The 55,240-nt window shown below is 42.7% G+C and overlaps 2 protein-coding genes across 4 annotated transcripts; both read right to left on the bottom strand.

Moving 5' to 3' along the window:
* Nucleotides 1–611: 611 nt before the first annotated feature.
* LOC115038171 (rho-associated protein kinase 2-like) lies at nt 612–26,125 on the bottom strand. 2 transcript variants are annotated; one of them, XM_029497047.1, is made up of 32 exons: nt 25,748–26,123; nt 21,100–21,181; nt 20,506–20,606; nt 19,771–19,908; nt 19,083–19,343; nt 18,271–18,415; nt 17,896–18,034; nt 15,861–15,952; nt 13,321–13,480; nt 12,409–12,487; nt 12,220–12,299; nt 11,613–11,661; nt 11,385–11,520; nt 11,090–11,181; nt 10,699–10,945; nt 9,488–9,594; nt 9,236–9,395; nt 8,639–8,799; nt 7,673–7,857; nt 7,438–7,507; nt 7,168–7,271; nt 6,398–6,584; nt 5,951–6,044; nt 5,671–5,765; nt 5,227–5,415; nt 4,762–4,930; nt 3,694–3,761; nt 3,490–3,578; nt 3,145–3,223; nt 2,760–3,027; nt 2,370–2,649; nt 612–1,393 (listed from the first exon to the last, which is right to left on the bottom strand). In XM_029497047.1, exons 1-32 carry the CDS (start codon nt 25,841–25,843, stop codon nt 1,303–1,305), a joined length of 4,293 nt encoding a protein of 1,430 aa, XP_029352907.1. In that variant the 5' UTR covers nt 25,844–26,123; the 3' UTR covers nt 612–1,302. The 2 variants fall into 2 exon arrangements, with proteins under 2 accessions (XP_029352907.1, XP_029352908.1); XM_029497048.1 differs by lacking the exons at nt 612–1,393; nt 2,370–2,649; nt 2,760–3,027; ... (1 more) ...; nt 3,490–3,578; nt 3,694–3,761 and adding an exon at nt 3,792–4,544 and having other exon boundaries at nt 25,748–26,125.
* A 1,001-nt stretch (nt 26,126–27,126) lies between these two features.
* Nucleotides 27,127–39,802, bottom strand: LOC115038172 (sine oculis-binding protein homolog). 2 transcript variants are annotated; one of them, XM_029497049.1, is made up of 7 exons: nt 39,555–39,802; nt 36,662–36,791; nt 36,168–36,362; nt 35,384–35,535; nt 34,056–34,151; nt 31,909–33,852; nt 27,127–29,577 (listed from the first exon to the last, which is right to left on the bottom strand). In XM_029497049.1, exons 1-6 carry the CDS (start codon nt 39,645–39,647, stop codon nt 31,918–31,920), a joined length of 2,601 nt encoding a protein of 866 aa, XP_029352909.1. In that variant the 5' UTR covers nt 39,648–39,802; the 3' UTR covers nt 27,127–29,577; nt 31,909–31,917. The 2 variants fall into 2 exon arrangements, with proteins under 2 accessions (XP_029352909.1, XP_029352910.1); XM_029497050.1 differs by having other exon boundaries at nt 31,909–33,831.
* Between the last annotated feature and the right edge of the window lie 15,438 nt (nt 39,803–55,240).

Below are 55,240 nucleotides of genomic sequence, written 5' to 3'. Positions count from 1 at the left end.
GAGTTGGGATGTGAATGAGTGGGTGATTTAGGACACAAGCTCAGGTTACAACACATAAAAGTCTCTGGTTTCTTGTCACAGGATGATGTTTTTCCACTATATCTTTGCTGCTAAAGAAACTTTAAGTCCTGCATGTGTGAATTAAACCCTAACGGAAACATGAATTAGTCATTTTTGGGATAGCAATTTATTTTACCTTTTGATGAATGGACAAAAAGAAAACACACAATTTTTGATCAGTTCACATTATTCTGTCTTATTTTGTAATTGTACTGTACTGTATAATGTGCTGCAGAATTCTGTCCATAAAAATAAAACAATCATACACTATGAGCTACATTTTCTGTGCATAAAATGCAGACAAACCTCTGACTGCTATGTACAAATGTTCACACGCATGCCTAGCACTTCACAAATAGAAATCAAAGTTATTAGCTGTATCTGACAATAGCTTTTTTGACAGGATGATTATAAAATAAGGCAGTTTTAATCACCAAGCGCTGAGCTGAGCTGGTTTTTTTCGGTACTTTCTTTGGATGAAGTCTCACTGTAAGATGGAGAAGAGTGTGTTCATTTTTCCAGTTCTCATGACGACAGCCAGTTTCTGTGAATCTTTCTGTCCACAATAAGCACTTTTTTTTTTTTTTTTTGGTTGAGTTCCTTTTACAAATGACATATGCAGGCACTTCAGACTGCAGATATTAATCCGCAAAGATGAAAAATAGTCATCTTTTATCAGCCAGGGTTAACTGTGAAGAGAGAGAAAGAAAAATGAAATGAAAACCTGGGATGACACAGGGTACAGAATGATGGGACTTCAAAGACACGCCCACACAAAATCCACACATAGGCCTATTGAACAAGGTGGCTGTGCACACAACGCATAAGTAAAATATTCATAAGGAGCTGACAGACATGGGAAAAATATATCTACCTGTAAATAAATATTTTAAACACACAAAATCTGGTAATCTTCAAACACTTTAAATTTGAATTTTAGTTCGTGCTAAGCTAAGCTAACTAGCTGCCATTTGTATCTTTACCATGCAGGCGTGAGAGTGATACTATCTAACTCCAGCTAAGTAAGACAGCAAATCTTCCAAAGGGTTCAACTATTGCTTCGACATTTTTGTTTGCAAACATTCCAAACCTGTCAGGTATTGCCTCATGATTTTCAATGATGTGTAAACCTGTAGATCACGCAAAAGCATGCCTCTGACTACATTTAGGCCTCTTAAAAAACTGCAAGCACACATCATGCTGGTGGTCCAGTTACCCTCTCACCCCCCTTTTTCCATTTCTTCAGAAGAAAATATCATCATCATCATCATCATCATTATTATCGACATCATCCAACGACCAACTCCAGTCTTTCAGGCCAAACTCAAGCAATCTGAAACAGTAAGTATGAAGTTCACCAGTAGGTGGGGGCAAAACCATTTAATGTGTCACAGTGTGTCGGGGCAACAGCCTCCACATTCACCTGGGGGCAGTTTAGAGCTGTGAGCAGTTCACGGGTGACTACATGTTACTTGCTATGACAAGACAGTTAATAAGCACAGCAGTACAGTGCATTATGGAGGACGGATCGACACACAAAGCGCTGCTACTTACAGTCTCCCATCATGAGAGACATTAGAAAGGTGGGGTCAGAGGTGAAGAGGTCAGGGGTCAGTGGAGGATGATACGGAGCATGGGGCCAGTGCTGAGGGATAAGAATCAGGTTAGCGACTATCTCTCTAGTGGTATGGTGCCATTTACTACTCAATTAAGCAGCTACTGACGCTGAGTCAGGGGCCATGTCAGAGCAGTGATGCTGTGAACAGCGTTAATGCACATGCTGTGCAGAGGATTCAGAGATTTCTGTTTTGTGTCAGCTACAAATTTACATCAATTTTAAAACTACACAGAACAGAGAGCAAAGACGGCAGATTTTTTTCAAAAATAAGATGTACTCTGATTTTCATCCTTCTTTTTGGTTTGCACCCATTTCACAGAAAAGGCACACAACACTTAATGAATTAGGTCATCTTGTAATGCTAACAACTCGTGAAAAGAAAATACTTTTACAGAAGAAGATTTGATTTCTACATATTTTAAGATTAAAAAACAACTGATGTAAAGGGAAAAAAGGGCCCTGGAAAAACTAATTACACTTATCTAATAAATAAATAAATTTTTAAGCATCTGTTGAGTGTGTGGGCAGATTTTTGTTAATACTGCTCTTGATTTACTACCACCAAATCTGATAAAAATACACAGTTTTATGGTTTTTAATAAAAGCTGGGACCAGCAAGAACACAAATGTTAAGAACAAGATGACCAGTCACAGATAAACAGTCATTACACGTTATATCTAGGTTCTTTACCTGGTCTTCCCTGATGGCTGCTGCTGCCTGTTCGGCTGGATCTTCATGGCTCCACGATAGGTCGACAAATGAGGTGAACTCTTGGGCGAAGGTCGCGGTGACATTCGTGGAGAGGAGCGATGTGCTGCTTCAGGAAGGTTGTTCTGTGCTGCCGAAGGAGGACTCATTGTTTGAGGTTTCCTTGGGATGCGTTTGAGTAGGTGACTGACCCAGCGCTGCTGCTCCTCCTGAGAGTTGGTCAGCAGAAGCAGATCTTTGGCAATGGACATGTCGTAGTTCACTGTTAAAGGAAACAGATTGAAAATAATTAGATATGTACATGCAAATATACAGTATGTGCTCCAGGTCAATGCTGAAGCGGTTTATGAATGTTTGACTGAGCACACTGACCTCTGCACGGCACAATGACTTCCTCCTTTCTGTCCAGGTGATCTTTGTGGCACTTTGTGTGACAGCGGCGGCACTCGAGGGCTGGTGGGGGCTTGAAGACGTGCCACAGCGGACGAGTGCAAGCCTCACAGCTGGACGGGAAGTGATAGAGCGTGAGGATGAACTCGTGACCTTTGTGGCTGATGTAGGAGGCACGGTCACCAAACGGCGTTGGCTCCACGACGACTTCCTGGTCCCTTTTGCTCTCCCCTTCATTGTCATAAAGTATCTGAAGCGATAGAGAGAGATGAGAGGTGATACAACTTTCTAAAGTTTTTTTTTTTTTCTTTCCTTGAGCAGTAAAGGGCATAAAGAGAAGGAAACATAGATGGTCCTTTCTCATTACCTGGAATATCCTGGGAATTTCTTTGGCATCTGCACGATACACGTCAGTCTGAGTGACAGGTCGGACGTGAAACAGCTTACTGCAGGAGGAGAAGAGATCCTTTAAGTGTCAAGGTCATCCAGGATAATAAATTGTTGATTTTGTGAGAAGGAAGTGATTAAATATTTTGTAATTTAAGAGAATGAATCAAAATGGCACAATCAATCAGTTACATTAGTTCACAATGATTTAGATCTTTATCCTCTATCATTAGTATGCCTCTTATATCTAATAATTGAGTAAACTATTATATGTTGTGAAGCACTGAGTGGATGGTACATCCAAAATCTGCTGTAGATAACTCACTCAATGTCCAGGGTCATGAAAGGGTTGGCCTGCTCTCGGTCCAGTTCACTGTTATAGAACAGGATCTTTTTACTGCTCACAACTACATACTGAAAAGGAAAAGCACAACAAGGACCAAATGGGTTAGAAGGGGAAATGACTCAACAGCAGTGGCAACTACTGATAAAACAGGTCTGTAGGTATGAGGAATAATGGATGCATTACTTTTTTGTCCCAGCCAAATCGCTTTGTGTTCTTGGTAGGAAGTGAAATCCAACCCTCCAGCCTGGCGTCTAGTTTGCAGAGGAAAAAACAGGAAGACTTAAACACAATGAGAATAGCCTTTAATCATCTGAAGCACTGAAAAGAGAAACTTAACATGTTTAAGCTTTGGCGGCATCAATCAGAGAGGAAACGATTCCTTGCTAAAGCCGAAGGGCAAGAGACAGCAAATCCTGCTCCTGCGATGTTTTTAAACACACACTAAAAGACTTGGGTAATAACTACAAGGATTATAAGGAACCAACTGGCTAACTATAGGAGGTGCAAACTCAAATAACAAGCTTTTGTTTTTTCAGTTAGGAAAAACTCCACATGCAAAGTACCGTGGAATAAATTTCAATAAAGCTGGGCAGCATCAAGCTGTGAGCATGTTAGTGTCCAGTTAACATCAGAAAGGATTAAAGTGCAGCAAAGACAGATTCAACACTGCAGAGGGATTAGCTTCATAGTTCGACTGGGGCTGAGGTTATTTCTTTCCAAACTGGCTAAGTAAGATGAAAATATGTTGTATATGTAAATTTTTAGGTCAACTGCAGCTATAATCTCCACCCCAGGCTTAAACCTCCATGCAGGATCACCTGCAGGTTCATGCTCAGGGGCCTGTTCATAGGTGAGGGCCAAGGGACGGGGACCCTGCTCCACCTGCCCATCATATTCTTCTTCATCCTCAGAGTCAGAGTCAAAGAGAGGTCGAGACGCATGAAGGTTAGGCCGGGTGTCGATGCAGACAGATTTGTGTGTGCGCTGGTAGGTGAAGGACATTGATTCGGAGGTGTGAGAGTGACTAATGCGCACTGAGAGAGAAAGAGAGAGAGGGGTGGAGGAGGGAGCATACGGAGGAAAAAGCTGAAACACAATTGGACCCGCAGACAAAGAGGCTCAGTGTGAAAACAAAGAAATTCAGGAAGACATACGCTGAAAGTACTCGTGGGAGTTCACCCGCTTACTGAGGTGGCTTTTTGACCACTGGTGCTGATCAGTGTCATGATGAGTAGGAGACCGACTGCGTACCTGGATATCCGTCGCCCATTTCCAGGTCGTTGCCACTGCTGATGCTAGTGGAGTCAAGGGAGTGAACGCTGAGGGAGGTGAGCTGACACCGGAGCTGCTCTATGTCACTGTCTTTACTGTCCAACGCCATCTGAAGCTCCAAACGCACTTGGTTCTCTTCTGCTATCAGCTGATTGGGAGACATAAACACTTTCCCTTTTAACTGCAGCTCAGGTTCTTTTCCACTGAGTGCAGTTCAAACACATAAAAGTAAATTGAGTGCAATACAAATAACTATGACAAGGAGTCATGTTAATCACATTTCTATGGTTATTCAGGAATGTTTTTAAGATTGTACGCATGTAAGAAATGTATTAACTTTGGAAATTATGATCAGGAGGATAAAGGATGCTGATACTTTGGCTTCATCGATCTATGAGAGGGAATTTTCCTCCTACTGTCTGTGAGTATTATAAGCATACTGACTGCCTGCATCTCCGTTAGCTCTCTCTGGTATTTGATGATGGTGCTGTTGAGCTTCTGCTTCTCAGCTCTTAGCTCCAGCTGCAGCTTCCTGTTTTCCTTCTCCTTCCTGTGCACCTCAGTGTCGGCACTTCGGTGGCCTCCCCGCACCGTCACCCTCCTGTTCATCACCTCTTCCAGTTTGTTGACAGCCTGCAACAAAAATCAGCACAGTAACAGCTTTACAGAGATTTATTTCAATGTAGTATACACAAGGAAGCCTGCAGTGATAACAGTGCGATATACATATTCCTATACTTTGCCCCAAGTTCAACACAAGCCTGCAGATGAAAAATATTCTTAACAACAAATGATATGACATAACAGCTGTCTGTGGAAAAAAAAATATTTAAAAGTATAGAAAATATTCCAGGCTTTCTAGACCTGTGTAGGCGCCCAGACACACACCTGAATTTTTAGTGTCCTTTCATTCTGCAGCTGCTTTTCAAAGGACAGTTTGACCGACTTCATCTGCTTCTCTTCCTCCTTGGCCTTCTGAAACTCTGTATAAATAGCAGAGATGGACGTCAGTTGCTCAAATAGAGTTGACTTAAGTTTTATGCAAGTACTCCATAAGTTTTTCTAGACATTCATCTCTTCCCTGATGAAAATGCTTTTGCAACACTTCTCCCAATAAATTATCTCAATTTGTGAGACAGCATTTTGAGACATTTTTCAGGGCACTCACGCTGCTGCATGTTTTTCAGCTGGTTGTTGAGCTCCTCTTTCTCGCTGGCCAGGTTGGCTACATCCACTGTCAATGTGCGATTGGACTCCTCCAGCTGTGAAGGCGGCGATGGGGCAGAGATGAGTCTCATTCATGCATGCAGGAGCAAGTTATTCAGTGAGACAACTTTATTAATGGAGTACATTTTAAAGTTGAATTAAATGGAACAAGGTTTTAATGCTTTTTAGAGTTGTTCTTTTTTTTTTTTTTTTTTTTTACTAGAGTATCCAAACTACTGTGAATGTTTTAATCAAATGGGCTAGTAATTTTTATACATGGAGAATAACGGTTTGTTTAGTCAAAACCTTGTGCCACTTTTGGCCGCTGTTTAGTGAGGAAAGACATTCGAGGAGGAGCAATGCCCTTCCTGAATGTGACCAACTAAAAACCCCTCAGCCCTGATCTTACCGAGCTAATGGTGGCCTCCTTGTCGCTAAGCTCCTGCTTGTGTCTTGCCATCATGTCCTTGATTTCCAGCTCCTTCATGATCTTCTCCTTCTCCAGATCAGAGTACTGCTCCTCTGCGATGGAGCGAGCCAGCTGCTCCGAGTCCGCCTTGGTCAAACTGGTTTCCAGCTGGGCTGCGAGTGAATCCCTACAAAGGCACAGAGTAGGGGCCTTTTATTATCCTCTTATTACCTGGACTCGCAGGCTGGTATTTTTTTGACCTTTATGTAAAAGTACTGTTTCAAAACATTTTCCTAGTGAAGGAAAAAGTAATCTGTGGGCGTAGAGCATCTGAGAGCGCTGCTTTTCTTTTTAGAACTTAACTCAACCTGCTGAAGTTTATGCCCTGCTTTTTGGCTGTGATATAAATTCACGAACAAATAAAACAAATAACACTGTGATCTTGTTCTGTAGATTCCTCACAGTCAGTGGCATTCAAGTTTACAGCCGCAATGTGTGTGATATTTTAGTATTTTAATTCTGCATCATTTTTCAATTTATTGCACCGATGCGATGTGTTCATGTTATATGCTATTTATTTCTGTCTTCACATCTCAATGTCCCCTGTTGGAATCAAGCTGGTTTTTTTCTTCTTCCTCGTATTTCATGTGTTAAGAGGAAGCATCTTGTGTGCTTTATGACAAAATCTGATCAAATGCATAATATTCATCTGCCATTTCAGTGCATGTAGACCGGATTCAGCTGCTGCTCAGAACAAAACGATCAGTTACCTCTCGTCCTGATACTCTGCCAGTTGTCGCTGTGCCTCTTTGTACAGTTTATTTCTCTCTTCGCACTCATCCTTCAACTCACGAATCTGTGTCTTGTAAAGGGTCTTGGAGGAGGAAAAAGCTCAATCAGTTTTATATCACAGAAGATCTAGCTTTGACTACATTAACATTTTCTTTGCTGCACTGACTAAGCTACGTTGAGTTTCATACATTTGGCTGGAACTGCTGGTTGTGCACAAAAAATTAAGTCATAATATTAGTAAGACTTACCGTAAAATACTGCTCTGCCTCCAATTGGTCCTTCAATTCCTTCAGCTGGCTGTCGGCCTCCTGCTTCTCCCTGGATTGGCACCAAAAATCTGTCAGTCCTTGCTCTGGGCCAACTGAACACCAGAGCCAAACTATTCTCTTCAAATCAGACATGATGAATGAGATTCTCTACAATAAATTGCCATCAATAATACAACATTAAGAACTATACACAATGCTTGTGTGTGTGTTTGACCTGCGTAGCTCTTGGTTTTGTTTTTCCAGAATCTGCTTCATGTCCAGCAGGTGGTTGAGCTCCTGTTTGAGCTGTTTCTCTGAGGAGCGGAGCACCAACACCTGCTGGTTCTGCATCTTCAGATCACTCTGGCTCAGACTCCGTTTGTGGATTTCCTGCTCCAGGCGCAAGTTCAGATTCTTCACCTGCACAAAAGCACAGTGGGGCCACTGACAGTTATGGAGGAGTAATAGGGAGCAGATCACTCGGGCATATTGTTAGTCCATGGCCCGGTTCAGAATTGGCATTACCGCTTCTTTAGTGATCCAATCACAAGCTGTCAGCTGTTTGTGCATCTGCTCACACCTGGTAATAAAATGCGTCTCAAATGATCAAATCTCAATTTATATGCAAATAAACTGTGTACTTGTGCTAATGTGGATGCGTATGTGGGAGCAACAGAGCGGTAGAGAAAGGCTAAAATATTTTCAGTTCATTACAATGCTGCCAGACTAGTTTAGACGAGGTAATGGTTTTCCAATAACACCACATTACTTTTCCTTCCACAATGTGAAAAGAATGTGGCCACATGTGGCCCTGACTTTCGAATGATATCTGAGTGACTGGATCTCAAATGCATCCTGAATCCATCTTGGGTGCATTCACATCTGTACAAGCTGTTCACTTGAGATTGGATCACATGAGACAGACATAAATATCAGGTCTGAAGATCATAAAAAACTCTATATACGCAGAGGATGGCTTGCATGCCATATTCCTATTTCCTCATGTCTGACATTTATGTCTAATAATAAATGTATTGATGGAAATGTTTTAATCAACTGATTGGCTCAGCATCTCAAACAGCAGCAGTTTATGAAGCAGGTTACTTGTGTTAAGTGATGAAGTGTGTGTGTGTGTGTATGTGTGTGAGAGAGAGTTGTCGTTGTGGCAAAATGACCTTCTTGGATATAGAGAGAGACACACCTCCTCACAAAGTTTCTCCTTCTGTCCCTGCAGCTCATCCAGTTCTTGCTTCGTCTGCTTGTAGTCACAGTCCAGCATGGAGTGCTCCTTCTCCAGCTGCAGCAGTTGGCCCTCCACCTGCAGCTTCAGGCTACGCTCCTCATGCAGGGTGCACTCCATCTCTGGTTTAAAGGAAATGACCAGAGAATAGACAGCAGGAGGGTAACCTGTACTGTGAGCCATAACGCAATATTAACAAAACAATGTCGTGCCTGCTGTGGCCACGAGTCAAGTGACCAAGAGCACCAGAAGGAAAATCGCAGCAACATATTCAGCCTAATAGTTTTTCTGTCAAACTAGAATTATTTTAAAATTATGTCTGTTCAAGGCGTGCTCATCAATTCTCCACCTTTACCCTTTTCCAGCAGCCCTTTCATTTATGCTCCTCCTGCCTTTCTCAACAGCTGGAGACACTTTTTAACCTTCAAGATTTTTATCATCTGTGTGCTGTGTGCAGGGGGATAAATTGTGAGTAAATTAACTTAGACTGAAGAACCAACCCTATTCAGACAGAGTTATCTATTCTGCAATCGTATTTGACTCTTTTGCCCTCCTCACTTTTTAAGGCCTCAGACTTTGCATCCTCGATTGATTGGTTGATGTTGCTCTTATCAGCAAGCTTGGCTTTGGTGGCCTTGTTCTCTGCCTCCTCCAGCTCCAGACTCTGCTGCAGCGACTTCAGCTTGAACGTCAGGTCAATCTCTTGGTTATTTTTTTCCTATAGAACCAAAGTGGATATGAAGCTTTGAAAAGGAAAATAATTTAGGTAGATGCTCAATTCACACTCAGAAAATAGAACTGACAGCCAACCTTCTCAAGGTCATTAAGCTTCTCTTGAAGCTGCTTCTTTTCAGACTGGACCTGGGAGAGAGACGACTTCAACTCTTTCACCTCTTCCTCCAGGCCAGATATACGTCCTGAAACCGGAAGAGAGCAAATTAACAGCATGAGAGTTACACAAAGAAAAGCAGATGTCTTGTAACTTGTCTAGTGTGGTACCCAATGCCAGTGATAGGAAGCTTGTGAACGCAAACACTTTATGGTCATTGGATGACTCAGGTAAGACATTACACAGAATTTCTGCATGTGTTTGCCTGCTAAAAAAAACAACAACAACAAAAAACCCTACTACAGTTAACGTTTATTTACCCTAACCCTAACTACCTCCACCCACATGGGGAAATAAACCATGATCACATGCATCCCAGTAAGCAGGCAGCACTGTTCTTGCTATACGTCCCCTCTGACCTCAGGCACCGGCCTCTCTTAGGGGACTGAACAGATTTAACTTTCCAAAAAGGAGGTGCTGGCTTTGATCCAACTTTGGCTTTCATAGCCTCTTGCTTCACTCTCTGCATTTTGAGCAAATATTTCCACCTATGATCAAATATTTCCCAGGGCCCGGTCCAATAAAAATGATTCACATGTAGTACTCTGTCCAGCCTCCAGATCCAAGTTGTGTTGTGTTTTTCCTTCTACTGAGATGCTCATGGGGGTTGCTTTAAAAGATTACACTTTCATTACCTGCAGTTATGGTGGTGAATTCACCTTTTTACAGATTTTTAATGTGCTAAACTTATAAAACTTTAATGGAGACAGTAAATTTGGAATGTGAAAGACTTTTGTATGAATAATTGGCTAGATGTTGTAAAAAAGGTTTTTTCTTTTTGTTAATTTCCATCCACTCTGTCCAGGCTAAGTGCATAAACTGTAGAACAGCAGCTAGAGCTAGAATTATGTGATATAATGTCTCGGTTTGTTAAAATGTTAACACATTTTGTAGCAGCAATCCTACATTCATGAGGTATACAAACCAACAATACAGTCCATTAGTGCCTCTAAACAACTGAACATACCAGACCAAATGAAGCTGTAGGCGTGCCTGAATTTAAACAGCAGTCCGTATCATTACTTAAGAAGAAAACTTTTCATTTGTACAATGTTTGTTATTTTTCTCCTTTAAAGTTGCTGTACATCTACTTGAAGCTACTTATTAAGTGTAATAGATGACCATGTCTCACCCTGTAGGTCTGTAATAGTTTCTGTCCCGAGGTTGTGGGCTCTTTTCTCCTCCTCCAGCTTGGCCTGAAGCCCCATCAGCTGCTTCTCCAGCTCCATCTTGCTGTTTTCCAGCTGGCTGCACTTTTCCTGCATCTCCCTGAGGTTAACCTCCAGGCTCTGGGCCTGTTTCTGCACCTCTCCTTGACTCTTCTTCAGCCGCACCGCCGCCTCCTGCTCAGCCTGAAGCACAGCATTGACCTCTTCTAGCTACGTATGAGGAAAGAAAACAGATATTGAGGCTTTTCCCTCCCGGACAAAAAACTGCATCACTGTAGCAGAATAAATTATATTTAATGAGCGAAAAGAACAATAGAAAAAGCAACCAGGTTAAGTTTAAAAGCTTCCCATCACCTGTTTCTGCAGTTGGATGTTCTTCTCACTGGATATCTGGGAGTTATGGTTCTTCTTCCTAAGATCTTCTAGCTGGTCCCTAAGGTTGTTTACTGATGAATAAATGAACACATATAAGGGTATTTTGATACAACACATGGAGTGAACCACGATCCACCCAAAGAGTTGTATTTATCTTAGTATAGTGGGACACGGGGCTCCTGGGTTCAATGCTACATCAGATCAATTCAAAACATAAAAATCAGAGCAGCTTTAATATCTATTGTTTGGACAGGATTTTCCCCGCGGTGCTTACGTTCATTTTCCAGGCTGCGTTTCCTGTCCGTCTCAATCTCAACTTTGCGCAGGCTCTCGGCACTCTGATGCTGCAGCAGAGCTCGCTCCATCTCCAGCTGCCTGAGCGAGGCTTCCACTCTCTGCCTGCTGTTCATCTATTCAGAGAGGAAATCACAAACAAAGTGGAGTCGCACAGCCTCAGACCTTCCTCATACCAGGCAGGTGCTCAAAATGCATCCATTCTTACCTCTTTATCTAATTCTTTTACCAGCTTGTCTAGTCGGTTGGTGGCATTTCTGTGGAGGGGGGGGAGAATGCTTTTAAATAAAGATTTCTTTCCACAGTTGATATATTCAAGAAGAACATTTCTGCTGTAACCACAAATTTAAAATTTTTCTTTCATATGTAAATTCATGGCTGAATATGCTAATAAAACATGACTAATGGACTACTTTTGACAAAAACAGATTTTCTTTTCCTTTCTTTTTATCTTCTACTATTACCACAAACTCCAAAACCTTCAGCTGTGCATGACGGGATATGACTCCCTGATGTATGAAACAATCAAGCACATATTTTTGCTTTGTATAGTTAATGACACAAAATGTGACATTTCTTTTCACCGGCTGAAAGAAAGTGCCAGGTTTCTCAGTAATGATCTATTTTACTCGCACTTTCACCAATGTCCAAAAATTGGACAAACAAATTGTGGCTAAATTGCAACACTGGATAGAAATGGCTTTATTTCATGATGGTGACTTTTGGTGATGTGAAATGGGAAACAAAACAAAAAAAGCCTAAACACTAATGGTGCTCTGCTCATTGTGTTGTGTTTGTTGTTTGTCTCATCATACTTGCACTTGTGCTCCAGCTCATCTTTGGCCTGCATCTCATGGTTGAGCTGCTCCTCAAGCTGATGAAGCTTTTTCTGAATCTACTCCAACAATTGAAGAGAAAAACAAAATTAGTTTATCTATAGCTCAACTCCTTTGTTAAAGCAATACTAGATATTGTTGAGGTTACACAGCACAAAAAACACCCACCTCTTTCTTACTCTCAGAGCAATTCTCCTTATACTCAGAGTTTTCCTCCACAGAGCCACTCTTACTTTCCTTCAGCAGCCTGAGAGTGAGAGGCAGACAGAGGAGCATTATGAGTGTTTGAAACTGAGGCTTTTCCAGCCCTGACTTCATGACAGCATTTACACAGCACTGATGCTAAAGAATATCTGTTCATGCATGGAGAGCAAAACCTGGAAGGCTGCACTGTGGAAAAAGCAATAAGGTCGAAAGATCTTTTGGGCTTCTTCTCACATCTGGATGGGTTTACCTTTGGAGAAGTCCTCCAACCCACACCCTGTGCTGCCAGCTGTTCACCATGATGGTGGCAACTGTCTGCTCTGCCATATTCCTGCAGTTACTACAGACTCTGAACTAATTTTACGACCATTTTAAGACCTTGCACTGTGGTGGCAAAATGGAAATGTGTGTGCATATAATAATAAAAATAATAATGTTTGTTTCAGAAATTTCTATTGGCCAATAAGAAATACACAAACAGTTTTGCCCACCACCTGTAAATGCACAACGTTTTTTTCTTCTCCCTATTTAAACCAGCGCTTAGAAACGTCAGACTTAGACTTCATCATAAGTAAAGAGGACCGTTAAAGGGGCTGTCAGAACAAGGCGGCTGTGTGGAGCCCAAACAGGCATACAGTGTCTGGCTGGTGTAATTTTGTATTAAAGGTACGGGTGTGAAGCTGTCTTTTTCTGCCTCATCTGCATTTTGAGTATGTTGAGCTTAAGTCTATTTTCTGAGTCTCGAGGTCTTAGAGCACTGAGCTTTGTTGATGGAGAATCTACATAAAAATTGTATATTAAAAAAAAAAAAAAAAAGGTAAAGGCAAGTGGAAGATATTAAAATACAGAAATAAGACATCTGAATAAAACACTTACTGGTCCTCCTTGAAGTAAGTGAAACCGATGAATGGTAGCTGGTTGCCCACAAAGGCTTTGGGGGGAGAAAAGGTCTCAACATCTTTTTTATCATCCTCTATGTCATCAAAGTTAGTGGTGTCGATGTCACTGCTCAGCTCTGGCACAACTGGAGCCACAACTGGAAGACAGCAGCAGAAAGAGAGAGAGAGTGAGTCATGGCGTAAAAGTGGGCAAGCCTGGAAGGGTCGAGGAAAGAGACAGAGAACACTTCACATAAACTGGCGATCGATGATTGAGAGCTGATGCTGACGGTATCTACAGGCTATATTTTTTCAGCTTCAGCTGTGCCTCTAAAAGGAGGGAGCTTTCTGCAGGTTGGCGTGAGGCAGACACCACTCCTTTTCCCGTACAGAGCCCGCTTTGTGCCTCACACACAGTGCCTTTCAAAAATTGAGGCTTGAACATGGCAGGAGAGAAACCTCCTTTAGCTCTCCTTTCACCAACCGCACTTTAAAAAGTCTGCACAACTGGCAGACAAAAATGTGTCAAAGGGCCAATCAGATAAAACTGGACTGGTTCTTTAGCCTATAAATGGCTCATGATTAAGGAAAAAAAAAACCTGCATCAAACTTCCTCAGACCAGTACTATTCTGACTCTAGGCAAAGACCTTATTACTTTTGGGTTAAGTCAACCCCGCAGCGTGACAAATGCAACTCAGAGATGGTGGAGAAAATCCAGGGATAGATCAAGCACAGGAATGAAACAAACGAGGGGGAAATAAAAAGGAAGAGGCAGAAGAAAAGCCAAAATGTGGTGAGACAGAAAGAGACACAGGCCACTCCATGGAGGCCCTTGTGGCACGGCTTCCCAGAATGCTCTCTGATAGCGGGTAGCTAATGACAGGCAGCCGTGGCCACAGTGAGAGTGAGCGAGCGGGAGCAACCCTCCAAACTGGGGTGCCCCTCTCATTAGAGAAGTCCACACAACCCGCACAGCCTGCCCCGCCCGCCACTACGAGGGGATGCTGCCTCCCATCCATCCATGCTGCTCGCATCTTTTTCTCAACCATCCCAGTATTTAATACATTTGATACTAATGAAGCCAACATCATGGAGAATTGTCAGTGGAGCTTGAAAAAACACACACCCAAGTCACAGAAAACTGGGAAATCCATGCAACTCTACATGGTTGCCAAAATGAGAACAGTTTTTTTTGTTTTGTGTGTGTGTGTGTGTGTGTGTGTGCGTGTGACAGGACATGCATGTGCAAACAAGAGGAGAGCAGAGCAGCACAGCAGTGGCAGTGGTTTCATGTTCCAGACAGCCAGACTCTGATCAGAAATACTCTCTGTTTTCCTAATCAGAGCCAGGTGAAGCAGAGAGACAGAGAGTCAAAGGAAAAGAGCCTGGATGTAATTACAAACACACAGAGATCCTCTTCATATTCCTGATATATACACATTTCTCCAAGTCCCTTCCTTCCTTTCTACCTACCTAAATGATATCTGACTGAATAAAGTTTACGTCAAACTCTACCTCTCTGAAACAACAGTAAAATCTAAACTTGATAAGTGATGAATAATATATCAGCTTCAGTATGATATAAGACAAGGTTGTAACCATTTAAACTGATTTGTATTTGATTTTATTTCACCTTATTTGACCCAAATAAGTAGACGTTCATTGTTGATCTTTTTGGTTTGGCAGTTGCTTTCTCATTATATACTAAGTGAGTTGACTTTAAATGGATATATATTTTTAAAACTATTGTTTATGTAAATAAACACAGAATTTAGCACCAGTAAAAAAATGCAATACATGTCCTTGAATATTGTGATGGCATCGTTAAACGTTACTTTTGTACATAACTTTTATATAATAATATAATGATGACATATCAAACACCAAGAAGACAAAATTATTATTTTACACTGCCAACTTTTGCCTTCAGCTCCTTGACACCATTTAACAGATAATATTCCTACATTCATTCATCACTGCAGTTGCAAGTACGGTTGATGCAGAGCAGGTACGCCACGTTAAATCCACCAGGGTATCTGGGGCCTTGACATTTTCTCATATGAAACTGTCTGCACTTCATTTGCACATAAAGAAGGCATTAGGATAAACCTCACAGCCAGTTAGCATTGCCAGCAAAACACTGCGTTAGCTTGTAAAATGTAAAACCTGTAGTCATAATGAATGTCTTCATTCCAAACCCCTGAAATAAGATCCATATGCAGCTGGGTACTTCTGCAGGTTCTGTGCATCATGTGCTGTGGCATATCATGTAAGATATGAGTGGGGAGCATATGGACAGCATGTGCATCATATACCCAGGCTCAGGAGACGGAAATAAACTATGAACAAAGGCTGAAAGAAAACAGACCTGCAGAGGAACGTTCTGGGGAAGATAAGAATTTGAGGAGTGGCAACAAGAGCTCAAGAAAAAAAAAGAAAAAAAAAGGCACACATTCCCAAAGATGGAAAGAAATCTGCACCTGCATTGTAGGGATGTGAAAATGAGATTTCAAAAGCATGGTAAGGTAAACACTTACTCTCTCGAATGTTGTCAAAGGTCCACTGGTCGTTCTTGAAGAAGGGATGGCATTTGATCTCATCCACTCCAGTGCGGCCTAGACGAACCGTCCTGCACACAGCAACAGGACCAAAAGTGTGAGCAGAGCCTTCTTGGCCCAAACACAAAACACATCCAGCTCCGCCCCTCCACCTACCACCTCCATCAACATGTCATCCCAAAATCACTGCTTAGCGGAGTGACCACTCGGCCCTGACCGCACTGACCAGCATGGAGAGCCACATGACCGCCAGTGGACGCCAGACACGGCCGAAAACCTCCTCTGAACAGTCAGAACCGAGATAATACAGATCCAGGAGGAGAGAGGGAGTGAAGATAGTAGGATCAGAAAGGGGGAGACAACATCAACACACCTGACTGAGTCCAAAATGACTACCAGAGCTGCTGCTGCCTTTCCTGGAAAGACTTTAAACACACTTTTTCACTTTCTCTCTCTCTCTCTCTGGTCTCATTCCCCCTTTCCTCCCTCCTTCACTACTGGGTACAGGGCTGGAGGGGTGCGGCAGTTTGGGCTTGCCACGTGTGGGACATTCCAGACCCAGCCAAGAGGAAGAGAGGGTAGGGGCGGGGAGGAAGAAAAAAAGAGTTTTAAAACCCCCACATAAAAAAAAAATATATATATCCAAACATGTAACCAAGCCAAGCTTACAACCATTCCCAATGCTGAGGAGAAAGTCAGAGAGGAAAAGGGGAAGGATGGAGAAATGGAAAGTGGCACCAGGGAGAGGCAGAAAAGGAAATTTAGAGAAATGATAAACATGTGGGGAAGAAGGAGAGCAGTTCCAAAATTTAAACAGAAGAAGATGATGGTAGTGCCTCCAGGAATGATTCAGCAGCACAGTGAGACAGTGACAGAGCATGTGGGTTAAGTGGTGAATGCATTCATTGGTCTGTGTTAAAGGCGTGTGTGTTGCTGTAGACACATGTGAGATTCTGTCTGTGGTGGAGAGAGTAGTGAGTGAGAAGATAAATAAACTGTGAGGAAAAATGAAAGGCTCCTCTGTGTTGAAGCAGAAAAGGGGCCTGTGTTTGAGCCCTACAGGGGGTGGAGTTACTAATGTAAACAGGAAGTGGTTTCTTCCAGAGGGGCTGGACCACGAATCAAACGCATGAACCACACCCATACATCCAGTCATGCACTTTTTTAGCATTAACATCACTAATATGTTGGCACAAAAATAAAAACAGTGTTGGTTGTATTTCAATGGCAGCTGGCGTCACCACATATTAGTTTTATTAAAGTGATAAATCTGGTTTTATTCAATAAGCCCCACTAAAGACCAAAACAATCATCGAATTGTTGTCGGTTGTTCCTCCGCTTTAGAGCTCTTTTGTTGTACAAAGTACAACTAATGAGCTCCACTTTTGAACCGTGTGACATGTTCATTCATTACAATGATCACTGGGCACAATAAAACTGGTAGAACCCCAAAATTTGGAAGCACGCCTCAGCATGACAATCCACAATTGAATGCAGTCCTCCACACACTAAACTGTGAACACTCTCCTGCTGATAGGATGCAGATTTCCTGCTCCACTGAACAAAAATTGTTAACTTGCTAACCAAATCTAATTTTCTCCATATTCCTCATGCTGTTCATTAAAGCTCTTGCGCCTCTCAAATGACAGCTTACATTATTGTAGGAATTAAGAGGGAGGTTACAGATGCATATAGGACGTTTTGTGGAAGAATTACTGGCCATTTTCTGTTTTTATAGTGAGGCATTTCTCATGTACCCTTTGGCCCAAAAAAGATTACATTTGAATTATGATGCAAGTTCTTACCGTTCTGCTCAACAGTCCAAACAAAACCATTTCACTGGGTCATCACTCAGCTATTAGTATAATAGCAGAGTAAGAAGGGATGAAGGATGAGCTTGTGTCCAACTGTCTGCACATGCTGGGCAGCATGAAATTGTGAAATACTCTGAATTCTTGCTGGAGCAGAAAGCACAAGTGTTGGTTTTTTAAGATTTAGAGCTCCATGTGCAAACCTGTCAGTCAGGAAGGCAGAAATCAGGGCTTTGGCTTCTTGAGACATCTCTACATCATCTGGAAAGATGAGGGAGTTTTTGTGGTTCATGATCTTTCCGTATGTTCCCACCAAGGACTCAGCATAGAAGGGAGTCTCACCTGTAAGAAAAAATACTTCCTATAAACGGGGAAACTGTAGCATTTTAACTGGCAAAAAGCAAAGAAATCAGGTATTCGCTGCGCTAAGTTCTCAATGTTTATACTGATGACTCAACAGTAACAGCTTAACTCCAGCATCCAAGACAGAATTTTACATAATTATAGGTGAAACTGAATTTTCTATTAATAGATAAGTTCATGAAAAAACGTGGCTGAATAAACAATAGGTCACTTACCAACCAATAACTCATAGATGAATACTCCTACGGACCACCAGTCACACTCCCGGCCGTAGTTACCATCACCGCCCTGAGATTGGAGCACCTCAGGGGAGATGTAGTCTGGTGTGCCTACAGCGGTGTCACAGTGCACCATGCCTGACTGCAGACACACAAATACACAAGATATGCCACAAAGGCATGGCTACAAAAGGTGCTGGATTTTGGCGATGGGACGAAGACAATGACAGAGGTTGTATTTCTACATTCCCCCTGACACATAAACTGTTAAAGTCATTTTTCAAGGAGGGACAAATGTGTGACATAAAGCTTTTTTTTTCTCCCTATGAGGTCATAGCATCACAAAGTAAACAAAACACAAAACATGTATATGGTCAATTATATATGTATATATGATATAGATAATTTATCATATTCTGCTGGTCAATTCTCAGAGACCTCAAATGGGTGGATGTGCTTTTGAACCAGCAATTTTGAAAGTGCTGTGGTCAAAACAAAAGGTGGAAAAACACTTCCCGGCTGACATTAACTTCTGGGACTTTGCAAAACAACCCCATGCATGAGTGCAGCACTGGGCTTCACTTCACAGTCTGAACACTTGGTGGTGCACTAGGTCCAGGAAAAAAAGGAAACTCATCAGGACAGAAGTATCAGGTCACTGTTCAGGTAATTCAGGTGCGGTATTCTCTTTGGGATTTAAAGACCTGAATTCCTTCCCTGGTGCATAGCTCCTTGGGGCTTAAAAAAGACCGACCAGCTACTTCCAAGAGATTTAAAAATACAAAAAGATGACCATAAACACAACATACCGAGTTCATCTTCATACACGTGCCAAAGTCGGCCAATTTGAGGTGTCCGTGTTGGTCCAGCAGCATGTTGTCAGGTTTAATGTCACGGTGGATGAAGCCCATGGAGTGGATGGCGTCTAAAGCCAGGACCACCTCCGCTGTGTAGAAGCGAGCCCATTCCTCGGGTATGTCGTAGTTCATGGTGAGCGTAACCAGGTCTCCTCCAGGCATGAACTCCATCACCATGTAGAGGTGACGGTCGTCTTGGAAAGCGCAGCACAGCTACAAGACAGTAAACTCAGTCACTTGATATCAGCTATTTGACCACGAGGTGAGCGTGTGTTTGTACACATCAAATCACAGATCATCTCCTTCAGGACAACATGTGAAACCTGGTTGCACTCAATGAGGTAAAACAACTGTAAGGGTGATGAAATTATGTATAGTCTGGTCTTATTGTGCCCTAAAACATATTTATTTACTCACCATTTAATGTAGCTACACTTTCTACTGTGTTACTTGTGGTTCTGTCCATAATCTATGTATCATGGCGGCATGTTTGTAACAACACTTTTAGTCTTTGTTTTCATTCAAAATGTAATTCAAGCAGTGACGGGGTTCAGACTTGGTATCCGAGAGGCTACGGTAATATTTGCTGCACCCTTGGCATTGCAATATAGGACAGAGTAAAACCTATAGATGTGCACACCTGAACGATCCAGGGGCTGTTGGAAAAGGCCATAATGTGCCTCTCCTCCCAGAAGAAGGCCGAGTCTGACCGTTTGATCATCTCAAATTTGTTGAGCTGCTTCATGGCATAAACCTTCTGAGAGGCCTTGTGGCGGACCTGCGGCGGGCACAAGGACAACGAGAGCAAGATTATAAGAATATCACAAGCACACGAGATAACATGAGAGAAATTAAGACGAAGAGAAACAGAAAGGGGAATCCATAATTGTGGTACACACCCTTACAAAGACATGCTAACACATGACTTCAGGCAAAACACACTAAACCCCCCTTCCCTCCTTTCCTGAACACTGAGCCTGTCCAGACTTGTTGCTACCACCAAACACTCAGCAGGAAACAGACTCTTCTATCAGCACAAAAGATACACATCTGGAAGTTTAAAAATAATTAGCGCTTTTTCTAATCCTTTTTTAAACCCCAAGACAATTAACTTCCTCGTAAACTAAATAAATGAAATCTGACATACCAAATAACAACTTGCAGATCTTGCACAACTTGTGTTTTGTAAATTCAGACATTGCTGCTCCCTCTAGTGGTTCATTTTTCTGGGATGCTGCTGCAAATTGCTCACTTGTAAACATCTGGAGAAGAAATTCTGCGGTTGCACTTCCATTTATATCTGCAGCAACTTGCTAAGTCAAGAAATGGAAGCGAGCAAACTGCACACATGTTCACCAGCTCTTCAATATCTCACCAGCTGCACTTCTCCGTAGGCTCCTCTGCCGATCAGCTTCACTTTGTCAAAGTCCTCCAGCTTCACCTGCAAGTCCTTAAGCTGACTCACCGCCTTTTCATCTGTGGAGACGGACAGACAGCACAGCTGAGCACAGCACAGCAAAGGTCAAGCTGCAGCCGCATTAAACGCTGTATCAGTTACATTAAACTCAATTTGTTAAGTCTGATCTCTGTAGAGGCCTGTAGTTACACTAGAAAGCAGAAAAACAAAACTAAAGTAATGCATATCTAACTGATGAAGACTAAACAATAGTTAACATGAATACATTTTAACATCTCTCTGATAACCTTCTACACAGTTGTTATTATCCCTTCTGTGACCTTCAAAAAATGACTTCTGTGCACTGTCTAAAGCATTTAACTCTGGAGCTAGAGGAAAAAAAACAGATTCAGATTTTTTGCAAGGTTTGGGAAAGTTTTCCTTTTGATTACAAATGTTCTCTACTTTCAGTTTTTGTTGCATGGAAAAGTAGGTTATGTATGCAACATATCAATGAGGAGTGTTCTTGTTTCTTGGTATTAATCAATCACCCTAACAAGTTGTGTCACTTACATCGGTTCAGAAACGCATCCACATTCTTGTTTTTCCGCAGGGTGGGGTAGTTCAAATCATTAGCCAATGCGCTTATGGAATCCTGAAATGTTGGGAAAAAATTACACTCTGTAAACAATAATCCGACCTCCATCCCAATCCATCAACGAGTGTATCAAAAGCCAGATTTTTTTTTTCTATTTTCATATATAATCAGATTTTAAGGCTGTTTTTCAGTTCAAAAGGAACATTTCTCATGACTGTGCTGTTATTCAGTGAGGACCAGCAACTCTGACCTTCTGCTGAGTCATAACAGAGAACAAAAATGATGAATGGAGCAAAGAAAGCAGTGCATTTTTGTGAACTATGGGCAGGAGGGAGAGATCAGGACAGTTAATGTGCAGCAAAGCCAAACAATGACAATAGGGTGGATGCAAAGACATAACAACTCCCCCACATACACTCGTTATAGCCAAAAAATAAAGAAGCGCGCTCCCCTCCCTCCAGCTGAACATACAGGGGCATGGGCAGCATCCGACGGAAAGCCGGGGCCTCAGCGGTGTCATCAGTGCTTAAACTGCTGGTGTTGGGTTTCACGAAGAACCAAAATGTCTCTGAGATCCAAACGCATGAGGCTGGCAGGCCAATTTGGCAGGTGGCTGGGAGAAGGGTGCAGCAGGACCCTCAGTTACCCAAAACAGGGGTCAAGTGGAGTCATCCAATGTGTGTGTGTGTGTGTGTGTGTGTGTGTGTGTGTGTGTGCGTGTTTGTGTGTAGAGGCACAAGCGAAGAAACCAAGTCGGCCTGTTTGTTCGGGGACATGTGAGTGGGTGGGCAGCAGCATGTGGAACAATTCTGCACCTTTAAATAGCAGTAGTGAGGAGAGACCCCCCCCCCTCCCCGCTCCACCACCCCTGCTCCACCCCTACCACCACAGACGGGTGGAAATAGACCTAAAGGCTCAGAAGCTATTGTGGGACAAACAGCTTATAAGTCTGGATTCAGGCTGAGTGCTCGAGGACCTGTGATCATTTTACACAGTGCGTCTACATCTGTGGCTGTGTGTGTGTGTGTGTGTGTGTGTGTTGTATCAAGCTACAGCAACTGCGCTACTGAGTTTTCCATTGTTAAGTCTGAAATATTTCATCTGTGTGTAAATCACACTTTGTCTTTTGCCCACACAGCTGAAGTTCAAAGAATCTCACAGGTTAAATTTCACTTCACTGTTTACTATATACATGAGACTGGACACACATTGATGTCAATGCTAAGTTAACTGGTTGGCAGAGACATACAATTGTCACAAGGTTATTCTAGTTGCGTAATGTAACATGAAGCCAGAGGGTTTATTTAGCACGATAAACTACATGGTGGCCCTGCAGGCCTCAATAAGTGACAATGGGAGCATTGAATTTTTATCCTGCCATTAATAAAAAGAATTGAAACACTCACACAACTCACACATTCCCACAGTCCACAAGTAATTGGCCAATGAGGCTGATTCTGATGAATGGAGCACTTAAGAGGAGATAATGCTTCAAATGTGGATGCTACAACTTCTATAAAACAGATGATTCACACAAAGCTTTCAAAAGTTTCAAGGCGGCTGCCTAAAATGGTCACAATCTCCACCTCTGCTCCTGAGATGCGGTATTACATAATGTTCAGTAATAATTAAGCAAGTAATAAGTTGCCAAAATTCTCACTTTTTGACAAAAAATGTATTTTGTGGGGTCACGGTGGACCTCACCTCTGACCAGCACAATATAATCAATTCATCTTTGAGTCGGGGAAAAAGTTTCCTCAAGACGTTCCTGAGATGCTGCGCTCAGAACGGGATGGCAGATCTGAAAACATACTGCCTCCAGCCGAGACGTAGTCCACGTGCCGAAGATAAACAGATTTAAATATGGTGAAAAAGGAACACTCGCAGAGGCGATACTCAGCTCAACAACTAAATACCATGAGAGAGAGAGAAAAAGGAAACTTTGGTGCATCTCAAAAATGTCCATATAATTTTTTTCCCAGTTTATTATCTGTGCATCTGTACCTTTATTGATACATTGTTAAGTTTGTTATGGTTGTTTTATTGCAAATAATTGAATTTGCCTTCAAATTACACAATTTGACAGTAACACAATTGGCTACCTGAATGTTTTGGACTTTTCGTTCAATCTTTGTTCATAGAAAAGATGAGCAAGACCAAAGTTATGAAGCCTCTGTGTGTGCATCAGGTGTTATATGAAGATCTAAAAAAAAATCTGATTTAAAAATGCGTACAATATACTACATGGGCTGCAGACAGTTAGGGTGTACGGGCGTTATGCACTTCTACATGATGCAATGTCTCCAGTTCACTGAGTTGTGTTTTCATCGCAACGTATATTTCGATCTTTTTAATGTTTGTTAAAAGATAACTGCCACAGGAGGTGTTTTTATTTTTCTCCTCTTGTCTTGCATCAACATGGTTGGTAGAAGAACAATCCAGAGACTATGAAATTCCAGTGTAAGGCAATAAGACCGTTTAAATCTCCTTTATCTGTTATTATGACATCACACTCTTACCCTGTGATTCCTGCCACTATTTACTGCAGGCGTTCAGCCCAAGTTACCTTGAAGTCTGAAGGTTTTAAAGACCAGTCAGAGCACCGGGTGATTTCACCAAGTCTGACTTTCTTCTCTGGAATCTGGACAGATCTGAACACGATTCTGCAGCTATGACCTGGATGTGTGTCCTGAAAACTCTCAACCACCGCCCACACAATCACTCACTCACTCACTCACTCACTCCATGCCGCACATTCGGCAACAATGAAGGTGCTCAGATTGCATCAACATATACATGGTGTTCTTCCCAAACACATCCTATATCCGCCAGTCTAAAGCCAACTGAAAACAAGATTCCTTCCCCGATACAAACAAAGCCTGCCTTGAATTGTTCTTCAGATTCCTGAGTGAAATTATACAATTCCTTTTTATGATTACCTCTACCTCATTGTGTTTGGGTGCTAACATTAATACAGACAGAAAAACTTCTACATACACACAACCCAAGTGAAGGTTTCGATCGGTGACTAGTAAAGCGTGTACTGACAGGCACATTCAGTTAATTTGTTATGTGTAATTACTGAATACGCTCCTGGAGTCGGGATCAGGAAATGCTTTGTGTTTTTATCTGACAGATGACTTAAACAATCAGTCGACTGATCATTTAATCATTTCAGCACACGATACAGCCACATAAATGAAATATTGAAGCATTGCCTGAAGCTGAAATATTTGTCAATATGCACACAAATGTAGTCAAACTCATAAAGAACTGAAATATTGCCTTATTATTTGAGCAACACTTAATTCATCAATCAACAATAGCTATGCCTGCTTTCTAAAATATGACATCTGTGGCTTTTCTGTGCATCATCACATTTTAAATTCCACTCCTTTTGGTTTTAGACTCCTTAATTTCAACTGTGTGACACGTTTCACTGTTTTTCATTGGCTAAATGATAATCAACAATTCATCACATTATTCCTACAAGAAAATCCTTAAAGAAATGTGAAACTTATATTCCAAAAAAGATGGACTCCTTTGTTTCACAGATTAAAGAAAATCTATTGTGTGAACACAACAAGAAATAATTGTGGACAAGCAGGAAATTGCGAAGTGAGCTCACAGTGGGTCTTATCTCCATCTCAATTCCAGGAAGTGAGTACAGTTTCCTGCATGGTAGCTCCCTGCACCATTGTTACCTCCACTACAGAGCCACTAGGAACCAGCTGCAGCTGACTCAAGTGCTAAAACTGAAAATGACGAACGCTGAAGTTTGGATGACGCGTCCATGTGGACTTAAAGGGTCCCACTTTCTGTTGCTGTCAGTTTTTATAAATTGTACAACATGGGTTTGGTGTTTCTTGCTACAGTGACTTTCCTCTGGATTTTACCTGTGAGTCATCAGCAAACCAGAACAGACACACTCCTACCGGCAGGAACTATTTCAGGCGGAAACAGTTTATGGATATACCAGTATATACTGTACACCGTCCAATCTCCTTTAAAGGTTACCTTGGTGACCTCAGTAATGTTCCCTGATGATGCGTGCTTGGATAAGCCCTTTTTTTTTTTTTTTTTTTTGAGATGGCACCAAAATAACTTGACTAAAGTCCACAGCTGGTGGTGCTCTGTTAATATCAACCCATCTGCCGAGTGAATGTGGAAATCCAAACGAGGACCACTGAGTCATCTTAGTTTATCACTGCTGAGGAAGGGGACACCGGAAGTGGAGTCTCTGGGCTCAGAAAAGCTCCTCCATATCACCACACACAACTGTGTAGTTGTTGTCAGAGGTGGAGGCAGAGGGGCTTTTATCAAACAGGTCAGAGTGAGGGTATGTCAATCAGAGGCCACACCAGGAGACTCCAATGGCGACCACAAACAGACAGTGATGGAGTGGTGAGGATGAAACGATCCCTTTTCACTTTCCCCTCTGCTGGAAGTGAACATCCCAATGGCCTTATCTCAAACTTCACTCGTGATATTTTCCATCTCTCCTCCATAAACTCTCACCGGGTTTATATTTGTTTGTACGCCTCAGCTGCTGTGGGAGCGTTTGCATGTAAATCATTATGTGTCTACCTTTGTCAGGGCGTGAGGGGAAAGTGGAAAACTCACCAGGAGGGTTTCCAGGTTGAGAGCCGACTGAGGGCTCCTCATCAGGGACTCCAGCTTCTTCAGCCGGCTCTCCCGCCGGCTCTCTGCTCCGAGCATGTTGACAGCTGAAGACACAAATGTGCAAACAAAACTGAGCCTGTTTTTTGTTTTTGTTTTTTGTTTTTTCAGTCTGAGGTCTCCGGCTGGAGGTGCGCACTCCTTCTCTCAGCTCCGCATGTCAGCGCGGTTTAATCATTTATGGGCTGCCAAAGTCCGCCGTGTCTGTCCGCTTCCATCGGTCCGGCGGACTCTCCGGGGGAAGGCGCGCCCAGACTTCTCTCAGGTAGATAAAAGCAGGTCTGATCCGAGTTCAACGTGTCCAACCTGGAGGACGGACCGACGTCAAGTTACAGCCAAACTGCGCAACTTCCGCTGCGGACTGTCCAAATAAAACCGTCGTCGAGGGAAATGCACCGCAAAATGAAACCCCTCGTTGTCGTAATAGGTCTGACTCAGCTGGACAGACATTCTACGGGTTTTAAAGTTTGTAGTGCTGGAGATGGACAGGATACTCTTTTAGGACTTCTTAATGTCTGAATCTGTCAACTAACTCAATCAATTCTGGGGGAAAATAAAAGTTAAATTAATAAATGAAACTAATTTCAAGGAAGCAATGAAAAATAAAGTATCTCTGCAATGATACCTGGTTTGGTAAGAATGCTGAACAGGCCCAAATAACTTAAAACGATAGAAACAATAACAAACAAATGATTATGTAGTTACTGAAATGAATAAATAATTCAACGGCACCTATTTTCTGAATTCTTAACATAATTTTAAAACCTCAGTTAACACTGACACCACAATATAGAGTTGGGCAATGCTTTTATTATGAAGGCTACAACGTGCATCCGGTTTTGTGTTGCATAATGTTAACAGACATGACAAAAATAAAAAAAATAGAATCCCATAGGGTACTTGTTCCCTCATTGCCTGTGTGCCAAATGAGTGTTTTGAATACACCGGTCCCAGTCGTGCAGGTAACAGGTCCCTGTCCTGCCTCTGATTAATTGCCCCGGGCCTGGTTGCCCCCCACCCCCACTAAGCCGGAATTCCTGCTCTCTTAACTCATCAGTTTTACCCTGACTGCACTGAGTCTCGATCAACCCCTCAGTATGTCAGGAATGCTGATGCGCAGCATTGCACACACACTGGCACTGGCACTAAAAATAGAAATGCATAGAGTGAGGGGTCACCTATATTGCCACAAATTACCAGGTCTCAGTCCAGAAAAGCAAAATGGATGATAAAAATGGCTGCAGGAGAAGGTATAGCATATAATTATCAGAAATAATCTTGAAAAACTGAAGCCAAAATAAATACGCCAAACGTGTCAAACATGTCTCTTAGAATAACTTTTATTTATTTTACTTTACAAAGAGATCTCCACCAAAGCTCTTGGTTACTCAATCTGTACTGAAATACAAACAATCTGTGAACAGTTTTTGCTCAGATAGTGGGCTGCATTTTGTCAGGGGGTGTCAGGGAGTACCTACGAATTTCAGGCAACGTGAGCAACAAAATCTCTGAAACACAAGCACAACTGTGGACGTACACACACACCGTATCAGGTCAGAAATGGCAATGATTAAAATGTGCAATAAAACCAATAATGGCAGTCTTAATAACATCCTTTTTTTTTTTTAGCCTCTGGCATCAGAGGACCAACTTGTTGACACCACATCTATTTACACGGCGTGATGTCATCACTGACTCATACAACCTATGACAAATTCCCCTCGCCAGCCGAGGATGAACACTGACACAATGGAGTGACCTGTGGTGAGGTTGTAGGCTGGAATGAGTGGGGAGACAGTCAAATAGGCGCACACACACACACACACACACACTCATTGACAGGCTTGGAGATTTGGAATGATGGCAGGGGTCGGCCATATCTGGAGTTTTTATAGCAGTAGGTGGTGAGGACTACTATATCCCAGGGGATTGCTGAATGCTACATTCAGAAGAGGCTCTTCTTGGTTTGACACCGCAGAAAAAGAATATATTTTAGAGATTTAAAGATAAAATAATGGCAAAGAGATGTGTGGGGGGGAAGCTATCTACTTGGCATAGGGCACCAGTGTCAGTTGGCACTGTGATATGTGATGGTAAATTTTCAGCAGAGGGGCTGGTGCTTTCTGCTCAGATGGGGGCAGGTGCAAAGTTACACAGGCAAACACTGCTCTCTAGTGGGGATACAGTATATGAACATAGAGACGTGGGAGATTTAAGAGCTTTAGCACTCACAAAATACAATCATCAAAAGAAAAACATGAAGAAATAAAGCACTTTTTGTGAAAATCTACAGATGCATCATCCATAAGTTAATATAACATCAAATAGAGGTCAACTAGGAAAACTGAAACTTTGCAAAGGGTTGGCAAAGCCTCTAAGTGATCTAGCTGGTTCAAATCTCATCAGGTATCCCCAGTAGCGGGAACTGTAATACTGATCGCTGCATATGACAGCATATGATGGTTGAATATAATACCACATTTGGTAATATTAGAAGTCCGTTTGTGTTGTTGTTGTTTTTTTATTTATTTTTTTAAACATTTTTTCTTTCTTTTTTTGTAATTTTTGTTGTTTTTTTTTTTTTTTTTAAGAATAATCTGCTCAAAACCAATAAAATAAAGAAAGGTAATCTGAATCAAAACCAGTTTAACTGTCATGTGCCATAAATGCTCCAGATTTTGATTTTTCTGAGAATAAGTATGACACAAGTGATTCAAATTGTGATTTGCTGTTAAAAATTTGGCAGATCAGGTGAATAAGGTGGGAAAGTCTGTAAATCACACACTTCCGTACCAGCATCATCGGGACGACATTATCGTTTACAGGCCAATCTCAGCTACTGTATATCAGGAGATGTCCCCTCAGATATACTATATAGTTTCCATTCGTTTTTAGGAGGGAGCATCCTCTCTTCTTATACTGCTCAGTTTTCTGTCTTAACAGCCCGGCCAGACTCCATCTGACAGTATATAAACTGCACAAGGATAAAGTCCTAATCTCAGCAGAATTTCTCTCCTCCCTTGGAATCACAGGCAATCAGTTGTAGGGAATCAAACCTCAGAACTATGCTAGTATGCAGTGCGTACAGTATTTAGATTGGGGTGGAGAGATGGAGGGGATTCCTATTCCTATTCCTGGCTGTTGGTCAAAAAAAAAAAAAAAAACCTCCTGAAGTCTGAGCCCATGTCAGCCAGGTAACCCAAAACCTGGAGTGGGGAGTCAGCGTGGGATATGGAGAGACGAACAATGTGGCTCTTTGTGCAAGCCAGGCAGAGAAAACAAACCGTTTCCCCTGGAAAGAGATCATGTTCAGGTTCCATCTGAGAAGACCACACAAGGCTGATCAGAGCTCTGTCTGCTGTGTGGAGCAAGAAGAGGAGGAGGAGGAGGTGGAGGAGGAGGTGGGGCGCATCTGGGCAGCCGCTCTAACTTGTGCGCACACATCCACACACATAAACACACTTCAGGGCAATGTCAGACGGGGGAGAAGCTCTGAGATGCTCCGTATCAAACACTCACTGAACACAACACAACACACAAGCCAGCAATACTCTTTGGTCCAAGACAAAAAATGTGTGACTGTGTTATGTTCTTCCTTCCCATGAGGCCATCTGGACTGCTTCCTGGCGTTTGGCACCCTGCTGGTCTACAGGCAGAGCAACACTGATGGGCTGACAGGCTGAGGGACATGCTGGAAGGCGTTAGCACTGGTGTTGTCCACAAGAGGGCGTGGCACTGAATCTGGCACTGCCATACAGTGTTAAACAAGGAGGCTGTTCATTAGGTGGAGTGAGAGAGAGAGCAAAAAAATAAAAAACAGAAAGGAGAAGGGGGGAGAGAGAGAAAGAGAGAGAGTGGTGAGATGTTATGGATATGCCTAATTTACAGTTCTACCAGATCTTATATCAACACGACTTGGCCTGGACACTCATTCCTTAATCCCCCCATTCAACATAAACACTAAGAATGAGGCTTTAAGTTGTGTTAACACTCAGATAACTGTCACACAGGACACAATCAAACCAGGAACATCTGGTCCCTTTTTCTCTCTTCTTACTTACACAAGCTGTAATTCATATGCATATTAAATATAAACAGATGCACACAGACACACACAAATATAAGAGGCTCTGCACTCCCTCTGTCCCATTGCGTTTTAGTTTCAAACGCTCAGCGAATACCCATGTGGTGGGATCAGATTACACGAGGCTATAAAATATCCCAAATAAAGGCAAGGAAAAGTGAGACAAAAAAGAAGAAGAAGAAGAAGACGAGAAAAAAAGCAGGCTGTTTCCTGAGGTGAAATCCGTCAGTTGGCTGCTGATTCTGTCAGAGAGGGAAATTTTTTTTGAACAGACTTTTAGCAGTGGAGACAATAGAACGGGACAGAAATGTTAAGCTCAAAGCGCAGAGGTGGCCAACTAGTCAGTCGTTCACATACAGCAGCCAGATCCCATTACACACCACGCTGAGCCATAAATCCGTCTGCACGACACAAGCAGCACGCTGTGATTTCATATGTATTGGTTACTAAGGGGGCGCATGAAACCACAACAAATGACAAAGAGTAAAGTAGGTTCTCATTTAGTGAAAGGAATCCTGTTACACCGGAGCAAAAGATAAAGGTTGATGTAGTACTTTCCCTATCAACGGCCACCATTTTTTAACACAATCATTAAGGTGACCCCTGGCCTTTGGAGGCTTGGAACAGAATATGGAGAGAAAAGCTGGCCAGTAGAAATCTAAACCTCCTCTGTAATATCAGCCGATTAATCTCAGGACATACAGTAAAATTGTAATATGATCTCATTATGGCAAGATACCAGCGGGCGAGCACAGCGTGTGGTGTTACAGCTATTTGGACTACCAATCGGGCAAGTGAAATGGAGAGGGGCCTTCGATTGGTCCAAAGTAAGGAGGCTTTTTCTTGCTGAACTCAAACAACAACATCTGGTTGGCAGGGGACAGCGTTGGTGAGTGAAGAGAAGGAAAAGGGACCGAGAGGGGGAGAGAAGAGGCGAGAGCAGAACTCGTACGGGGGAGAGATACGAGCTGAAGCCAGAACAGGGTGTCATTATGACATGTGAAATCGGATCGCTCTGGTTCTGCCCCTGTGTTTTCTAATGAAGCCCCAGAGCTCTATCACAGCTGAGGGCTGGCGCTCATACTCAAAGCGTCTTGTAGTCTGCCTCTGTCTCTACAGCAACCTCAGAAAGATGTCTGAACTGCCTCACTTTTTAAAATGTAAGAAGGCAGAGTTCGACTAAGGCGTCACAATTACACAACCTCACTTGATCTGACTCTTCAAGTGTCAGTTTGCACAGCGAGCCAATAAACTCAAGGGCGCTGGCACAGCATCCATCTGCCATTATCCAAGACAATAAACACAAGGCTTTCCAATATATATTGTAAACTTGTCCATAAAAAAAGGCTCAGTTCGTTAGTTACAAATCTCTCCATGCCTGATGAAACAGAAACAAATTCGCATGGCTTGGCAAAAAGGGAGTCTAGAAAAGCAGTCTGCCGTGCATGCAAAGTATTGTGACTGTTAGGTTGTGGGGAAGTGATTGCCTTTCAAAGTGACTCTCACTGTCTGTGCCCTCCACCTTCTTCCCCTGCTGTAACCTTAGAGCATTGAGGAGTGCCAGGTTACCGGGATTCTCTATCTGTGGCGCCATGCTGTTCAGTGACCGTGCACATAGTGTCACACCTGTGATTAAGCTTGCCCTGTATATGCACAAATGCATATTTGTACACATGTTCCATTCTCTGGTTAAATATCATCTAAAGGTAATTGGCAGGTTTTAATGTCATTTGCGCAGAACACCACATGGGAGGGGTTTGTCATACCGAACAAAGCAACAGAATTTATAGAGTTTATGTAAATACTGTTAAAGTCAATTTAGCAGATATTTACTTTACTCTGATGTACGAAACCTCACCAATGGGATACTGGTGGCATGGCCTCTGCTGATGTTTGAATCTGACATGGAGGTGCGGTAATTCCAGTCCTTCCCTCCACTATGCCTATATGCCAATCATAACAACATCTGCTGAAAGTATATCTATTGATACTTGCCTTGTCAAGTAACAGAAACTCTTACCTCAGTCCTTTACTTATTCTGATCTCGGATTCGTAGACATCGCCTCTTCAGAGCTGGCTCCATATCTCCTGCGCTGGGCAAATTAGCAGGGCTCCGCAGGCTACCCTTGTCCCTGAGTTTGGGCAAGAGGAGCGGGGTGGTGGTCCCACCTGTCTTTGGTGCTGTTGGCAGGGCATAGGCATGGTCCTCATCGGGAACATGGGGGTCCTCTCCTACATCCCCGACTACTGCTAAGGGCTCTTCTGACTGACTGACTGGACCCTCAATCCGTACCGGGCCAACAAGAGAACACTTGTTCTCTTTGATAGCCTCCAGCTCACTGATTGTGGGGTCAGGGAGGGGAGCTGTTACTCTCTGTGGTAGGGAGGAGTCCGGACTGGAGGGTGTGGATGAGGAGGACATCCCATTTGGGCTGTGGTCCTGACATTTCAGGGCAGAGGATGTACCATCATTTGGGTGACTGCTCCTGGTGGGGCTGGGTGGCGTGTGTGAAGGTGGTGTGTGAGAGTCCTGGTGATGGTAGACAGTGTCATGTGAAGGGGACTGTGGTAGAGGAGGGGTGGGTCTGATGATGTCGTGAAGCCCTGACCTGGTCACCTGCCCAGTTCCTGACTCCCCCAGCCCTGATAGGTCCACCACTCCATTGGCACTGGGCTCCAGCTTCACCTGGGTTCTTTGAAGTACCCTTTGGATGACTTGTCGGTCCAACTGCTGCTGCTTATAGTCTGTCAGCCCCTCTGAGCCCGGGGCAGAACAGGGGGATTCACTGTACTGTGCTCTGGGAGAGGATGTCGCACTGTTGAGTGTGGATGTTGGGGATGGGAATGGCCTCTCTGATTTAACCCAATCTGAGTTGGGGGCATTTGGCGAAGGGAGTGCTTGAGTCAAGGTTCCAAGCATTTTGTTGGCTACCAACCTGCTGTCCCCTTCAGGGATCCCTGGAGATGGCAGCCTGGTAGCCCTGGATCTACCCCTGTCCACCCCATCTGGCACAGGCTGGATAACTCCACTGTGACTTGGAGTTTCTAAGGTCGATTTAGAGGGGACTGGAATGGGGATAGGAATGGGTATGGGAACAGGTAGGGGGACGATGATGGGATAAGGGACCAGGACAGTGGGCTGAGGCAGGAGAGGGCTAAAGGAAGGAATACCAAAGTTCATTATGGGAGGCATTGGGACGGGACCTCGTGGCAACATATTCAGAGGAGGAGAGTGCAAGCCAGGAAAGTATGCTCCTGGAAAAGGGTGTATCAATCCAGGGGGATTTATGGAAGAGGAGGTGGGGGGCTGCAGGTGAGGGGAGTGAGGGGGTCTATGGATAGGGCTGGAGGGGGGACCTGGGTGTCTGGGAGGGTTGGCAAGGGGGCTTTTCAGGCCCTGAGCATGAAGAGGGGGTCTGATGAAGGGGATGGGGATCTGAGGCACTGGATGATGTTCCAGAGGGGGTCGTGGAGGAGGTGGAGGAGCAAGGGGAGCAGGATGGGTTGACACCTCCACAGCAGGTGGAGGCGGAGGAGGCTGAATGGGCCTCTCTAGGGTTCTCAGCCCGGAGACAGGGACCTTAGAAGAAGACGAACATGATGCCTCTGAGGAGGAAATGGAGGTGGATTCTGCTGATCCATGGATTAGCGCAGGGCCTTTAGGGGAGAGGTTTCTATGGCGGGCTTCTATGCTGTTGTTGCTGTTCCAAGACTCAGGAGTGAGTAGCTTTTGGCCAGCGACGGTGCTGTCCACCCTCCCCTCATGGCTGGTTCTGCTTGGACTGGAGCTGGTGCTTGTCAGAGCTGCACGGGCTTCTCTGTAGAACACATCCATCTTGTACTGATTCAGACACTTCGTGCTGCAGAACTGAAGTCGCTCCTCACCAGATCCGAAGTCCAGGTATTCTTTGGTGTGACGGACATGCTTGCACCAATCACATACCTGTGGCACAGGGGAGAGAGACTGTGGAGGGTCATTGAAGTGACAGATTCTAGCTGAAAGTTTGAAGACCTGTACAGTGAAGCGAAAGACTGACACACACACTTATTAAAGTATGAATGAAGGCTACATTTATATAAATCTGTTCTAATCTTGTAATTTCATAGCGTACTTTTATTAATAAATTGCACTGGAAAACAAAAGATACATTGATAGTGCCCTCTTACTCTGACATTGCTGTTTATTTTCAACACCAGCCTGGGCGAGTCCTCGGCGTGGGGGTGCTGAGGGGATCTCTCACCATGGAGGTCTTCATCTCTGGCCTGACAGGGGAAAACCACAGTGTGATACATACGGAAACTTTTGTGAAGCTGTTAGTCAGACATGTATTTGTTGGATTAATTCTCTGATTCGGTTGTTTTAAATCAAAAGTACAATCCTGGAATCATTCTGTGGCTAATAAACCAAATTTGAGCTTCTTACATAACAAGTGCAAAAAATAGCTTATAATGAATTGCCTTGTCATCAAGATTAGAAGCAATTTGAACTTTACACATGGTATCAAACCCTAAAGGGCATTACAACAAAGGAAAATTACTTTGTTGTGAAACAGATATGTTCCTGCAGCTGAGCAGAGAGATAATGCAGGTGATGTATTGTCATGTTATTAATGGCCTTGCCAGTATTAATATAGGAAATTCCTCTTGATTCATGTAAGCTGATCTGCTGTGGATCTGAGTGCTCCCCCATCTCTGTGACCCACTGAGTCGTGTTGAGTTACGAAACATGAGGCAGCTGAAGGTAAGGTATGCACTGAAAGTGGACACCTCGCCCCAGGCCTCCTGGCCTTCCTCTCAGACAAGCAGCAACAAGCCAACGGCAATGGTTTCCTCCCCGCCTCAGAAAAACTAGAGACCTTGTTGCAAACAGAGTTTGTTCGGCCCTCCTTTTTGTCTCTGTCGGCTGGTGAATAAACCAAGCACAGTATAAACAACAGCGAGGGTGAAAGGCGATACAGCTGCATGTCACCTCACACCAAATAGGGTATGTTTCTATTGTAAAGGAAGGTGAAAAATCACGGCAATGAGCATCAGAGCGCTTCGCTCTGGCTGCTGCCTCTCTGTCCTCCAGCCTAAAGCCACTTAATGGTCCTCCATTAAGGTGAAACCGATACTAAGTGTCCCCGCAAACTCTGACCTCTCTCCCACCATGTCTATATTGGCACCTCCATAAGAACTAGAAAGTGTCTTCTTAGGGAGAACTTCTCCTTTTTAAATTCCTGTAAATTAATCCATTAGCTATGACCTCACTGGATCAGGAGTATCGGTTTCTGAGGGTCTGTTTACCTGCCAGAAACCACTTGATGATCGGGTCTCAGAGGTTGAAAGAAACTCTGTCCCTCTGCAATACGTGTATGTGCATGTACATGTGCTTGTGTGCGAACTCAAGGATATTAACTCATCGCCATATAGATATCAGGATTTGCGACATCAGCCCAAGAAGGGACGAACCACAGTTGAATGCTTGTGACCGCCCAAAGGTGTTTACCACTGACCTTATTGCGTTTGAAGTAGGCTCTTCTGCAGGCAGCAAAACACTTTTCACTGCAGAAGCTCTTGAGCTCAGAGCCCATGCATAGAGAGTAGCGTTTTACACCTTCCTTCTGGCACCAAACACACACGATCTGAACGTTTTGTACGTCTTCCACTACAGGGGTGAACCAGAGGTGGAGAGGGACAAAAATGAATGCAGTTGGCAAAGATAGTTGATTGACAACTTTGATAAAATCTCACTTCTGAAGAGGTGTGTGTCTTTGATTGTACATTGTAGATAATTTTTCCACCTGAGTGAGATTTCTACTCTGTGAATAAAAACTGAATCTTTAGCTAACTGTCTCCTCTTGCTTCAAAATTCCAATTAATTTGTGCAAATCCGACAAGCAATTCCCTAAGAGTCTCTTTTCTTTCAGAGAGCCTCCTGCTTCCCTGTTATGCATTTTGTTCACCAGATTTGTGCTTCTACAGCGCAGCTTGCTTGTGAGGAATATATTTTGTGTTGGCTTAACTCAGAACCCTGAAAGCTTTATTTTAGGGTATTTACATTCATACTGGGTGAACATGATCAGCGTTACAGGAGCATCATCAAGCGCTTCCTGCTACTTTTGCGGAGACATACAGGCTCACACTCTGCAAGACAGAGTGACACACCTTCAAATCATCAACGTGATCGATAATACTGTTCCTTCTAGTTTGAGTGTGTTGGAGTTCACAGTCGGAACAAGAGGATGGTATATAGGCTAATGCTAGTTAGCACCTGAGTGTACGCATCCCTCTACATACCTGCTGATGGCTTTATAAGGGGAACTATGACAGGGGCACTCTTGTGCTCCTTGGGAGTGGTCAGGGATGAACTTGTTGACGAAGAGGATGGTGAAGACGAGGGAACGCTGAACGAGTCTTTCTCGCCACTCTTCATGGCCAGGACTGAATGAGTGACCTTGCTCTCCAGACTCTTGTGCTTTGGCAACGAGTTTTCTACAAGAAATAAACATGATGTAGTCAGATGACTCAGACTTTCCCTGTAGTGCATAAATCCGCTGCGTGGCTAACATGATACCGTATCGTCTTCTTCACCAGTGACAATGCCTTTCTCTTACATGTACAACAAGCATGTTGACAAACAATAGATTTGTCTGAATGAATGAAACTTGAGCGGTTGCAGCTACAGGTGAGCATGTCTAGTAAATTTCAACAGTGACTCAATGTCTGGACTAAAAACGTGCAGAACCTGCAGGACCTACTGTCAATTCAGAGGTGTCAGCACTTGCCCTCACCTTTTAGCACTGACACATGTTGGCGCCTCTCTCTGTAGTTTCTGATCTCATTGGCCTCTGAGTCTCTGAGGTCCACCTTGTCGTAGCCGTACCATCCCAGGAGCTCATTCATGGTGCTTTCTGCAAACGTCTGCATGAGAAAAAGAAGGCAAAAGAAATCACTGATTAATGCGCTATGTAACAGGATAGGGTAACTGAGCCATAGCCTGTCTGCAAATGGGAAATTGTGACCGTACATCTTAGGGTTGTTAGTGGAACTTTTTATCCTATGTTAAACATAATCAGACCTTCCCACTCTGAATCAATGCGAGGGATTCTTTCTCAGCCCCAGCCCTGTTGGAGAAATGAATACGGGCACAGTGGAGTACAGTATGACGCTTTTTCCATGATGTATTCAAGTTGTTTACTCTTGCTAAATCTGAGACGGAAAGGTTTAAAACCTAACACCAGTGTGAAATCTATGAATCATCCTTTGTTTATCTCTTTTAATTGGAAAAAAGAGGGAGAAAAGAAAACTGTTCTCCACAGATGGGATGTGTGGTCTCTCTCTCTCTCTCTCTCTTTTTTTATTACGACCAGATGAAAAAACAAAAAAACAAAAACAAAACACAAAGGTCTCTCTCTTTATCCACCCACCTCTCTCTGTGGCTTTGGGAGAACTGGATTGGAGGAGAAACCTGATCCGCAACGGGCAGAAATCAGAGCGGGACACCCAACACCACAGTGAGGTCCCACGGTTCTCGGAAATGCCCCACTCCTCTCCCTTCTTCTCTCTCCTATGTCCACCACGCTCCCTCTCCCTCTCTCTCTCTCTCTCTCTCTCTTTCTCCAGCTTTCCCTGTCCCTCCCTCCCCCCCTCCCATCTTCATCATCCTCCCCTCCACCCCAGCACCTTCCAGCCCTGACACCCGACACAGCTCTGCCTCTCAGGTTTCACCCTTTTCCAGCACAGCCAGTCTGCTGTGGTGGTGTTGTAGTGCTGTAGTACCGACTGCACATTCTTTCCCCTGCTTTCCTCACTCCGACCTCTGCTCTGCACTAAGGGCCTCAAAGAAATGGATCTCTCCCTCGCTTGCTCACTTTCTGCTCTGTGTGTGTGTGTGTCTGGGAGAGTGTGTGGGTGAGTGCAAGCAGCGGTATCATATCCAGCTAAATATGCCTAACGATGATTAAAGTTAAGTATCCGATGTCTGGTGCTGTGCTCCGGTCTGATGTGGAGGGAGTAGGTCCAAATGTGCCGTTGAAACAGATGTATTACAGAGACAACACAAGGCCGGACCTCAGCTGAGCAAGAAAGCAGTTGGCCTCCCCGCCTTCCTGTCGGCCTTTCCTTTCCTTGTCTGTCTTTTGCCCTCTTATCATTTCATTTTCTGTTTTTTATTTTTATAAAAAGGTGCACATCTTTGGATTTCACTTATAAAAATGAAAGTGTTGTATGTTTCCCATCATTCCTAATTTGGGCATTGTGGCGTTCCCCAGAGGGACTACACTGATGGCAGCTCTCCTATATGCATACAGCCTCAGTGTCATTTAGACTTTCTGTTTTCTTGTTAACCAAAGACGGGGCAATTTTTTTTTTCTGCACCCACCCCTCCACTTCCCACAATGTTGTTTTTGTTTCTTTTTGGCAGTTCAGACAAACATCTGCTTTGTGAGAGTGACAAGCCATATCCCAAACCACAGAGAGAGTTGCAGCCAAAGGCAACAAACCGGGGCCGACCCTGAGATTCAGCCCAGGCAGGCTTACATCAAGCAGGGATAGCGTTTCACATGTTTTGATTAAAATTAGTTAAGTTGTAACACTACACCTCCCCTGGATATCAAACGCTACAATCCAAACCACTTACACAAAAAGAGCACATTTCCTCTCTCACGAAAGGCCAGAATCCCCCCCCCTAACAAAAAATAAAAAAATTGCTTGTCTTTTTAGATTTCCCAGCTCCTGCTTGAAGGAACCTCAGATATCCTTTACCACCACAGTCACAGTCTTAAGGCAGTGTCCAAACCCAAACAAAGCAGACAATCCATGGATTAGTTTCCATGCAGTAATAGGCTCATAGTGGTGGGAGAGAAACATGTCTGCTGGTGTGGTTGAACTTATTGCCTGTGCAGCAGCTGTCCATCAATGCAGGCAGCAGAGGTGAGGCTCTACAGTGAACAGTTATACTCTGATAGGAACTTCAGTCTGTTTGCACCCCCCCCCCAAAAAAAAAAGAAAAAATCGAATAAATAAATAAGTAAATAATGGTGTGATAGTACATTAGCGTTTTCCACTGTGTCCTGAGGAAAGGCTATTTAAAGGCTATAAATGCCCTCTCTCTTTTGTGAGGCATGAGGGTGAGCCTCTGTGGTGGAGCAAGTGTGGGCACCGCAGGAGCGGGGAAGAAGTGACGCACATCTGGATCTCCGCTGGACATTAGAGTGTGCGCGTCCGGCCACAGCTGGCCTGACATGGCGTCATTAGAAAGCAAAAAGCCAACCTACTGTTCGCCCACTGCAAAGAGCTACAGCCCTAATGAGAGTGAAGAGGCGCCCGTTCTCGCAGAGTTTTATTTGTGAGATTTGCTTCAGTTGAGGCTAATAATAAATATGTATTCGTGAGTTTATTGTCCTCTAAGTGGACAAACTACGTGGAAGACATGGCTTTTCTAAAAAACTGTCCCAGTGAGTTATGATTGCTTACATAAAAGACACAAGGAGAGCATTCATTGAAAACAAACACACTGTGTGTCTGATCATTCCCAGCTCTGATTTGTGCGCAGTTGCCTCTCGCTCTCCTTCAAACGTTGCGTGCGTAAAAGCAAACACAAAACAAAAAACAGTTATCCTGGTTCAAACGGACGTGTCACCGGATTGGATCACACCTAACAGCGGCACATAAACTTCCTCTCACCTTCATCTCCTGGTTGATCTCCCTCTTTACGGGGTGCGCGGGTTTCCTGCTGCGTTTATTTTCCGGTGGTCTTCCTTTCTCCATCTCTGGCATAGTCCTGGTCTGGCTAGATCCGATCCGGATCAGGGTTGGCTCGGCAGCTGGAGCTGTTTTTCAGGTGGAGCGGGTCAGGGTGGAAACTGTCACTCCCGGTGACAGCGGCTGTCACTCCCGGACGCCGGAGACCTTCATCTGAAGCTTCGCACCATTTGAGTTGACTGAACATGCGTGCGCTCAGCGCTGGAGGCTCCGCCGCCGTCAGGCTACCGCCGAAGGCCAGAGCTCTTTTCCGGGCAGCACTTTCAAAGTAAACCTCCCTAATGACTAACAATCACCGTGTTTTGGGTTAGGGTTAGGGTTAGGGTTGTGTTTTTTAGACAAACGTGAAGAATTCCGCATAGGAGCTCTGATCATTTTTCTGCCAGCTTCATTTATAAATAAGCGGGAAACAAATTACTGTAGGATCCCTCTCTGAATAAATCCATAACACGCAAGTCTAAATAAATCACATAAACATATACTGGTTTGTATGGTTGAATGCCCCTCGTTATAAATAAAATATATATCCATCCATCTAACTATCTATCTGTCTGTCTGTATGCATTTTGATTAGTCATTGATCTATGTAATTTAAAAAGAAAACACACGAGTACCTGAACAAGAAACATTATTGACACCACATTAGTTTACTATCCCATTAGCTCGCTACTTTCCCCCTTTATTGTGAAAGCTGACGCTTCCGGCTACAGGTCCGATCCGTCCTGTCTCTGTGCAGCTTGATGGAAGGAAGGGAGGGCCCTGTGATTTGGTGTAACCCAACACCTGGCGCCCACCCCTCCCAAATCTCAACAGATACATTTCATCAGGAATGCGAAGACTGTGTTTTATCTGAGGGGACACAGTACAAACGCTGTCTGTATACTCTTGTCTTAAAATAAAGAGATGAAAAGAGCGCTGTGAGTTAAACGATACCATGGCAGAATGCTTCGGCCTTTCTCAAATGGCATCTGTTTGATCACCGGCCGTGTGTGTCCGATTGTGTGTTTGTGTGTCTGTGTGTGTGTGTGTGAGAGAGAGAGAGTGTGCCTGTGTATAGAAAACACAACAAAACACCTGAATTGTGCAGATTTGCCCTCTGAGCCTGGAGAAAATCTCCACAGGCCTCAGGGATTGGAGGGGGGGGGGGGGGGGGGGGGCAAATAAAAGCCTGGAACATAAACATTTGTCCCGCGGTTATTCCTGATGGTAAAGAGGGTGTGGAGGGGGGTTACAGTGTCATGTTTCCTCACTGGTGATGAAAAGATAGAGATGATCAAGTTGATGTCAGAAACAGACATCAGTGTCACTTGAGGGGGCGTTTATTTATCCACCATCTGGTTCAATCAACCTATCTATCTATCTATCTATCTATCTATCTATCTATCTATCTATCTATCTATCTATCTATCTATCTATCTATCTATCTATCTATCTATCTATCTATCTATCTATCCATCTATCTATCCATCTATCCATCTATCCATCTATCTATGTCCTTAAATGTCTATCGCTCTCTCTCCTCTCCTCTCCTTGCTGGACTTTCACTGGGTCATCCTCAGACAGTGTGTGTGTTTGTGGGGGGGTAGGACAGTCTCTCTCCTCCCCATCCCAGCCTCTCTCGGTCTGCTCTGGTTGGAGGAATCCAGGGACCACGCTCGTGTAAAAAGAAACCCGATCCGGGGAGCAGGACTTGGGTTTCGCCCCCTCACAGACCCGCTGATGACACCCGATCCGACTCGGCTTTGGGAACAGGGCTTATCTGATGCCTCACAAAAGCCCCCCCCCATCTTTCTCTGTCTATAACAGCGCACATCTGGTGCCTCTGCAGGGAGCACTGTCCCTGTAGGTTTCTCTGGTGGGGGGGGGGGGGGGGGGGGGGGTAAAACCCTAAGAAATCAACCTAGACCAATGACAGAGATGTGGAGGCTGTTTATGGGGCTCAAGCTGCAATCCCCAACATCTGGACTGAATCATAAAAATTGGCCACTTTGTGTATCATTGTTATTGTCCAGGGAAACGTGAGTACAGCTAACTGATCCTGTCCGTTTAGGGGATGATTGAAAATGTTGCTGTCTGTCTTCAGTGGACGGTGGACGGTGAGGGGTAGTCACCATAGGGGGGCGATGTCCACCCATAAGTTCTGTATAGTTGGGTCTCTGAATGCAGTCTGCGTCAAATTACATTAAAATATAATTTCCATCTTGCAGGGCATCTGATATCCGATCCGGTGATCAAATACATCGAACTAAAACGAAGAATATTTTCCTTAATTTCAAAAATTTTTACATAGGCCTCCATGTGAACAGGAACCTCAATATGTAAACACGTGTCAGAATAAACTGTATTCAAGCGCTGAAAATCGGTCTGTGTGTACTCCAGAAAATGAAGGGTCTCCAATAAAAACTTTGGAGAAAGCTGTGAGACAATTTTCCTGTCATGCTTAAATCTAAATCAAAAATTGAACCAACACTGCATGTGGTGATTAACCAACCTGGAAAAGGCTTTTGCTCACTGAACCATCAGTGACCCAGACATAGCTGCAATACATAAACTCCAACATATAATTTCATCAAATTATCATTATATCGTCAGTAATCATACATTCTTGCAGGATTGTTGCTCACACTAATACTAAGTTACTGAAGCTAGTTTGTATATGTATTTGTCTTTAATGGCTGTAAAATGAAATGTTATTCCAATGGATCAAAGAGAAAATATATTTAATTTGGTCTCATTGTTTATCTTCGCTTTTAGGGCAAATATTATGAAAAGGGCAGCGTATTAAACTCCTCCAACAGCAACAAATTAGACATCAATTATCTAATAGATGCCAAAAATGTATCAGACTCCAAATATCCATTAAAATAACGAATATTAAACTTTTTGGCCAAAACACTAGGTGTCGCTGATGCCACACTGACCCGGTGGAAAATGTTCAACAGGTTGGAGCTTATAAACTTTTCTTTTTTGTTTGCTAATTTTTTCTTGATCGCTTTATTTCATTTATTTTATTTGGGTTTTTCTGTTGGAAGTTAATGTTCTGAAGGCTGAAGGAGGAGAAAGATGATCGTAATAATAATAGTCATCACCCATCCCAATCACTCATCTAAACAGCCATAGGTGGAGCATTATCACCATGGCAACGCGACGACGTGCAGGACAGTGCAGAGGATCGATTTATTTGGCGACTTTGATACGATGAAGGCCAAATGCCTCACCGAGTGGAGCCACTGAGCCAGGCACTGAACAACATGAGATGGGCTGTGCACATGTTAATAATGCACCCAACCACCCCAAAAAAGCGAGTGATTACCTCCATAAAGTGACGATGGAGCGGCCAGATCTTTGATGGGCCACAATGCACTTCTGTAATATCTCCTATTGCAGCCTCTGCCGGCTCCGTGACGTCACAGAGCTGAGGTATAAAAAGCCCCGTCTGATGCAGCGTCCACATTAGAGGGGTGCAGCGTCTGTGGGCGAGTCTCACCCATTTGGATACACTACTGCAGAAATATATTTTAAAAAGCTACAAAAAAAAAGGAAAAATCTAAATAACAACAATAATAATAATAATAATAATAATAAAATGTCCAGAATGACGCTCGTTCAGATTGGAGTGATTGTGTTTGCCATATGTTTATCAACAGAGGTAAGATCATTTAAATTTTCTTTTTGTGTTCTTCTGCTTTAAAGTGTTTATGTGGCTGCAGAATAGATGTGTATATTTAAGTAGAGGAGGGTGTCAGGAAGGGGAGAAGAGAATTATCTATAGTTATAATGGCAAGAAATAGTCTGACTGGGTGATGGTTTGTGGAATGTTTCACTTGACTCATTATGTTTTCAGATAGGCTTATTCAATTACTTGGCAATAATAAAGTGATGGCTGGATTACAGCAAGTTAGACTCGAAACTATTTTGGGAAATGATTATGATTCTGAAATGCAGACAGTCAATTTTCAAATGTATGTGCGCCTTGAATTAAATCACACTCCTAGTCATAATGAATATATACACATATATATATCCACAGGTATCTCCACCACTTGATTAGGTCACACTGCAGGGAATTAATGATTCAGTGCAGTATATTGTCTTCCTGAGCCAAGGTGGGGAGAGAATCTAAAGTTTCTTTTTGGTGTGTTTGCCAAACGAAACCTGAGCAGGTGCAGCAACATAGGTGTCTTATGTGCTGTTAAGCCGTCCGAGGCAGTTTAGAACATTTTCTTAAATATAAGAGTGAGTGTGGTATTAATGTAAAATTTACCAAACACTGATTGACATTTGAGGTAATTCACACAGTTTTGCCATAATCTCTGTATTCTTCATGAAATGTATTCCCCTGTTTTGAAACTTGATCAGTGAATTTGCAGACTTTTTGAAGTATCTGATTACCTTCTCTTCTTCTTCTTTTTCTTCTCTAACAGGTGGTCTCCCTGAACCAAACAGTCACCACGGTGGTCAACGACACCTCTTCCAACACCACCATGGCTCCAGGAACCTACAGCAGTTCACCCAACACCACCACTCCTGGTGGAGCTGGCGTCTCGCTGCACCCAGGAACCCTCTCTTTCCTGATTCCCTTCATCATAGCTTCATCTCTCCTGCAGCGCTACTGTTGAAATTCAGACTTCGACAGAACCCCTCCCTTCCCTGCTTTGTCCCTCTCCGCCTCAGCACTCCTCTCTCCTCCCATCCCACAACCCCACCCAGTCCAGCCTCACGCCTCTCTCTCTCCCAGAGACAACAAGACTAACATGGATGGACTCCACAACCTTCTTCGTCCTCCTTAAATAATAATAAAATATGTAATTCAGGACATTTCTTTTTAAAAACAGGGGGTCTAACTTTCATCTGGATCCCTCCAACCCCCTCGCCCCCCTCCCACTCCCCTTCAGCCTCTTCCAAGGCATCAAAAAGGAATGACAGTGCACACAGTTTCCCCCTTTGGCTTGCGTTTCCATAGTCACGCCATCACATTTTGGAGATGCTCAGGGCTGCGGTTGTCGTGTCACATGTCTTGATTGAAATGCGGACCACTTGAGTGTACAGAGGTTCTTTTTTGTGGCTTCACATTCGCCTGGCAATCAATATCAGAATGATTTTCTTGTCTGTTAAAGTGAAATTTGATAGATACAGAAGGGGATTTTCAAAAAGGTGTAAGCCAGGGGACATGTTTTAGTTGGCTTTCTCATCATTTGGCCCTCCTTTTATTTTTATTAGATATGTCATGGAGATGTATGTAGCAATTAAGTTGCCACAGGATTTGTGTCAGCTTTGCCTTGTGATTTTTAAGGAGTTGTGGTCTTTTACAATGAGGGTTCGATTGACACTCTCCCCCCTTCATTCATGGGTTAGACCCAGGAAATGACTGTATGTGTAACCTTTTGGGAAGGGTTGAAGTTAGATTTATATTATCCCCTTATAGTTTATATTTTGTATAAATGGAAACGTTGTAATGTTTGTCAGTTTGGGTATAAGATAATGGAAGAAATGACAATGTACAATAAATTATGAAAAATTACAACTAAGATTGTTTCTTCGATTTATGTTTTGTCTTATTTTTCCTAGAAATGATTATCTTTCCTGTGAAAGATCATCTATTGCTTTGCAATTGCAGAAAAAACAATCTTTCCTTAATCAAAAATTTTCCTTTATAGATTTTACATATTGAAACGGTGTGGTTTCATCTTATTCATTGCCTCTGAGTCTAGACAGTCAGCTGTTGAGCTCAAGGCCAGAGATGGACTCAGCATTCCTCGATGGACCCACTGATCTCTTCTGGATTAGAGCCAGGTCACCCCTGACGGACTAGATATAAAACAGAACCGGCCTCCGCGGTATTCTAATGATGTGTGAGGTCCGAACAAGCCGATGTGCACAACGTTTAGATCATTATGATTCTTCATTTTGAATCTCCATGGAAGCAGTTGGCAAGTCGAAACCTGTTATATCCATCAGGTGGTTGAATAGCCCTAGATAGCGCACCCAGTTAAAGGAGGAATGAAGATGAGTTTAAAGAGCCCTGAGGGAGAGAGCTGTCATGTCTGATTTGGTATTTCAACCAGTTTGGTTTTTGGCTGTGACTCAGCATTGTCTAGTCCTGTCTGCGTCCCAGCACCAAATTCCCCAACAGCAATATTAGCATGACCACACATTAAAATCAGCTCAATTTAGTATGGATTTCCATTGAAACCTGTTTGTGATGTAGTAAGTGGAAGGGGGAGTTTATCTTGAAAGAAATGTGCACCACAGCAACACTTGTATTGTAACCCTGATTGTATAAAATAATTTCACTTTAAAAAGAAGGCCAAAATAAGAAATTCTATTTTGTTATATATTAAATTATATCAAAGATATTTCTATGTGAGTGGGCCCTGTGATGGCAGTGAGTAGCGTGCAGCTCGGAAATGCCTCAGCACCAGTAAAGCCGGCCTCATGACTCATTAGCCCGGCCCATTGTCTCTCAATCCTCTCTGCACTATTAACCTTTCCCCACACAACTCCATCTCCCCTCCCTTTTAACATCCCTTTTTCCGGATCAATCCATTTACTGTCCTCCACCAGGCCGCTTTTGCAATGGTTGCATAAATGTGGGTTCTCAAAAGCGACTGAAGTGAATTTCTTTTCCTGCAAGATTTCAGAAGCAGCTGCTGATGTTACACACATTAACAAACAGTGCAAGACCAAAGTCAATCCACAATCAAAGATAATTCATCCAAACGGTTTTGTAACAACAATTTTTTAACATGATAAGGCAACCAGGAAACATGAATTGTCCCACTGTAGTTTAACGACGTCGCCTGACGTTACGGTACCATTTACTCCAGGCATATAGAGCACAAAATCTAAAAGCAGTCTTTCCTGCATTACTTCCTACATGAAAGCACAAGCCAGCCCTGAGAGAAGTGTAGTAAACTTTTGCCTGAAGTATATTTTCATGTATCCAAAAAGTCAACTGATTCATTCTAATAAAAAATTCATCGATTCATACTTAATATGCTTCTGATAATAAAGCAATTGTTGGGGCTAACGCAGCCAAGAGTGGCTTAGCATACATAACCAAACAACACAGCTCCTGAACATAACGTTTCCAAAGTTAATCAGAAATATTGACCATGGCCTCAAATTTTGATTCCTTATGGGCACACAGCAATGCAACTGATTAACTGATTATTAAGGCAGGTGCCAAAAGGTTTTGATCCGTTATGACTTGGCACATACACACTGTCACAAAGAAAATAAATCAAAATCACACCCCTGACTCACTTTTACTCTGTTGACAATCAGTGATCAACCACTACCATAAGCCCTGGGTGATAGAACTACGTTTATTAAGCAGCTTTAATGCTGTTTAAGGGAATGGGCCCATGGTTATCGGTGAAGAGGCTGCAATTTCTTACAAGACTTTGCTCGGTGAACATTTTGTCTCACGGGTGAATTAGTAACTTAAGAGCACTTGATTCAGTGAGAAGTAACTGCATCTGTCCTCCGGTTTTTCCCACTATCTAAACTCCATATAATAGTCTGAGTCATTGCTTTGTAGTGTGGCCTGATGATTTTTCTCTTTTCCTCTGTTGCTGCTCCTTCCCTCCATGTAATTCATTCACTGAGTTAAAGTGAGAAGTCCCACAACAAAAAGGCTGCAGGTTGGGTTCCCAAGCCCGGGGCCTTTCTGTGTGGAGTTGGCATGTTTTCCCTGTGCTTCCATGGGTTTCCTCTGGGCACTCCGGTTTCCTCCCATCATATTCAGGTTAATTGGTGACTTTAAATTCAATGTCAGTGGTTGTTCCTCACTGTCTGTCTCTGAGTGTTGGCCCTGCGATGGACTGGCGACCTGTCCAGGATGTACCCCGCCCTCGCCCAATGTGAGCTGGGATTGGCTCCAGCTTCCCATGAGGCCCAGAAATGGATAAGCATTAAATGATGAGCGAGAATGACTGGCCTTTGGAAAACAGACCAGACCAAAGTGGTGTTCCACAAGATTCTTGGCTCATAAATTTTGACCACCAATTGCTGAAACATCCCAGCAGGCAGATTGTTTATTTTTCCTGCAGATGAAGTTCAGCAGGGCTTGTCTTTGTCTGCTCATCCATTGTTTGCACTGCAGTCCCCTCTGACTGTTCTGAATGAGCCAGAGCTCCTGCTTCCCAGTAACATCAGACTCCTCTTCCTGTGTAAGCTAGATTTTTTGTTTCCTGGAAAGATCCATTTGACAGAGGCTAATATCAGTGACAGCAACTACGTAAGTGTTCAGGATGAGATCACCCATATTACAGTAACAGCCAATAAAAAGTCACTAAACAGTAAATCCCACAATATGTTGTGTTTTTAATGCCATGATCGATGGTCAGTATAAAAGGTTGCAGCAATTATTATTAAACTCTACATGAAAAAGAGCTTCACTGAATGCTTTCCTTTTCCTATGTGAGTTCCACTTCCTTTCTACTTTACTGTATCTTGACTCATCTTATAATATATAACTGTATTATCTCAACAACCCTGAATGGCATACAGTCACATCTCCTCTGATGTGAGGCGTGAAACCCAACAGACCTTTAATCATTGATTGGCTTCATAAATTATTCAGATGGCCACTAGTGTAGCAGGGACAACAGCCCTCTTTGTCATGCACATGCACGCACACACACACACACACACACACACACACGTGTCTACTCCCCCACCCCACATGGACTCCCTTCTCTTGTGGGCCTTTTATACATTTCTTTGTTGTGTACAGGTAAGTGCTACAATCACACTGTGATAATTAATTTACGTTGGTGTGTGCTCCTTCAACATTCATCCATGAATGTGTGTAAATATGTGTTCATATGTTTGTGTAGTAACATAACATGAGTTACAGCAGTCGTGTTTTTGTTGCTAGCCTGGACTCGTTTCAAGTTTCAAGTGTAAAGACCCGGCTTACAAAAGAGATGCTATAGGAACGATAACGATGCTTTATAAAGCTGATGCTTTACTTATAATTACATATAAATAAATAATCTTTATTCACACTTATCCACATAAATATCTATAATGGAACTTCAGCTGCATATTGTCATGCTCCAACTTTTGTTGTGTGTTCATGAATAATCCATTTCACACCTAACTCAGATGTCACACCTGCGCAGTTCTATGAACTTGTTTCCCCAGTGCCCAACCTGACTCAAAGCCGGGCTGATTCATACAGGGCTACGCTCAAGGCCCCTGATGTCTTTAATGTCAGTCACAGAAATTAACAACAGCCTTCACACAGTGCACTTTGTGCAGTACGTCAGTTTTCCAAAGGACAGAGACTTGCCATTCATTTTCATAGTGGAGAGGATAAAAAAGGCAACAGGTAGCAGCTGCAGCGAGCTGATTCAAAACAAGCTGTTCTTGTATATTAAATGGAAAGTCCTGCTGCTGCACACTCAGCAGTGACTGTGTCTGTCACTCTGGGCGCATAAGGGAATGAAAAGGTCCAGTTCATGGTGTAATTAATAGTCAGTGCTTTGTAGTACTTTCAAGTTCATTTTTAAGCTATTCATTACCGACTGAGTTGTGAGTTTGTAAAAAAAAATAAATAAAAATGTCTCTTTGGTGTCCTCTACTACTGCTATTAAAAATCTGAGTAATCCTTTAAAAAGTTCTCGCTTACAAATAACCATCACTGTTATTGATTTGGTTTGTCTGCAGCTTTTTCTAGTGAATGAGCAGGAGAAGCTACTGGAAGTTTTCAAAGGCCACCACTCAAATTAAGTATTAAGTAATCTAGCCAGGATTTATAAATAATTTGTTAATGATTGATGAAGCTATTAGTTGCAGTTGCAGAAACAATGTTACTGTATAAGTTCAGCCTGTGACTGTGTTATGGTAGATATAACCTGTTGATTTAAAGTGCTATCTGAGTTTACACAATTCATCTACAAGTGACAACACAATGCACAATCATTTCAAAACCTAATCAGATAGATATCAGAATGAGAAGAGAAGGTGTCCTAAAAGCTTCAAGAGAAATTCATAAGAAAAATTCATTCAAATCACAGTGAGTGTGCCGGAGATTTGTTTAAATCCTGCAGTCCTGTCACAAGCAAAAGCAAGGCTTTTCTGAGCTTAAGTGTTTACCCAAGAAACAGAGCAATTTTCACAAATTCGTATTTTCATTTTGTCATGAATACAACCTCAAAGTTAAAGTTCATAGAGTTAATCTTTTGCTGTTAAAACTAGCTGTGCTATACTGAAGGAAATGACATTTTTCCTCACCACTTTGGATTTTAGTTTATTTCTTGTGTAGTCCTGAATCCTCAAATCAAATAGAATTAATTCTTTTTGGGGGTTTTTTTGTTGTTGGTTTTCTTCCACAACAATGTTAAACTGACTATAAGCTGTCATTAATGATTGTTTGTTCTATTAGTTTAATCTTATAGACAAAACAGGTAAACCTACTACTACTGCCCAGGTGGACTGATAGCTAGAGAAAACACATAAGTAAACAAACAAACAAACAAACAAACAAACAAGCAAACCTATAAATTGCACAATCAACCACAACAAGAAAGGCGTCATTAAAAAAGTCCAATACAGCACAATAAACACCTTGCCTTATGGCCAACATGGGCCACACAAACATTTAATTGTCCAAGAGAGAGCAATAGATGTGCTTTCATCACAAAGACAAATACAGAGTTTGTGCTGAAGCATAAATGAGTTCCTGAACCTTTCACTCTCCATTTTATTGCATCTAAAGCAGCATCTAAAGGCCTCTGCTCAGCCCCATCCCACAGGGTGTGACCAGGAAGTGAGCAAATGGCTGCCTCCGTCTCCACCACCTCTATCGAATATTTCTCCTCTTCCTCACTCTCGCCAGAAAGCTCATTTCACCGAGCGCTCTAATTTTATTTTTATCGATTGAGCTGCCAAACAAGACTCAAGTGCAGAGGGACAAAACTATTTCAACAGAGCTCTAATGGAACAAACATCCCCTTTACACAGTGAATTAAAATGAGTGTCTATGAAATAATAATAACAGGAATTATTTGATTTACTTTCCTCATCATGTTCATGCAATCTGTAAAATTACATAGATTGTAAATTAATTCAGGAAAGGAGCAGAGGAACCTTTTCACATTACGACTGAAAGAGAGGAAGGAAAAGGGAAAAGGAAGACAAAAGCCTGTGAGAAGCAGGTGAAAGTCCCTTCCTGCAGGGATGGTTTCCTCTTATTTTCCCACCATGGCACTGTGGTGAAGCTTGTTGCTTTTAGACACGATGACGCTCCCCTTTGCTGTATCAACAGATGCCCCAAGTGGATCAATAGATGGAGGCAGACATCTATTAAGCTGTTTTGGTTCTCTCATTCTCACTAATCGCATATAACTCATCAATTAGGACCATAAATGGATCCTCGGTGCCTGATTCATTTTCAATGGCTGTGGTTGCTATGGCAACCAAACAATGAAAAGATGTTTTACATCAGCCCTGGGAAGCCGTCTTGTTGGGTAAATGTGTTTCTCCTGTGTCAGATCCAGTGAAGACACTGGTTTCCCTTTTTGTTTACCTCAATGCATGGACATACTGTCTGTGATCAGAAAAAAACTGAGCTTTCATTGAACACACCCAGAGGTAACATTTTCTCTGCTTTCATGAATTTGTTAGCCACGCAAAACCTGTTTAATTCAACAGGTGTATAGGACCACAGCGATAACCTGAATTCATAAGCAGATCGAGTTGTATCCCAGTTTTGCAGCACTGCTGTCCCTGGCTGTCCCTTCTGCCTGTGGCCATCTATCGCAGAGCATCCTCTGAGAGCAGCTCTCATCTAACCAACTAAATATCTAGGACAAAGCTTCCTCCCTCAGTCTAACCTTTTGGAAGGATACCTGATGCCACATGATGGCACCTGTTTGCTGGGAATAGCTTCCACCCACTGTGCGTCAACAGAAGACTATATGAGAAGCCCCAGACAGAAACTTACATGAACTAATCCTGTACACAATGACTGTTGAATAAACTGATGCATGAGACAGAGTCTGTGTGTCTCAGTACCATCTGGCTCACGAGGCAACAGAGAATCAATGGTTTATCTTCAGCTGCACTCTCCTGTCAGAAACATCTGACATACTGAAAGCCCACTGAAAATTCACATCCATAAAGTTGGTTTCCTGCCAAGGACCTTCAGGCAATCATGTTAAAAACAAGCGAAAATCTGACATTTTATTGTTCTGTTTTTGCCAAATTTGGCAAAAAACCTGTTGAATTTGCCTCAGGTTTTCTGAACCAGCTTTTTCTTCATTACAGTTTGGTATAATTAATTAGAAACTGTAATTTTTTGCATGTATTTAGTATTTGAAAATGTTATCATTATATTCTGAAAACACAAATTTTAAACCTGTTTGTTTCCATTGTACTGACCAAAACTCAGAACAGCTTTCAAAAGCCACAGTTACTTCAGTGGATAATCAGATCAAATCCAGCTTAGATGGGAAAAATCCTCAGTATTTTTATCATGTTCACTTCCTGCACTAACACAACATGCCTGGACTAAACTTGCATTTACATATCTGAACAGGAAGCAACAACCACAATATCCATAGCAATGACAACCGGGAAATTCTGCCCTAAAGGAAAATGTTTATTTTTTACATCAAGGAATCAAATTAAACGTACATTCGCTGAAACCTGATTTTCCCATAAAGATAGGGTTCATTTCTTTTAAAGAAAAATTGCAATTCAAAAAAATAAAATACATCTATCAGATAGGATATGACCTTCTAGTCACAGGCATGTATCACACCCACAACTCCCTTGCAAAAAGCAAAGGTGGTGATTAAATTTGAATAGGAAAAGTGATGGCGGATGGGGCATGGAAAATATTTAAACAGTGCCGGTCTGTATTAGTGTTTTTTTTAAAGGTGTTCAGTTAATAAAATCTGGTAGAACTGCTTTACAGCTAGAAAAGCAGGAAGGATGGCACAACGTGACACCAGTGTGCTTCAGCACTATGTTGGAAATTGCTCCTCTACATGGACCTTGAAGCCTTTTACCTTGACAATATCGCATTATCAGGCTGACTGATCGACCCACAGCCCCTCCACCCCTTCTCCCAGCTGACTTTTCTTCCCACACTCCACCACCATGCGCTGACGTTTGTATAATGAATGTGGTTGATCTGCAGATGGCTGCCCAATTAGGAGAAAGTTAGTTACCTTTGTATAAATGTGATATTCTCTGACACAAAGCTGTGTGGATGACACTTGGTTTCAGTGGGTGTAAAGTACATTAGATACAACAATTGAGTCTGTGAAAAAAAAATTGTATATGAAATAATAGACCAACAAACTAATTTTCTTCTGTCTTTTCTCCAAATGTTATGGTTTCAGTTGGATGTTCATTGGGCGCACTAGTTTTTGTTAGTTTTGTGGGGGATTGAAAGTGGCTTCACAATCTTCTGTTGATTCTGTTGATCCCCCCTCCCCCCAGCAAAATCAAGTGAGGAAAGATGTGCATATATTCAAAAAGCTGATGATATTTTCCGCTGTGGAACAGCTGTGGCCTCTAGCAGGGAAGACTTCAGGAAGACTTTGGGCAAAGACTGTTATGACAATACTCAGAACAAGAGAAATGAAAGGAAGGTTACCTTGTTACGGTTACAAACCATTGTTTCTTGGAAATAAAGTCTTTCTTGATCTTTGAGGATGAGTGTATGTTTTTATCTTAAGCAGTCTGTATAATGTAATGCTCTTAAAATGAGGATGAGGGCTGTGCAGATGGCAGGGATACCAATGAGAAGACACTAAAAGACAATTAATCACAAGGTTTGCAGGAGTGTATTCGTCGTTGTTTATGTTCAATTAATCAGGTGACGATAAAACAATATATTGTTAGATCTGTGTATTGTTCTCTCTCTCTCTCATCGTATGTGTGTTTGTGTGCATGTGTCAGCTTTAAACTGACATCAGTAAATCTGATGTCAGCATATACTGTATATTTCTTCCTAATTGCCAGGATAAACAAAAACTGTTCATTATTGGTTCATTATATTTCCACTGTTGAACTTACTCTGGAGGAAGCTTGAAGATAAGATATTATCTGAGATGAATAGCAGAGCACATTATGTTTCCTGTATTACTGGACTGGCATGGACTGTGTGTGTGTGTGTGTGTGTGTGTGTGTGTGTGTGTGTGTGTATGTGTAGAACTGGTACAAAAACACTAGGACACGGGGACACACCCACCTAATTGAATTTCTATACTTATTCTGATTATACTTCTAATGTATTGTCAATCACGACTTTCCGTTTCAAAAGCTTGTTGTTATTTCATACATTTCCCCTGATCATGCCGAGAAAGCCACCTTACCAAACACTCAGCTGTGTCCTGTCAGCATTACAACTGAAATAATGAGTAGGCCCATGTTCAGCCACATTCTGAAGCGTGTTATAATGTTTGCTCTCTGTATGTTTGTTGTCTAACCTCCACAGTGCCGCAAATCCAAATCAGAATCTCCAGTTACATGGCACATAACCACTGAAGTGGACACGATAATAATCACCATCATAATAACAACTATATTATTATTATTTTACTGTTTGACCTTGTTATCTTGCTCATTCAACACGCAATCTCACACACACAACAGTCAGGAGCCACTGTTGTCATGCATGACCTAAAAAAATCAGGCAGTTACCAAGGAGAGAAACAAATCTTTCATTCTAAAAATATAATGTCAAGACCATCTAGTCATTGGCTGTGGTACGTGGTCCTCTTCTTTCTCTGTGCCAATGCTCAGAACGAGCTTGTCTGTCACATAATAAACAAGCCTTGTCTGATCATTATCCAGGCAGTAGAAATTCATGCCCAACCTCAATATATACTTAATGTTCAGCCATGGTGTGCCAAGAATCTGGAGAGCTATCTCCTAATTGGTTTGTTTGACTGGGAAGAATTCAAAAGGAGGTGGATGACAAAATGCTGCAAGAAACAAAAAGACAGAAAATAAATGCTTGCAACAGGTGGGGCAAATGCAACTTTGCTCTTGAATATTTCATCTCTTCCTTGGACAGAAGATATTTTACTTCAGGGACGGTTTCAGTCAGCTCTGGACAGTTCTGTCCGCAAGAACACTAAATGAAAGTAGTTCAGAGCTGCAATTTTTTAGAGCAGCCATGTGATTTGGGCCACGGGTCCCAAGATGGAAAGGAGGCCTAGAAAAGCTATACATGGTGTTTCTGGGAAGAATGACTCCTGAAAAACACCAATTTAAGACAGATGCCTACCACAATCTGACCCAGTCTTGTCTTAGATAGCTGGTCAAGAAATTTCCATGGGTCAATATTTTATCAGATTGCTGCCCAATAAATGAAACTATATTCCCAGTATCATAGAACTGAACTTTATTGAGGAGCAGCCAGTGATATCATTCATTAGACAGACCCACTGTAATGAGCCAAGGTAGACAAAGCACCCAATTTCCAGTGTGTCCTCTTTTCCCCTGGGAGCAGGGATCATAATGACAGTGCTGTTTGTTGCTTGGTTTCATGCTGAATCATGATCACACAGCCACAAGCCCCGTGTTTTCATTTTCTCACTGCTCTCCCTTTGGTTTCTGGAGCAACAGAACATCAGTTC

This window comes from Echeneis naucrates, chromosome 24 (assembly GCF_900963305.1).
Source record: "Echeneis naucrates chromosome 24, fEcheNa1.1, whole genome shotgun sequence".
NCBI lineage: Eukaryota > Metazoa > Chordata > Actinopteri > Carangiformes > Echeneidae > Echeneis > Echeneis naucrates.
This window is presented reverse-complemented; position numbering and strand designations above follow the sequence as displayed.

Bases quoted from the DNA above. Each gene is read 5' to 3' on its own strand.
- LOC115038171 (XM_029497047.1), bottom strand. From the start codon at position 25,843: ATGCTCGGAGCAGAGAGCCGGCGGGAGAGCCGGCTGAAGAAGCTGGAG. The intron at 19,344-19,770 runs GTGTGCACATCT...ACTGTCTTGTAG, and splicing joins ACAGCCCCTGGATCGTTCAG to CTGTGCTGCGCTTTCCAAGA. The intron at 6,585-7,167 runs GTAACTGATCGT...GTGCCTTTGTAG, and splicing joins GCAGAGTATCAGGACGAGAG to GGATTCACTCGCAGCCCAGC.
- LOC115038172 (XM_029497049.1), bottom strand. From the start codon at position 39,647: ATGCCAGAGATGGAGAAAGGAAGACCACCGGAAAATAAACGCAGCAGG. The intron at 34,152-35,383 runs GTCAGTGGTAAA...TTCCCCTGTCAG, and splicing joins CCTACTTCAAACGCAATAAG to GCCAGAGATGAAGACCTCCA. The intron at 33,853-34,055 runs GTAAGAGGGCAC...GACCCTCCACAG, and splicing joins AAATAAACAGCAATGTCAGA to TCTCTCTCCCCTGTGCCACA.